The 69,337-nt window shown below is 40.6% G+C and overlaps 9 protein-coding genes across 11 annotated transcripts; 6 read left to right on the top strand and 3 right to left on the bottom strand.

Annotated features, from left to right (window-relative positions):
- The first annotated feature begins 8,584 nt into the window (after positions 1-8,584).
- On the top strand, positions 8,585-14,206 carry tmem72 (transmembrane protein 72). The gene is made up of 5 exons (XM_041947917.1): positions 8,585-8,847; positions 11,768-11,834; positions 12,635-12,706; positions 12,966-13,105; positions 13,345-14,206. The coding sequence occupies exons 1-5, from the start codon at positions 8,772-8,774 to the stop codon at positions 13,782-13,784; spliced, it is 795 nt and encodes a 264-aa protein (XP_041803851.1). The 5' UTR covers positions 8,585-8,771; the 3' UTR covers positions 13,785-14,206.
- A 2,242-nt stretch (positions 14,207-16,448) lies between these two features.
- On the top strand, positions 16,449-35,575 carry rassf4a (Ras association domain family member 4a). Of its 3 annotated transcripts, none has more exons than XM_041947720.1 (11): positions 16,449-16,529; positions 22,446-22,514; positions 22,666-22,741; positions 29,798-29,904; positions 31,097-31,173; positions 32,560-32,696; positions 32,890-32,991; positions 33,072-33,123; positions 33,233-33,354; positions 34,300-34,397; positions 35,081-35,575. In XM_041947720.1, the coding sequence occupies exons 1-11, from the start codon at positions 16,459-16,461 to the stop codon at positions 35,148-35,150; spliced, it is 981 nt and encodes a 326-aa protein (XP_041803654.1). In that variant the 5' UTR covers positions 16,449-16,458; the 3' UTR covers positions 35,151-35,575. The 3 variants fall into 3 exon arrangements, with proteins under 3 accessions (XP_041803654.1, XP_041803653.1, XP_041803655.1); XM_041947719.1 differs by lacking the exon at positions 32,560-32,696 and adding an exon at positions 32,325-32,494; XM_041947721.1 differs by lacking the exons at positions 16,449-16,529; positions 32,560-32,696 and adding exons at positions 16,641-16,671; positions 32,325-32,494.
- On the bottom strand, positions 19,878-21,679 carry LOC121613977 (C-X-C motif chemokine 10-like). Its single transcript, XM_041947722.1, has 4 exons — positions 21,535-21,679; positions 21,226-21,355; positions 21,049-21,132; positions 19,878-20,450 (listed from the first exon to the last, which is right to left on the bottom strand). The coding sequence occupies exons 1-4, from the start codon at positions 21,599-21,601 to the stop codon at positions 20,318-20,320; spliced, it is 414 nt and encodes a 137-aa protein (XP_041803656.1). The 5' UTR covers positions 21,602-21,679; the 3' UTR covers positions 19,878-20,317.
- Positions 35,576-40,486: 4,911 nt separating the features above from the next.
- paox (polyamine oxidase) lies at positions 40,487-45,597 on the top strand. Its single transcript, XM_041947857.1, has 10 exons — positions 40,487-40,751; positions 41,248-41,424; positions 41,926-42,053; positions 42,189-42,376; positions 42,724-42,905; positions 43,805-43,974; positions 44,278-44,363; positions 44,468-44,580; positions 44,680-44,834; positions 44,942-45,597. Exons 1-10 carry the CDS (start codon positions 40,598-40,600, stop codon positions 45,092-45,094), a joined length of 1,506 nt encoding a protein of 501 aa, XP_041803791.1. The 5' UTR covers positions 40,487-40,597; the 3' UTR covers positions 45,095-45,597.
- A 792-nt stretch (positions 45,598-46,389) lies between these two features.
- On the top strand, positions 46,390-49,950 carry mtg1 (mitochondrial ribosome-associated GTPase 1). The gene is made up of 11 exons (XM_041947600.1): positions 46,390-46,603; positions 46,760-46,824; positions 47,099-47,203; positions 47,293-47,379; positions 47,496-47,552; positions 47,697-47,787; positions 47,897-47,958; positions 48,062-48,158; positions 48,341-48,422; positions 48,533-48,645; positions 49,222-49,950. Exons 1-11 carry the CDS (start codon positions 46,501-46,503, stop codon positions 49,317-49,319), a joined length of 960 nt encoding a protein of 319 aa, XP_041803534.1. The 5' UTR covers positions 46,390-46,500; the 3' UTR covers positions 49,320-49,950.
- A 439-nt stretch (positions 49,951-50,389) lies between these two features.
- sprn (shadow of prion protein) lies at positions 50,390-51,285 on the bottom strand. The gene has a single exon (XM_041947602.1). It carries the CDS (start codon positions 51,283-51,285, stop codon positions 50,818-50,820), a length of 468 nt encoding a protein of 155 aa, XP_041803536.1. The 3' UTR covers positions 50,390-50,817.
- Positions 51,286-52,715: 1,430 nt separating this feature from the next.
- On the top strand, positions 52,716-58,039 carry echs1 (enoyl CoA hydratase, short chain, 1, mitochondrial). Its single transcript, XM_041947459.1, has 8 exons — positions 52,716-52,877; positions 54,622-54,819; positions 54,945-55,072; positions 55,942-56,041; positions 56,155-56,259; positions 57,220-57,339; positions 57,428-57,495; positions 57,583-58,039. Exons 1-8 carry the CDS (start codon positions 52,787-52,789, stop codon positions 57,646-57,648), a joined length of 876 nt encoding a protein of 291 aa, XP_041803393.1. The 5' UTR covers positions 52,716-52,786; the 3' UTR covers positions 57,649-58,039.
- A 2,999-nt stretch (positions 58,040-61,038) lies between these two features.
- fuom (fucose mutarotase) lies at positions 61,039-62,874 on the top strand. Its single transcript, XM_041947841.1, has 6 exons — positions 61,039-61,369; positions 61,594-61,662; positions 61,748-61,818; positions 61,923-62,021; positions 62,122-62,195; positions 62,556-62,874. The coding sequence occupies exons 1-6, from the start codon at positions 61,285-61,287 to the stop codon at positions 62,620-62,622; spliced, it is 465 nt and encodes a 154-aa protein (XP_041803775.1). The 5' UTR covers positions 61,039-61,284; the 3' UTR covers positions 62,623-62,874.
- Positions 62,875-63,427: 553 nt separating this feature from the next.
- On the bottom strand, positions 63,428-64,267 carry si:ch211-217g15.3 (uncharacterized protein LOC368914 homolog). The gene is made up of 2 exons (XM_041948080.1): positions 64,131-64,267; positions 63,428-64,037 (listed from the first exon to the last, which is right to left on the bottom strand). Exons 1-2 carry the CDS (start codon positions 64,223-64,225, stop codon positions 63,428-63,430), a joined length of 705 nt encoding a protein of 234 aa, XP_041804014.1. The 5' UTR covers positions 64,226-64,267.
- Between the last annotated feature and the right edge of the window lie 5,070 nt (positions 64,268-69,337).

The following is a 69,337-nucleotide window of genomic DNA, read 5'->3' as shown; positions in this document are numbered from 1 at the left end:
TCTTAGCTTTGAGTCAGGGGTTAACGGCACTGCTGGATCACAAGCCACCCTCTGACCCTGACCCTGCAGTGAGCAGGTTGGGAGGAGGACAAACTATAAAGTCATCAGGTGTTCGTGCTGCTTGGGAAACTGCCTTTCGATTTCTGGGAATGAGGAAGATTTTGGTTCAGTGCAGGTGGATTCCAGAGATGATGAAATTTGCAATTACAGCAATGTTTTACTGGGAAAATCTCAGCTCTGTGTTTGGAAGAAAAGCAGAGCTGCTTTAATCAGATGCTGACATTTCAGCACTGAAGATACTGTCGCCTGGAGTTGCGCCACAAGTTCATATAATAGCAGAACAAGCGATTTAATTTTCCTTTCCAACTGAAACTACTTTTGCTTTCAGTTAATGTCATCCACCCCCCATGTAATCCAAGTTTCAATTCCTGGGAACTGACCCAATTATAATCATTACTACTCATGTTATCACAGTAACAGAATCGTGGTCCTTCATATTTATGTAACCGTTTGCATGGAGGGCATGTTAAACATTTGTGTTTTGTTGCTGCGTCTTGTTAAGTATACACACACACCTCACGTATGACTTATTACTGTGCTGAGTTTCTGCATTTAGACAAATGACCCCGGCTGAAAAGGGACTCTTGGGATCTCGCACCTCATTTTCACCACTTCCCTGAAAACCTAGAAATGAGAGCTCTGCCTTTTCACACTTTGCACTCAGCTTTATGGAATCCCACTGACCTCACCGTTAACCTTCCACCAATCACTTAAATTGATCTTTTCCTCTTCCACTTTCCTCCTTCTGTTTTTCACGTCATGTCCTCCCACTTCTGTGCTTTTACATTAGAGTATCCAATATTCGTGTCATCTGAATGTTTAAATCATTGACCCTTTCCATGAACTCTTGTTGCCAACCAGCCCAAGCGAGGATGGCCTGTCATGTCAGGATTGCGAGGAGGCCCTTGACCGTTATGGGCCTTCTTGCGCTACCATGCATGTCATACAGCACTGAAGCGGGGGGTTAAAGCGCGGCCATGACCCTGCTGATGGAGCGCTTCTGTGTGGGCAAACAGGGTCACGGGTTCACAGAGGAGCAGCGAAAGGTTAGGCAGGAGTGGTAGGAGAACAGCATGCAGGCAGCACATCTAACACCAGAGCAGTGCACATTACTCTGATGGTGGTCATGGATGAGAACATCCATCTCGTCTCAACCGTCTACTTACTCTTTTCTCTTTATGGTCCCGCTTACTCATCCCTTCCTCAACAAGAAGCTTCTACGTATTCTTGTTTGTTTTTGGAATAAAAATGGATAGATTGTACATAGAAGATACATTATTCCCACCTATTTTCTGTTATTTAGATCATGAAGCACAATGCTCTTTCACTTTAAGAGCCCATCTGTTGTCACTCATAACTTGTTAGCACATCCAACTGTGGAAAAAGGGTAATTAGAGAGCATTCTTCCTGTGCGTCCACTCATGAGTCTAATGTGATTTATGTATGTGGCAGGTGAACAACACTCAGGATGTGCTGTAGGTATTATTACCATAAAGTCAAAGTCAGATTCTTACAGAAGAAAACATTTGCTCTCCGCTCATTAGGCCAATAAGTTTGCAGATGCCAAAATAAACGGTTTCTGAATTTCTGTCATCAGATCTGTCTGTTCTCATAACACTGCAGATAATTACTTTTGTTATGAAGTCATTTAAATTCATGTTTTGGGAATTAAAGTGTTGGCCAACATTCAGAATACCCTGAGAGGGTTCAGCGGAACTGCAGCCCGTTGGCTACATGATGTTTATTCTTTTTTTTTTCACCAAACTAATCATAAAGTTAACGAATCTGTCTCATTATGATATTTGACTCGGCTCTCGCTGCCTCACAGATTGAACAAAAATACTCAATTTGCCCTCTGGATGCTAATCATATTCTTCAAAAACTTTTTTTTCAGCACCCATTTGCATGTACTTCATGAAGCATGTGTGCGCAGCTTGCGATCTATCAGCTGAAGCGATCTTCCTGGCAGGCTGTCCTTGATCGAGGCCTCCTCTCGTTGGTGCAATTGGGCAACCAGCTGCGGTGAGCAAAACCCTGCTGCATGGAAACATTTAACCAGGCTGAAGGATGGCCCTCACCCTGACCACTTATAAAACACAGCCACATGTAAAGCATTGAGAGGATGATGGCTTCTCTTTTGAAATTCAGCATGAGGGCAGTAGGCATGACATGGTATTTATAATGTGGCACATAATAAGACATGATTCCACTCTCTTACCCTGGATCCTGAACTTAATCATCCAATTTATTAGCTGTCATCAGACATAGCTGGCAATTGTAAAAGCCAGCCACAGGATTAGGGATTGTGTTTTTGGAAAAGACCATACACGGTCCAGGGTGTTTTCTTTACTGTCTGAAGGACAAAGAACACACCTACTGTAGACACAGACCAAATGAGTCCAATCAAAGTCATTTTATTTTCTGGAATCCTGAACTTTCCAAAGAAGTGTGATGGCCCGTCGAACAGGAGCTCCGCTCTCTCTCATCTGGTTTCCAGTGGCCCAAAAGTAAAGAAACACAAAGCTGATGACCATCTGTTTGGACCTCTGAGGATCTTAAATTCACTCCTGGTTTGTGGCCTTGACACACACACACACACACACACACACACACACACACACACACAGTTTAGACAAACTTACATCAGTACATCATTATAATAACAGCTGATTGGTTGCATGCCAGTCAGCTGCGTTCGTACTGTGTATATTGTCGGTCCATTGAATCCCTGTTGGTTAAGTTTACGTTGCGACTGTTTTTTCTCTTCGCTGGAACTATTTTGCTTTTTGTTGTCATGAGTGACTTCTTTTACAATTTAAATCTTTTGTTTCTCTTCTATTCTAGTTTTTGTAACTGTGATCAAGTTACTGCGAGTTTATGTCCTTCTCACTGAGGTTTTTACATTATTTGGTTTATGCCCTGAAAATCTTTACTATTTCTGTGAGGACCTTCGGTAATAATTCATTCCCTAAAACACAAAAATCCCTTTTTTATGTCTAACCTTAACCTTAAACTTAAGTGTGAACTTTAAATAGACCCTTAAAGAAAAGAAAAAGGAGGTGAAGAGTTGGCGACTTCCTCAATTTTGGTAATCTTCCTCATATGTGTATTCTTTTTATCAAAACCATGCAGCCAGTTACGTATTGGGATATTCAATACACTTTTTATAGTTGTCTATGTAACTTTTCCTGCATTATTTCACCAAATTTACCTTATTTGGTTGTGATATATGTGGACCATGACTGTTTTTTACTGCTCCCAAATGGACAATTCAGCAACAGGATTTTCCACCTAAATCCAAACAGACTCTGAATGTGTTCTGTGATGGGGCATCACCCAACACCTGTAGATTAGCTTTGTCTGTCACCTCAGTGCACGCACTACACTAAGATATACAACAGCACTTCCTCAGGAAGGAAAAGTCTCCCATATTCACTGTCATGCTCTTATAGTCTATTGCACTCAGTGGTGTATTCAGGATTGTTGACTTCAGCTTCTCTTCGTTTTTTTCTCTTCTGAAACCTTTAAAGCACGTCTGTCTCTGAGGACCTCCTCAGAAAAGCTTTACAGCCAGGCCAGATTACCATGAAAGCTTTTCTTCTACTCCTGAGTTGCAACAAGGAAGAAATGAAGAGCAGATTTTCATGACTAAGGTTTGGATGCCATAAAAAGAATTCTGAAGTACGTTATGAAACGATTTTTCTGTTTACAATGAAATACTGCACCATCTCGGATATTATCAGGGGGTAGATGATGCACAGCTATATGTTTTGAAGGAAGAATACTGGGGGTTTTGTTGAATCTTTTATTCATATTCTTAAATCATTTTAGACCCACTTCCTTTAGTCGGATTTGAATTACTGAAGAAGGCATGTGTAGCAAAGACAACATGGGCCATGGGAGGCTGCCATCAGTCGAGAGGGAACAGTGGGGCCTGGGTTTGTGCTGCAACCTCTTGGTTACAGGGCAAATATTCCATCTTTAAAGACTTTGCACTCTAACCACAGAATAACTACTCATGGGACAGAAATGTTGTTTCATACAGAAAAAAAAATTAAAAGGAAAGAAATATCAGAACCTCTCAGTACCAAGGCCAAACCCAGAATTGCTTGCAGTTCCCTTCTCTGTTCACTATCAGGGTGTGAATCTAATTGTGTGCGCACATGTGTGTGTGTTTGGAAGGATTGTCCACTCACTTCATAGTGCTCTCCGAAACCTTGCCTCTGCTAGACAATGTGTCAGGACAGTGCAGCCCTGTAACTGCTCAAGATAATAGAACTGGTATAAAAACTCAATCAGACTAATGAGACAGGACGTCCTCACAATGGCCGAGAAGAAATTCTTCACTTGTCTGGACAGCTCATCTGATGGCATTTGTCAGAAAATAAAGAGTCAAGTAGCTTCTGTTCGTTAGGCCTAACTGTGAGCTGATGAGAGGACAAGTAGCACATCTGACAGACAGCAGACTTAACAGCTTTACATTAAGGAGGAGACAGGTTATGAGCCACAGGATGGTGGGAAAATGCGGAAACTCTGTTTTCGCTTATCGTAGTATGCTGTCATTTAAAGTGAAAGGACAGCGATCAGTCCACCAGCACAATCACCACAAAAACAGCCAGCGACCTCAGCGGTATGTGCTGAATACACACAGCACATCAAAGTAACTGTCTCTTATTGCAGAGGATGCAAACGTCCTGATTCAGCAGCGCTCTAATCAGAACCTGAAACAGAAAAGAGATGACAGTTCAACATCAGCTTTGGAAGAGAAACTGTGGGATAATTATTTATTTGACGACGCATTAGCGAGGCTGACCTCAAATTCTCAAGTGAAGCCAAAGATTAGTTCTCACAGTGGTAGTACATGCACACATATACACATATACTGGTATGTGAGTTGATGGATGCTAACTGGACATTTCCATGTTGTCCTCAGCCAGCTCATTTGCATCCTGTGTGAACGGGAATCAAGACTTCTCACACCTCTCAGCCAAGTCACGCTTTGCCAATCAAAATTAAGCACATGTGAATGCATGGTAATGCATTACCGTATATGCTGCTGATCACTTTCTCCACTCTCGTAGCCTGAGAAACACTTAATACATTAGCATTGTTAAGTGGCTATAATCAATATTTTTATACAGTATAATAGTATTGATTAGATACAGTGTATATGAGAGGGGACACTTGTATTGATGAACCAACAGAAAGTTACTGCACAACTCTCCAGATACATGTTTTAATACCTGCACCAGATCGCTCGTTCTAAGACTCGAAAACATAGCAGAAATATGATCTGATCACATAAACCTGGTTTGATATCATGCAAAGCCCCACAAGCACTGTAATTCTTCCTTAAACTGTAGGGGGTCTGTCCACTGTGAAATACATATCTCCACTTCATAATGACGAATATAATCTATGTTGACTATAAGACCTGAAACAGGCAGATATTACACAGCCTCTAGTTTCCCCAAAACCTTCATCACAATTTATATGTGTTTCACAACCACATGTTTTTCCTGCTCCTTCCCATGTCTGTGCTTCATCTCTCTGGCTGATCCGCCCGACCTTTTGGTATTGTTATAAATGGGACCTGGAAAAAAGAGTTTAGATGAAACACTTTTGCCCTGATCAGTGCCAGCATTTAAATATCTCGCTCGGTTCATAAATCAGATTGATTATAATCATGAAGTCGCGACAGGACTGTATTGTACCAACACTTTTCAACCACTAGGTGGCTCTATGTATTTGTAAATCTAGTAATTAGGCTCCATCAAGGCAGGTATGTGGTTTTGAAGACTGCAGTCAGGTAGTAGCAGTGTGTCACAGTTAGGTTTATAGTTTCATATTCTAAGAAATATTCAAGTATTCTGCTCACATTATTTCAGTCTCTCAGGTATTTCACAGCCCTCTCTCGGCCTTTAGATAAAACAGCCTGTAGAAAGTGATTATGGGGAGATTGTCTGAGCAAAGCAATGGAGCAGGGTAATAAAGCTGCTGGTGTAATTAAGATTAGAGCTGTTTTCACTGGTTCTGACAGGCACCAGACACCCACGCTGGACTGAGAGAGGCTGGATGTGGAGGAAGGGAGGGAGAAAGTTGAGAGAGAGGCATGGCTAATCTCTAGTCCCATGCCCGTGGGCACAGTGGAGAGAGGGGGAGAATGGTGTGAAGCTGTGATGAGGAGGCGTAACGTGGAGATGATTACTGGGTGAGAGAACATGCGAGCATGTGAGCAAAAGTTTGGGAAGAGGGTAGAGGTCATGGGTCAGGCCGGGAGAAGCCGAGCATTGAGAGGAGATGTGGACATGAATGCAAAGCTGCACAGAGCAAACGAAAACATGAGACTGTATTTTCACTGTAACATTAGATTAACAGTCTCACTTGATGGCAATCAGTCACAATTACTTAAACTGCTCCAGCCTCTGGCATATCCAGGCAAGTGCCATAAAACTCACAACGTGCAGTGCATGTCAGCGGCGGTCCCCTTACAATACACAGCGACTTATTACCATAAATTGTGTTTCTGTAAGGCTGTTTTTCATGTCATCATGAGGGCCAAGCATGTCAGACAAACATAAATACACAGCCGCTGAGGCCACGGTGGCAAGGCTCCGTTAACATGCACAGCAAACATTCCTAGCTCATGAATGTCTGCTTCATGTGCAATAATGCACTCCAGTCAGCATTCATGTGAGATGCTTTCAGACTCCTTTTCTCTTTTATCGGTTAAAGTGGGGGGTCAGACAGTTGTGCTTGTTCCCAGCATTTATTTTTATAGTATGTTACAGTGATTGTATGTGTAGCGACATCTGCGGCTCAGGAGGTTGAGTAAGTTGTTCATGATGCACGCAGTTTGTGGTTCACTCCTCAGCTCCTTCTGTCCCCATGTCGCAGCATCCTCAAGCAAGACACTGAACCCCAGCTGCTCCTGGCGATTAGGCCAGTGCCTTGCATGGTAAGTCATCAGTGTGTGAGTGTGTATGCTTGGGTTAATAAGAGGCACTTACCTGTAAATTCTAAGTAAGTAAGTGGTCAAACTCGCCTTGGGCACAGCTGTGCTTTGAGCTGCTGTAAATGCTATTGTTAGCATGCTAACATGCTCAGAGTGACAATGCTCAAATGATGATGTTGAGCATTTATCATGTTTATCATGTTCACTATCTTAACAAGCTACCTTTTTTTTTATCAGCACTTAACGCAACATGAAGCTGAGGATGATTAGAATGCCTTTCTTTTGCAGGTATTTGGTCAAAAAAACGAAATCTCTAACCTGATGATATTGAAAAGTTAAGCAACAAAATTATTGAAATTCATGCTGATGGTGGCATGAATGTGTGGACCAAATGTCATGCCAATCCATCCAGCTGTCGAGACATTTCACTAAACACAAATGTTAAACAAATGTCAACCTCATGTTGGCACAGGATAGAAGAAGCCAGCAGGCTCTATCCTCTGGGGCCATGAACAAAACATCTGTACAAAACATCAACACATCCCAAGAAAATTAGTACTACTTAAATTATAGCATTACATTTGTCGTCACAAAACTAACATTTGCAGTTTCTGTGGCACTGCTCATAGAAACTCACTTATACTCTATAACATGCATGCCACAAATAACCTGGGTGCTAAGCCGGAAACAAGTGGTACCAGTAAACAAAAGTGTCTTTGTTATAGATTTAAGGAGATTTATGTAGCTTACTTTGGCCCCTACTAGGAGTCAGGGTGTGTGTGTGTGTGTGTGTGTGTGTGAGAGAGAGAGAGAGAGAGAGAGAGAGCTCTGTGACTCTGACTGTTCGTTCCAATAGGACTCTGCTGTGCCTGAACAAGATTACACCTCGGCCAAACCTGCATCAACCGATTATGTGGGCTTGCTTTTATGCATGTGGAAGTGTGTCAAAGGCTCTCTGCTAGCCTCTGTGGCATTTTATCCCATATGCATTGTACTGTTACATGGAATCAGCGCTGCATTAAAGAAAACTGTGCACTAAACTGAACTTGTTTAGAATATTTCTAAGCATTTTGTTAAATGACACAACCTGCAGCCTATTTTGTCAACTCTGGCTGAAACAGTGCTCCAATAAATGGATGCCTAACTGGAAGCTGCATGTATGAGTCTGACCTTGAAAAATAAAAAGTGTTTCTGATGGTTTGATTGCACAGATTCACCCAAATCCTCACAACCAGATGAAAATACACAGGAAAACAACAGAAAGTGTGAAGGGAGGGGACAAGAAATTCTTTGGTCAAACTACTGCAAAGTGTGCATGTGTGTGAGATAGTTTTATATTAATTCTTCACAGGTAATTTTTAACCAGCTCTAATGACAAATGCGATCTGTATTGAAATGACCCCGAACTGAACAGTTTCACCTTGACGTTCAAGGTGGAATGCTAAACCAGCTGAAAGTGGCTTTATTATTGTGTGTGTGTGTGTGAGTGTGTGAGAGAGGCTTAATAGCAGTTAATGAAGCAACAGGGGCATTGAGTCACAAACCTTTCTGAAGTAAACTTGTCCAGTCTAAGAGGCTCCACATCATGGCACTCATGGATTACCCAACTTATTTTTACAACCATCCACCTAGCGAACAGTCAGCTGTGCATCTAGAATTCTAACCGAAGTAACTACCAGGTCGCCAGCTATTTCAGATAGTAGAGAAGCGTGAAGGTCACAGTTTTTAACATTGAAGAGGGAAAGTATTCAAGGTCATGGGGAACTCGGAGAGCATTTGGTGGATTGTAGTGGAGTGCGCCTGCAGACTCCTTGGTGTTTCTACAGCAACAGGTAAGATATAAATATAAACACAAACAGAAAAACATAACAGGTTAAAAGTCAGAGTCATGTGTATCTCTTATTGTTTCAATACAGGCTTGATTTAGTTCTTTGGATGCAGATGCCTACAGACTCCAGATCATCTCTCTGATAAGTTCTGCATTCAGAGCTTACATACAATTTTAAAGGTATATATAAGGGCTTAAAATTCAACATATAATTATTGGTAGCAGTAGTAGTAATACATTTCACCTGCTATGAAGTGTTGAAAACCTGTTGTTTAAAGCTGATATCTGACTCAGTGTGCACTGAAACTGTCACATGGGAACATGTTTTAAGCTCTCCTGCGGAGGAGGGCTGTCCAGCTGGGGTTTTTAAGGATTTAATAAATCCATAATGTTAGCAGGTCAGACGGTGATGTTGGCCCACAGTATTCATGACCTCCAAGTACGTCAAACATTCTCTCAGCTGATATATGGAGCATATAAAAACATACTTGATCATACATAACCTTGCTGTTTGTGTCCCTCCTCCACTGTTTTCCTCATGCACACAGGGACAGATTGCACGCAGCGCTGTTAGCCACATTAAATCATCACGGGGAAATGGCTCTCTTGTTGCTGCCTCCTTCAAAAAATATGGGACCCCCTCCACTAAAATCAAACAGCTGCAGGCACTGAGCATTTACTGAGAGACATGTGCCTTGCATCACACCAAAACCAAGTCTCTGTATCCAGCTGGGTTACTGAGCTTATGCGATCACAAGCTGCTATACGTTCACACCTACATGAGCTTTCAGTGCATTGGTTCTATGTGAGTGTGTGTGTGTGTGTGCCCCTCTGTCTCTCTGTCTGCATGTTCACATGTCTTCATGTCTGCATTGGCCTGTCTGCCTCAGTGTGTGTTCTATAAGCAGACATGCATGCAGGGAGCACATACATGTTTATATCCAGCTGGTCTATATGCAGCGTTAATTCCTCTCACACTCTATAAACTACCAGAAAACGTTCCCCTGATTTCCCTCTGGTGCAGATTCTATCTCTGAGTTTCTGGTAAGCGGAGAAATTGCTTCCATGTGTTTGGTGGCGATCAGCACTCAACCATGCTTACCTCTTTTGTACCTCACAGGGAAAAGATTGGTTAACATAACACGCTTTTGTTTTTAGTTTTTAAGGCTTTACTGTCATCTAATTCCATATCATTCCATATGTGCAAATGTGTCGGTACTTTCAACCTTCACAGTAAAGGAATAGTTTGACATGTTGGCTTTCGTCAAGAGTTACGTAAGACGATTGATACATATCTATCCGGTGAATACACAGCCACCAGCTGGTTATTTTAGCATAGCATGAAAACTGGAAACAGAGGCAAGCCTGGACCTGTGCAAAGGCAACAAACCTACCAGCCAGCCAGAACCTCACCCTAACAAGTTGTACCATATCTAGCTTGTTTAGTCCTCAGAAAAAACAAGCATAAAAATAACACAATGTGGTTTTACGGTGGGTTATGAACTGGGCTATTTCTTGGTGAGGAGCAGTAACTTCCAGAAGCATCAATTCCATGACGACAAGACGCCAGGAAATTACTGTGCCTGGAAAAAATCTAGAACATAATCACAACCTATTGTTGACAAGGTAACAACAAAAAATGACGAGATACAATCCACGAGTTTTTGAGGTTTAGTGGTGCCAGTACTGCTGAGTTTGTTATCTTTGAACAGAGCTAGTCTAGTTCTTTCTCTCTGTTTCCAGTCTTTGTGCTAAGCTAAGCTAATTGGCTGCCGGCTACCTAGTTGTCATACTGACATGAGAGTGGTACCAATTTTCTCATCTCATCATTGTGGTTAATTCTTGATTGCTGGTGATGTTGATGTGAAGCACTTTGTTGTTAAATGTCTGTCTTTAATTGTAATGCCTTTTCTGTTGTGGTTGTATTTGTCAGTTGCCACAGGCACAAAGACAGTTTCCAAAAGCACAATAAGCTAAACTAACTCACTGATTTGAGTCTCAAGAAGAAGACGAATAAGAGTATTTCCCACAATCTTAAGCTATTCCTTTGAAATAATAGGAAGGTTGCAGGAATATGAATTAATCAAATCAAATCAAATCTTTCAACATCCTGCTAAAGGGCACTGCAGCAATGTTGATCTTGAAGACAAATTAGGAATAATACAGCAACTTCCAGCTGCAGCCTAGCAGCATTCCTTTTTACAATAAATATGTGCAGAAAGAACAGACAGAAGAACAGGAGACACGCTGCTTTATGTCATGTATCAAAGGGCCAGAATGCAGAGAAGAGAAAGATCAACATACCACAACTTTTTACTGAATACTTCACAAACAGGTGGCGAGGCTTTTTAAAATGCCATGATTCTGCTCTGGCAGAAGATGTGTGATGTGCTAAGTGTCCTCTCAAATAAAATTACCCAACCTGCCAGTAGTAATATGATAATTGCAAGCATGAGTAAGCTATTACCAAAATGTTGTGACCATGGCAGAAACGATTACAATTACCCATATAAAGAGTTATTTAAGTATCTATATATAACACATGTCATGAATTTAGTTCTACTCTCTGGAGAGTAAACAATGAATTCAAGTCGAGGCACTTCAAGTCAACCCAGGTCAATCTTTATTTCTCCATGAGGGGAGAGCAACCCACAAACATCACAACTATGTAAGCATGGCTGCAAGAATACTACTTTAAAGACTTAAAGACTACTATGAAAGCAACATGACGAAGATGCATTAAAAGATATGCCAAAGGAGTGTAAAAGCAGCACAGCGCAAAGTTGTATAACAGTGGAAATATCAACAACATCTGCAAGGAAGAAGGAAATCATGAACTAAGTCTGACATCTGGTGGACAGAATCTGCTCCCCTGTAACTCCCAGAAGAGGAAAAAGAAAATTCTCTTCCTGTCTCTTTTTCAGTGTTGTGTGCTGTGGGAGTGGAGACCCTACAACATGGTGAATTCAACAGCCTCGGTATCTACCTGCTGTAAGTGCTTGGGTGTTATAGCTGACTTTATAATATACTGTATGAATTTAAACCTACCAAAGCACTCCTGAGTCTGGCCTACTTGAGACTAGAATGGTGGTATCCCTGAATTACAAATAGACCGTCTGGATTTTAATATGGTGAAGAATGTACAGCTTGAGGGCTCTTGAAACAATTACAATACTTACCTGCCTTCATAATCACTAATAGACTGTATATACAGTGTACACGGACACTTGCAAGGGGATGTTGGGAAGGACTCACAGGGATGGAGCGCGGTGCAGACGGCAGAAAGGGAGGCCAGTCCTTTTGTGCTACTTCTTATTATCTCTGTGGCTCACAGCCAAACTCCCACAGAGCCACGGGAGAACATTTCCCAAAGGAGTCACCAGAAATGCATGACTGTTTATTCTGTCAGTACACACAACTGCACACACAAACAGGAGCACACAGCTCGGTGATAAGAGAGGGCAGTGTGCGATGATGGTTAGTCTGGGGGCATTTTTCTGGTTCACTGGATTGGATGGCTATGTAAACACAAAATAGAGAAGAGGGGAACCTAAGTGGTTAAGCTTTTCATCATATGAAGGTGATATCTCTTCTTTTTATTATGTTTATAAGACACTTGAATCTTTCTTTTGCTATCCACAGTTTGCACAATTTAGAGAAGTCCCTCTTCCCCCACTGCCCAACATGAAATACACAAGAACTGGCAGATTTAAATCCATCTTACATAGTTCACTGATTTTATCAGTGAGACTGTATCCGTTACTGGCTCTTAACTTTTTTTCTCCTCCCAGAGTGTCATCTGTTGGCGTCATGATGTTTGAGCTGGCCTATTTCCTGGATACTCTTCTGTTCATGTGTCTGCCGTGAGTACACAACGCTCATATGCAACATCTGTACTGTATCTACAGAGGGAAAACCACATAATTCTCTGAGGTCATTTTTAACCACTGTGAATGTCATGATGTCTGTCATGTTGGAATTCACATATTTACAGTATTTATGGTCAAAAGAATCTAAAATTGTAAGAATGTGACTTTTCAGTCCCAGCAGATATAAAGACATTAGGAGAACTGGTTCTAACTTGAGCCTCAGACCTTCTCGTCTTCCCATCTTTCTCTGTAGCTGTCCTCCAGACTGGCAGCTCTTTCTGATTTGGGGAAAGATGGCTCGCGTTGGAGGCTTCCATAAGTTCCTCTATTACTCCATAATGTCAGTGGTCTGCTTCTTGCACCCTGTGTTGGTGTGGCATGCAATTATCCCAGGTAAAACTGCTCCAGCAGGTACAACACTTGCACTGATAATTAGAGCACTGTTCGCTGTGTTGTTAGTGTCGTAATGGGCTTTTTCGGCAGCAGACATTTTGATTTGACACATAGCAGGAAAAGCACAGGGAGTCGTGACAATTAGCATGAACAATACCAGGACCCTGAAACTGTGCATTTCCTACTTTGACATGTCAAAATGTTTCCTATAGAAATAAAAATCTACCTTCTGACTGCAGGGACAATGCTTCTGGTGACAGCCTTTTTCAACTTCATACTCAGCAAGAAAACAAACATCAAGTGTCCCAAAAGGCCGCAGGAGAGCCACGGCGACCGAGGCCCGACCACTGTGTGTGTGGCAGAGGGAGCAGCCCCTGCCAGCAGTTTCTCATTCCTCCACATGGGGACAGCAAGGAGAGGGGTGGGACTGGCTCTTGCAACCACAGACCACTGCTTCGGGCCAGGAGAGAGAGGAGAGAGCGTCCAGGCCATGCTGGAGCTGGAGCAAACTGGAGCACCTACAGACACAGGCAGGGAGAGGAGGAGGTGGAAAGAGAGGAGGCTGATATGCTTCAGAGGTAGGGAGGAGCCAGTGGAGAAAGAGATGGAGGAGATGGACTGCTACAGTGAGCCAGAGCCAGACACCACCTCAGACACTGCACCTATGATAACAGACTGAGCTCCTTACTGGTATCACACAAAGGAGAGCGCGAGCATTGTGTCCATACTGGCTGGTGCTACACTGGCGGACTTTTAGATGAAAATAATGTCATGAAAACGACTGACCAGCCAAAATAAGACTTTTGAGTGTTCAATAATAAGGTATTGTGTATTTATGTAATTGCACAACTTAAATATGAAGATTATTAGATTTTTTATTAAATGTTCTACTGATTTGTATATTTTTTACATAAAAAACATCTATTTGTAGAAGGTGATTGTTTTTGCATGTGAAATCTATTATTCTGCATTTTGAGTGCAAAATATACAATTTGATCTTCAAACATGTAAATCCAAAAAAATTAAACCATTTGTACCTACATGGCTGGCTTTTAGTCTGATAGCCTGTTTTCGGAAAGCCTGCATTGATTGAAGAGCAAACATCAACGGCGAGCAATCCAATCCAGTTACTGCAGCATACATTATTCATGAGGCAATAAATTAGATCAACCGTTTCAGTCGTTCAACCTCAGAGAAAATACACATGAATGTGAGTGAGAGTAGCAGGCGTTAGAGCTTGTGCAGGTGCATGTGTTAGTCAGATTCAAGTCTCTTCATTGTGTGTTTGTCTTGTGTGAGCGGTGACCATGGAGACGGAGCCCTGGGAGGAGTGTTCATGTTATTATGGTGATGAGAAAAGCATCAGATCACCCGCCAGAGCGCCACCGTAGGCTTGTGTTTCACCAGAACATACCTTATGTGCCAGCATGCCAAACATAATATCAAGTGTTATTCATGCTTTAATAACATGTCACACGCTGTACATTGATAATACTAATTGGATGTGTGGATCAGATCCAAGCTCCATAATTCACCCTGAAATTAGCATATTTTTTAAACAAAAGCTTGCATAAAAAGCTTGTATTAACATTTCATTTGTTTGTCCTTCGGTTTATCGTGCTACAAAGGATACAATTCTCCATACAGACATTTGTCTTTTGTTCAGGTTAGAAATCAATAATGTTTTGTTCTGTCAAAACACACACATACACACACACAGTGTACACACACTGTATTGCTAAGTCCTTTGTTCACTGAACTGTAGATATAAAACTGCATGTAGCCTTAAGAGGCAATCTCTCTGCAGCATCAAAGCTGAGGAGAGAATCGATAAAAGCAGAGAGGCTCATTCATCACAAAGCACCTCACTGAGAACTGGGGCCAGACACGTGAAAACACACATAACAAATAAATACCCCGCAGGTTAAACAACTGGGCTATTTTCCATATTTGACACCAATTGCATCCCCAGCAGCTACGTGATGTCATACATTCTGTGAACCATATCAACATGTTTTTTTTGCACAATATATCAAAGCCACGACATGTGAATCCAGTTAGGAGGGATGAGATGTTCTTGTGTTTTATGGGGAGAACAGAGAGTCTTTGTCCAGAGTTTGCTGAGGCCACTCACTGGCCCAAAACCGGGGCTGTATTATCAGCTTCATAATGATCTCTGGTCAATTAGCAGCAGAGTAACTTGACAACAGGGGGAAAGAACGTCAGTATTTCCAGTCCACTTCCATAAATGTTCCACCAACTTTGTCATATCCACATCCTTTAGAATGAGCTGTTCTCTGTGGGGGAAGTTATTCAGCTGCTGGAACAACTTACTTCCTCTGTGCTTGGTATATCATAAATCCCATTCAGACAGAGAGAGGGGGAGGACTTCCTACAGTTTGCGTTTCCACCCTACAATAGTTTCCTAGATGGCAGATCCAGGCTCAAAAACAGGATGGGTGAAATAAATCTTAACAGGTCACAGGGACTTCTTCCTTTACTGCTGAGCTGGAAAAAAAAAAAAAAAACAGGATAAGTGTTTTAGTGGTGGCTGTGCAAAAGAGATTTTCTTATCACTGCATACATAAAGGCAGGGAAATAATGTCAAGAATCAGTTCTTGTATTGTTTTGTTGTTTTTGTTTTAATGCAATTGATTTGGTTTGATTTTCAAAGGATGCACACATACCACACTTGTCCAAATAGTCACAAAACAACAAAGGGAAAAATAGAAAATTAAATAAAGCTTTAGGGCATTCGATCGAATGCCCTAAAGCTTACAATGACCTGGATGAATGAGAATATTCACAGGCAAAATTAAATAAAACAAGACACATTTAAAACAATTGGGGGTAGTGATCCAATTCAAGCATAATACAGGATAAAAACATTAGAATTAAAATACACTAAAATACAACGTCAATCAGCACTTATACATACTTAGCTGAGAAGGATCAATCAGATCCTCCATTATTTGTAGATAATGACAAAGTGTCATTATAGACGTGGATGTCCTACATGTGGATTTTGCACGAAACTCACCTCTAACCTGATTTTTCTTGTAAATTATATGCCAAACTAACAAAACTAGTAAAAACCAGTTAAATCTAATCATCGCCATCCGAGCTGATTTTTGTCATTCTCTGAGCAGTGAAGACCAGAATTTATGAACCTGCTGTGACTGATGAGACTGAGGCACCTTGACGAAGAGGGGCGAGGTATGCCAGCCCCATGGGTTCGCCCCGCCCACGCTAAACGCTCGTTGGCAGAAGCGTATCAGTGCGGCCTTTTATTGGTTCATCCTGTTGTCAGTTTAACCTTCGAACAGCTCCGAATACCGCACGACCGAGGAGGCATGAAGACTGATAAGGAACGGTACATCGCTGGTGGATATACGGAAGAAGACGGAGGACGCACTCTGCTATGGTAAGACCAACCTGATCAAATTCACTGCAGGACATTTTTAGACGAAAAGATCTAGAAGTGAGGAAGTTAACCGTTGCAAGCATGCGGAAAACACTGAAAACAACAAAATGCCCTGGTGCCAGGAGATGTTCTGAAGTTGGATGTAGGTTAATAACGCTGTAAATTCAGTTTCTTGCATTTAGGAATAAATGTATGAAACTTTCCTTTTTGGGTCCGATTTAATCTGCTGTGCTCCTATAAAACTACATGTTCATTACAGTAAAAGCTGCAATAGCAATACATGATTCTCCAGCTAGTGTTTTTCTGTTAAATGTCTCTTTCCGGTTCCGGCGTTTGTCTTTGAATTCAAATGTTTGTGAAAAAGGCACTTTTTTTTTTTGCTAAAATTGACATCGTGTGCGTCATTTGGAGCTGTCTTTACGCATGGGAATGGATTGTCTTCGGGCGCAGCTGCCAGAGTTGGTGCGATAATTGGATACGCATCTCGCGATGATCAAACCAATTAGCAGCCTTGCAATGAAGCTTCTTTGTCCACCGAGGGATCTTACACTCCGAGGTAACGCGTAATTTACTCTCAAGAGAAGGGAAGAGGCAGATTATGTAAATTCACCTAAATCTGCGCGTCAGCGACTAGAATGACCCCTGTCTTCTCTGCACAGCTTCAAACCTTTGGTTTATCTCCTGTGCAGCCATGTGCAGTGGCTGAATAATTCATATTAATGGTGACAGACTGGAATCCTTTAAGTTATGGAATATTTATACACCCATTATTATGTATGAATATGCAGGAGAGATAAACTGACCATCCCATTATGCACCCACTGTGTCATCATTTTCCTTGGATGAGAGTGGAGGTGAGCAGAGGTCATTGATGGGAGGGAGGAGGGCTGCCGTCGCCTCAGTAATTAACATGAACATTGGTGGGGATTTTCATTTAGATAATGAACAAGTCAATCAGAGAAGTTTGGATTTGAATCTTCAGCTGTATGATGATTAGAGGAGCAGCAGTGTGGCAGAAATCTGAAACACTCCTGCTCCATCTTTCGTGCTCAGTGTTCATTGTTTAGCTGAATTTGCACCTCACCTCCCAGAGATCACTTCCCAGTCAGACAGCGGTGTGGTCACTGCTGGGCAGTCTGTTTCCTGGTTTTTGTGGTGGCTGTCACTGCTCATGCAAGCATTTTTTTTTTTTTTTTTTGGTCTTCTATTTTTTTCTCAAGGAACTTCTGTCTCAGCTGCAGGAAATGCAAAAGAATCACTTCCTGTGAACCAGAGCTCATTCTTGGGAAAGATCTACCTTGTTTGCTTTAAAGAGTAACAACTAACAAGGGTTTGATGAATTTAAATTCACCCTTGTGAAATTTATTAGGAAATGGTCAGTAAAAGATGAAAATTAGTGTATGAAAGAGTAACTGCAATTACCACAAAAAAGTCACATCGCTTTTTAAACTGGTTGACCTCTCGTCTTTTGCATGTGATGAAATAATGCACTGCAACTAAATGGATCGTCTCAGAAAATGCTGAGAGTCCCGACCAGTAAGTCAGCCATCAGCACTTTGGAGTGAATCAAAGCCGGCCACTGCCCTGCAGGCTCTGTTCCTGCAGGTGGTGTCAGAGCTCATAATCCATGTTGAAGTGAACGTTGTCTGTTCAGTCACTGAGATGGAGCAATGCACTTTACAGATGTGCATAATGCACTAGGTGGCAGCACAACCCAGTCTTCAAATGAATCCTTTAAGGATCACTTTGCAGGAAACAGTGAGCTGTAGTTAGAAAAAGTGAAAAAGATGTTCCTTCATTTTTACTGACAATTTAAATTCCCTCTCTCCTCTTATAATCTCCTCTTTTAATAACTGCTAAGTTCCTCAGTTCTGTCAACAGAAAACCTCACACTTGCAGGATTTATACTGTCAATGTAGATACTCAAAATTATGTTCTTTACATACATTAAACTTTTACTTGAAATAACACGAACACAATATATTACACCAGAATATAATACAATCAGTAATCAATCATTTACCACTTCATATTAATGATTAATGATTTTTGCTTTTATTAATGTGGTTATTTGCATTGGGGGCATTACTCAATACTCAAGTCCAGCAAATCTAAAAAGCATAGATAAAAATGATCTGTGTTTAGTGCAAATTCTTCTTCTTCTTTGGTGTTATTATTATTGTTATTATTACTGATGCATCATGCAGCGTTTTAATGATATTAAATTTGGTTGCATGGTGTGTTAGAATCTCAGCCTGTAAAGTAACTAAAGCTGTCACTTAAATGTAGTGGAAAGAAAATACAGTTTCTGTATAAATGAGAATTAAATTGGATTTTTAGTGTCTGTATCTGTTGGTCACATGCTGTCACAACAAGACAGCTGCTGTAGATTGATAAATATTCATAGAGCCTCTCAACCAGTATCCAGTGCAACCTTGCCAGCGCTGAATGCATTCAGGCGTCCAGCTGCTTTGTTTGTATTCTTCGATGGCATACAAGATATGAAAAGTCCCTTAAATGTCCCGGCCCGGCCTCTGACAAAGGTAACCTTGTTCAGCAGTTTACTTTCGCTTTCCATATTACCACCAAGTGCTGTCAAGCATGGAGGCACCACATAGCAGTATTGCAAGAGTCCACATCAATGTCAATGGGTGCTGTACGTGGAAAACAAACAGGTCAGCACATGCTTTGCTATTCACCATCCATTACCGAGACTGATGTTGGTGTGTGGCAAAACTCTTATGTGGGCCTGTGTGTGTGTGTGTGTGTGTGTGTGTGTGTGTGGGGGGGGGGGGGGGGGGGTGTTTTCTCTCTCATGGCTCCATTTGGGATCTATCCTGTCACATGATTTACAAGAAATCTCAGAGCTGGTCTAACACTCTTTTACAAGCCTTCATAAAATACTCACTTTCAACAGTCTGTGCCCTGATCACCTGATCAGACATCTCAATGGTGCAACACCAGCATGTCCATAAAAGTTTTATAGCAATTGCACCTGTGATGCATTAATAGTATTGTGTTTTCCAATACACCTTTAGCATACGCTCTTACATCAAGTGATCACTCTAGATTTGTGCCATGAGAAGAGATATATTTGATATATTCATAGATATTCACTTTATAACACAACACACAGTTCGCTCATGTTATAGCTTTGAACTATTTGTACAGATGTTTTGAGTGAGACATGTTTGCTTTGTGCCTGCCGCTCGATGACTAACATCCTGTAGTTTATTAACTAAATCTTAAGCTGTGGGGTAAAGTGACCTCTCATATCCTGTGAAGGAAGCGATCCTCCTCATTCAGTTCTGGAGAGTTTTAAGAATAGATAGCACACACAGTCGCACGATTGTTCTAATATATTTATTTTAAAACGTTGTGTGAAAAATGTCTATATTTATATAAAAATAAATAACCAACTCAAGCTCTTCAGTCATCTTTTCCAGCTGCATACACAGAATAATACATGAACAATACAATGACCATTTAACAGCATTTTAAAGCTATAAGTGTTAACATTTACAGTATAACAAGCCTCCAGGGCTTAGTTTTCAACATCACATCAGTCATTTGCACAGCCCCCTGCTGCTGGCCTAGAAAGACAGTTTGATTTACAGCCCAGACAACAATTTAGGGGCTCTTGATGTCCGAGCCGTGTGACGTTAATAGAAAGAAAAGTGGCAGCATGCTGTTTTCTGTTTTCTCTTTTACTCCACAGTGTGGCAAGAATCAGCATTTACACACTTCTCTCCATGCAGTAGCTTCCCGTCATTTGTCGTGCTGGTTAACTATTGGGAGTTAGAGGATGAGGCTTTCCTGTTCAGGCCCCGGCTCCTCTGTCGAGACCGCTGGCGCTGACCGCCTCTCCCTCGCCTCCTCCTCCTCAGGCACAGCTTCACATCACGACCCAGCTTTTGAGCTCTAGAAAACACACGCAGAAGTACAGAACTTTAGCCTGCAGGCGAGTCAATCGATACTCTTGTAGAATCTGGATTAAAGTGAACTTGGCCATGTTCCATCACAAGCTGGTCAAATATTTGCATGAATTTGTGGCATGAATAGGTTTTCTGAAAAAAATCTACAATAAACACAGAGAAAGGAAAAGATTGGGTTCTAATACACAGTTAGTTGATTACCAGTATATTAGAGACACTAACTTATATTCTTTTCTGTTTCACAAGTAGCAAAACACATGGAGGAATAAACTGCTCAGCTCGGTGCTATGTTGGGACAAGAACTGGTTTGGCAGCTAATAAGATTCTGTTGGCTGTGATTTACAGGAAATATTAAAACGGTTGGAACCCCTTTATAACCAGTTAGGATGCTCATCTTTAATATTCTGCGACCTGTCTTGTAATATGAATATTGCATATTGCGGTTTCTATGTTATGTATGTGTCTAAGTTTTTTTACTTAAATTGAAGGATCACATCATACTCAGGGTTGAAAAAGCTACAGTATCCCTCAGGCTTATGAAACCCTCACAGAGGCTTTTAAGTTTCACCGATCAATGCTCTCACCTATTCCAGCAGCGGACCAGCTGTTTGCCCATCGGTGCCGCTGGGTTCAGACACACTGGCTCGTTGCTACTCCGCAGTGTCACTCTGCAAAAAACATGTAAACCCACACATTTAGTCACACTCATCGGTGTGTGTGTGCGCATTAATGTGTGTGCGCATGCATGATCTGGTACTCACATTACTGTGACTTTGTCACAGCTGGGGCTTTTTGGTAAAACCTGGAGCTCTTTCAGTTGCCCTCTGACTCCCGGTTGCGTCTCCGGACACAAACATCTTCCCGGCACAAACGTGCTGTCTGACTCTCTCACTGCACAGACACAGTAACAGGATTACAGGTTAATTCAATGCAGAGCAACACGGGCAGAGATTAAGTTACACATGCTAAGGCAGCTTTTATCAAAATAACACAACACTTCTCCTGTATCCAGATTTTATGAATGGAAAATACACACACATATAAGCATGGATGAGTCTGTAGATTCTTACCTCTGATCAGCACACAGCAGAGGCTCAGGAAGGCGAGCTGGCAGACTGAGCGAAGATAAAGCTTCATACTGGAGGCAAGCGGAGCATTGACACTGAGCCCAAGGACCACATGTTGCTGTTTTATACTCTTGCTCCTCCCCCCACACAGTCAGAGCTGGGCTTTCCAAACCAGGAAATTCCCCATGGCACTTTCCCTCTAAAATACCGAGACACAGGGATCAGGATGGAGGGATCAGGGACAGCTTCCCTCTGGCTTAGTCACAAAAGACTTGACACCCTGGAGGACACAGTGATTAATAGCTTTCCTTAATATTTGCATCGTTCTGTTACTATGCATTGAATTGATTGCACTAAAAAGGACAGTGGTGTTGCAGACCGGCTGTTTGCTTTAGATAAAGGGCCACAGAGATGACCAAGAAGTGTTTGTAATCATTATTGTAATGCTAATTGTTTATAAGATGCCTGCCACAGTAGCTGGAGGTATCCTTGAATGATACACAGGGGTGTTTTCCGGGCTTTGTTCAGCATTGTCACAACATGTTACTTCTATCTGTCTGTTGGCTCTGTGTCAGCAACACCATGTGATTTCTCCAAATTCCTTGCCCCTGCTTTTAACCAAGGCCATTAATCCAAAATAACCTTCCAACGGTCAACAGATAATTAAATATGACTGCACAATGTGCATATTTAATGTTTTTGAATCATTGTTTTTGTTACATATTTCTATGTGGCTGACCATCGTCTGCTTGTGGTTAAAGGAATTTTCTCTCTGGGAATAATTAAGGTTAACTGTTGACGCACATGATTATTCATGTCAACTCAGTCATTAGTTTAGATTATGCACAGTGTTATAGAGATAATACAATTTTTATACCATTTTTAGTGTTTTTTCTCCTGTCTTTCTGCCACAGCTGGGCTCTAGTCAGAATGGGTGAGCACCAGACCTACGTGAAGCTCAGCGAAGAGAAACTCATACCAAAGTAAGTCCTTTTAGTTCACTCACAGCACAGCAATTAAGCACAATGAAATAAATCACAATGGTGATTACATGTGTTAGATTTCACCATTGCTGGCAGTGTGTAAGAGCTATGAGCGCTGATCTATCATTTGTGGTCCTGTGTTCATAATCAGGTCTGACATCTTGTCACTGCTGAGGACCTACAACTGTTACCACGAAGGGAAAAACTTCCAGCTGAGGACTCGCGAGGTAAGAAAAGACTCGGCTGCAGACATGTCACCTGACAAGAGGTGGTGCTAGCGGAAATAACAGAGGATAAACAGGGAGAGTTATTGACACTTGCTGGCCGGCGTGCGTGGGTGTGCTAGATTGCAAGACGCACTTGAGAAATGGGTCGCACACATACCAGAACTGGAACCAGTTAAACCAGCACTTTGATGCTCAGGCGTGTAATGAGGACGAAAACCTGAGACCAAATAAGCTTCCAATGTGGCTGCAGTTCTGAGCACAGAGCTGCGACTCCTGGCCCCTTTTCCAACATGCCAAACGCCTGACAGACCACAAAAAGCCCCCTTTTCCCACAGAATGAAAATGGAAATGGAAGGAGGGAGGGAGGGGTCTTAGGTTTTCGTCATATATACCAACCACTTCAGCAAAGTATTTCCACAGTAAACGTTTTGCTGTTGTGGTGTGTCTGTAAAGCTGCTTGCAGAAGCTCGGTTATTTGTTTGATAATCATTCTATGGGTTTTATGGTTGGGAGTTCCCCTTTGTGTTCACCAGCAGGTTTTTGAGAGTGAGAGATTGTGTGTGTGTGTGTGTGTGTGTGTGTGTGTGTGTGTGTGTGTGTGTTTGTGTGTGTAGGGCAGGATGGTCATGATCCGTCCCTCTTTTTTGTCTCAACAGCCTGACCCACTACATCCTCTACTTTGGGAAAATCCCCCACAGTCACAGACATAATATGAGTACATGTAACATACACATACTGTATATAATAGAGGGACCAATGATATCACAATGTTGACATAATATTAACCAAAAATAAAGATGCAATAGCTTCAGCCTCTTTAAAAGGGCCGCTTTTGTTGATATTTGATGTGAAGCGGAACTCTGCTCATTATATTCCCTCATTATAGGGAATGACTCAACACATTGCATTACACCACTGTCACTTGTCATCGGTCATCTGGAGCTTTTATGTGGGATTTTAACAGTGTGTCCTCTTTTGACTTAGCTGTAAACACAATTCAACCAAAATGTTCCTTCATTAATAGCTAAAAAGATTCAGTCCAGACATGTAGTATATTTCTCTGGTGCGATAGCAGTGAAAATAGGCTACTGTAGTGATTGTACACTACATGATGCTTCCTGTGTTATTACTCAGGCTGTCCAAGGCTCCAGCTTCAAGCGAAATGTGGAACACAGACAAAAAAGGAGTTAAGGGTCTCAGCCAGAGCAGGACAATGACTCACTTTAAGTGACAATGACTCATGCGTAGAAGAAAACTTCTTATGATCTCTATCTGCATTCAGAGTTAACAAACAAACTGAATATCAGCTGAATAGCAGTATCATAGCAGCACTGATTTCATAATGTTGCCAGAATTGAACAAATTCCACATATATCACATAAAAAAAACTTTATTGTAACTAAAATACTCTTCCTCAACAATGTTAATGGTGTGCATAAATTAGCATAAACTAGCCACTATAATTACATACACAGGAACATTTGATGGCAACAGTGAGCTCGGGCACATCACTCAATCCTTAATCATACTGTGCCAAATGTGGTGATATTGTGCAACCTATTTCTGTACGTATTGTGTAAAGACGGCTGGCTCAGTGTAGTGTGACTGAAATACTGCATTTGCATACAAAGGTTTATATGTGAAATATGGCTGATGAAAACACAAACTGATGAACTGAAATTTGATCCTGATTCATAATAATTCTGTTACAGGAAGAAAAATAAAATCCTTGTTGCAAAGTTCAGTTTGTTTCTTCATGCACCTTATGTCTAGTTAACCTGTTTGTAGTCTACAAGAATGACTTTCATCACTCAGCACCCACTATGTGTCATCAATAGGTTCTGCTGGTTGTAGCAGCAGGTAGAATACATCACCTTTTGATCTCCTCTCATTCAGTCCTTCTACTCCTTACACGTTGATGACGAAACAAGCTCACCGCTAAGTCCATGTTCTGGTGCTTTCAGCCTCAAACCACCATGGATGAGACGTCCTAAAAGTGCTCAGAAAAACTGAAATTTGAACATCAATCGTGACGACTGGGCATCATCATCATTCTTAGGCTGAGAATTGTGGTGGTGAAAAAGCTGTACAACAAAACACTTTGTGTTAGCGTGGTGACACAGTATGACATACGCTCAGGTTGAAATGGGTAAGGAGCTCTGTTTTCTTGCTCCTAATAATTTACGCTTGACATGATTTAGTGACCAGAGGTTACTCAAGAGGAGCCCATTAGATATTTTTTGGATTTGAGGGACAAAGCATCACTCAGCAGTAACATACTTGGATGTGAATGAGTTCAGATGGAAACCAGCCACAGACATGCACCATCATTTCCAGACGGAGCTCGGGCTGCGGTCATATGTACCTGACACTCCTGAGAATTTGTTTTGATTGTTCGATGATGTGGATTTTGTGTGAAAAAAAGAAGTGTGAAGAGGCAGATGAAGAGGACTTACAGGTGTTGTTTTAAGACTACATCATGTCTATGCAGTGCAGGTGCAGTCAGGTGATGTGTGTTAGTCATGCTGTGGGTGGAAATGTCAGGTGGTTTGACTTGGAGACCGCCATCCGTGGTAAACTGGCCTGGAATCTTTGAGGAGAAGACAGGCTCTAACATGTGTGCCTGCTACAAGTGCAATTGTATTAGCTGTAATAATGGAAATGATGCTGATTCCTCCAGAACAGTAGCCTTGCTGGAGCCGTCACTGATTCACTGACTTGCTCAAGAGCACTTCAGCATGGAGGTTTTGGTGGTCTGATTAAAGAGATGTCATCTGAACGCCCTCAAAAGTAGCAATGGTCTCAGTAAACTACAAGAGAGGCTTAAGGTGTTTGCCTGTGCTTGTCCACAGTAATGACTTAAATTATCAATCTACCATAGCATAGCATGTAGCTCCCTCTGGTGGCTGTATAAGGTACTTTTTCACAGGCACTGTGGCACCATTGGCTACCACTAGGTGCCAGTGTGGTGGCTTGACACTGCTGCAAAAATTATCAGTGGTTTGGTTCCGTGGCAGTGGTAGAAGTATTCAGATCCTTTTCTTAAAGTGAAGCAAAACATTACTAAAAAGTACTCATTCCTGATATTATAATTTCACTTGTCTCACTTAAGTATTAGCGATAAAATATACAAGTGAGGATTAAGTACACGTTAAAATGTCCCTTGTGAGTGTTATATATTGTTACATATTACACTGCTGATGTTGTATATTCACTTTAAGTGAATATACAAAAGTACTGGCATCACCATGTACTAAAAAGTACCAAAAGTGCTCATTATGCAGAATATCTCAATTCAGAAAAGTTTTTATATTATTTTATTGGATTATAATTATTGATGCATTCTTGTGTAAGCATCATTTTGATGTTGCAGCTGGTAAAGGTGGATCTAATTTTAACTACTTTATGTACTGCTGGGTAGTTCGGGATGAATAAAGTCTTATCCAAACCGATAATGATACACCATAATTTATTTATTTGCATTATTAATCTGAATCTGCAAAATAATTAGTAACTAAAGTTATCAAATGAATGTAGGGAAGTAAGAAGTATAGTATTTCCTGCTGAACTGTTGTGGACATATAAACTAGCAGAACATGTGTATGTACATGAACAAGTACTTAAAATAGTACTTAGGTACAGTGCTTGAGTAAATGTAATTTGTTACTTTCTGCCACAGGTTAATATATGGTTTATATGTGAAATATGGTCTGAAAATGAACTAGTGATTTAAACTGTTGGAGTATATAGTGGCATAAAAACGAAGTATTCAAGTACCTGAACATTGTTATATTTAAGTACAGTATTTGAGTAACTGTACTCAGCTACATTCCACCACTGGCCTGTAGACACTACCCCTCACATGCATCTATAGATACAACTCTGGTAGCAGCATTTCTACTATGGCTGTAACTAATCATTATTATCAATTAATCTAGCGTTTATTTTCTCAGTCATTTAGGAACAGAAGTATCAGTAAAACTGTCTTTCACAAGTTCCCATGGTGATGTCTTCGAATGTTTTGTTTTGTCCAAAACCAAAAAGGATTAAATTTCCTGAAGAAAACAGCAAATCAGCAAATTCTCACATTTGAAGAGAAAAGCTGGAACCAGAGAATATTTCTGCTGATGAATGACTTGAAGGATTAAACAGCTACTGAAATTGCTGCAATTGAATATCTATTTTCAACTGAATGCGAGATGTAATGATCTTCAGCTCTTCTGTAGAGAAACTTTAGAAACACAGAATAAACATTTGCATAATTATTTTAGTATTTTATTAGAAACTATATCCTTGACATCTTTACAAAATATTAAAGAATGTAAACATGTAGATTTGAGTCCTCAGTGCATAGAAATAAATAGATCTTCACTTTTCTTCAGAGCCATCACAGTAAGTCCCATCATGCACTGCCTTATTTCAACCTTCATAAACAGAACAGGTTATCCCAGTCATGTTAGACCATGAGATACTCCATCAAAGTGCCTTCAGGGCTTCCCACAACAACAGCACCTCCGCTCAAGTCCTTATCTGTCCAAACAGCCAGTCTACGGGGTCTTTGCCCCTGCAGTCTTTTTCTCTGCCCATCTTGAGAGAAAAATCCTCGGTGCTGTTCAGACTCAGACCATAAGGTCTGGAAGTCCTGAGTGTGCGGGGGGACCCGCGAGGGAGTGAGGCCGAGACGGAAAGCTTCATCTGAGCCTTTGAGAAGTGCCGCAGCCTGGGGGACCTCTGGAGTCTGACGGGGCCGTAGCTCGGGGCCTCGGCGGCTTGGGCAAGGGCCTGGATGCTGATCATGTAGTCCTCTAGAGACTGGGAGCTCTGGGTAGATTGGGAGGATGATGGAAGGACAGGCAAGTCCTCGAGCGTCTCAGTGATGGTGGGCAAGAGAGGCGGGGAGAGAAGCAACCGCCTGCGTTTCATGCTGGAGAGGAAGAACAGACAGTGATTTTAGATCGTGAATTCAATTTTCTGTTTTTAATTTAATTCAAACCTGCCACAGTCTGTTTGTGTTTGCTGTTTTGCATGCTCTTCCAGATTTTGCTTTTTAATTGTTTTAATACAGTATAAACTGTACCCTTCATATTCAATAGTGTGAATTACACACTACTACTACTACGATTGCTGCTTCAATTCCTTCAAAACCAACTTGTCTAAATTATACACCCTCTATAATAAAGAATAGCTGATAATGGAGAACAATAATAAGAAGAAGCACTCTCACCTTCGATGCTTGAGTTGTAGGGTTGACATTCAGAGGGAAACAGAGTGGTGTGTGGTCCGCTCAGTTGAGTGTGACTGGATCAGAGCATGTATCCAGGCTTTATAGCAGCACACTGAGGCAGAGCGATTAACCACCCCTTCCAAAAATAGCTCTGCTGACCTTACTCACATCTCTGTGAAATTGTGTGTGTGTGCGTGTGTGTGTGTGTGAGAGAGGGTGTGTTCATGCCTGCTCAGGAAACTCAGGAGTGGTGGGTTAGCAAGGTTCAGTGGCACAGCTGCTTTGAATGTTTATATTCCAGAAACAATGAAGCCCTGGGAGAGATCTTTCTGCTTCTTCTCTCATGCCTCTGACATGTCAGCATTACAACGATTATTATCCATCTAGAAATGGTACTAAAAACTGCCTGCATTCATCTCCAGTATTGTTATTCTTTCAGGATTTTGCACATTTTATCACTGGCAAGCCTCCTTTTGACCCCACCGCTCTACCACTCTGACCAAATGATTAGAAGTGTAACAACATGGACGCCACAAGTTATCCATGCAAATTCAATCAGCGACATGAAAGGCGTATATTTAGAGAACCAGGCAGCATGAGGAATTAGTTTAAGTGTATAAGCTGTTTGTTTATGAACACCAAGAGATCATGTGGCTCTTGTAGCAACCTCAGGACAACAGAAACAGCATTCTCTGTACAGTTTCACCTAGAGACCGAACTTTTGATCAGATTTCCACAGATGAATTTTGATTAAGTAAAATATATTTTGGATTTCTTTGTCATGCCATTTATCTGTCATGAGCTGAGTGAAGCCAAATGTGTATATTTATGGACTTGTGTTTGTAGGCCTGGTGCAACATCACCCATTTGATTCTCTGCAGGGTACAGTTTGCATAGTATATACAAGTATATACATTCATATGTATCCTAAAAACAGTATGTTATCTGCTACAGGGGCATCATTAAATTGTTTCCATTGAAGCTAAAACTCGACACTTTTGTAACACTTTTTCCTGACGTTTATTTCCATACAATCATGTGTTTTCCATGAATATTTACATTGAATTACTAAACCAAAATGCTGCAGAATAGCCACAAAGTTTCAGGCAGTATATCAAGTGATTGGATTTAGAATCTAGATTACAGAAATTTTCTCTTTCTAAATCTAATCTGAATTACTTTGGTGATAAAATCTCTCTGATAATTGGATTTATGGACTTATTCATCAGAAGAAATTGGGTTTGAAGGTCTGCATTTGTATTAAATTAGATAAAGTGATGACGTGATAAGCTGTGATTACAGTCACAGCTGTGGTGTAATATTTGGTTTAAAACTGGTTCAGTTGTAATATACGCACAAAAAACTTGATTTGGTGCCGATCTCAGGCTTCACCGTTCAGTCCAACATACTACAGATCTTTAAGTTTAACATCTTAAACAGGGTGACACAGATTTTTTTCTCAGCAATCTGAACTCACACAGCAGTCGAACCATTTTTTTTTCTGAATTTAGAGTTTCTGTTTTGTGAAATCAGAACCTCACCTTCCCCTCCCCGCATGTACGTGACCCAAAGCAGTCGTTCTCTGTTCTTATTATTGGTGCTTTCTCAGACGTGACTTCACCCTTGTACTGTGGAAAAGAAAAAAGGGTGGGTCAAACCTGACGGGTTTCTCCAAGATGAGAGGGCTCACCCTGTGAATGCTGTGAGCGTCTGTGCCTGCACGTACACCTGATATTGAGCCGCTGTGGCGGCCGGCCAGCAGGATATCCCCTCTGACCACAAGTGCTGATAATTATTGTTATACGTGTGTGTTTCTGTGTGTGTGTGTGCAGGAGGATGGAGAGCTCATCCTCGAGGGCTTGCTGAACATCTACTGGGGTCTACGCCGACCAATCAGACTTCAGATGTATGATGACAATGAAAGATTTCGGCTCAACCGGTACGACGGCCTGACCCAAACTGACACACGCCTTCATGTGCTGAATAAACAGATGTGGGCCCTCTAACTACAGCGTTGTCAACGGGGAGCTTGCACACAATAGAAGAGAGAGTCAGACTGTAACAACTCACCCCTTTGTTCACCAGTATCCCCACCCTGTATTATTGAGTAAAGGAAACTGGGAAAACTCCTTGTACCTGTGTAGAACATGGTGTTTGTATTTTGTCAGCTATAGTTTTTTGGGCAATACTTTGGAATTAAGAAAATATAAGATAAGACTTTATTCATTACTAAAGGAGACATTTACCTGCTACAGCAACACAAGGAAGTCTAACGAGGTAACAAAAGAAATATGAATTCATAAAATAGAAATACGAATTTAAAGAACATTCAGAAGCTATGTACATTGTTTTTCTTATAGCATGGGAAACACATTAAAAAGAAACATTACCCTGCAGAGCTGGAGAGCCCCGTGGTTCTAGATGTTAGTTTCAGACATTTCTGTGAGTCACAATGACAGTCGGTGATATGTAGGGTTAACCCTGCCTCTCAACGGCGCCTGATACCTACCTAATGAGACGTCAGGTAATTTGAGTTTTAATGGTAAGGTTTTGATACCCCCAGAAATGTTGTTAATGTTAAATGTAATGCACTGAAATGTCATTTAACAAAGAAGCCAAAATAAAAATAATGATTATTGTTCTTTAGGTTTGGCTCATGTTTTGAGAACACCTCAATAAGCTGTCTAAAACTGAGGGTGAATTGTAATATTACTGCGTTGTTAATAAAGTTTAAATAAAGAGAAGAGGTGGAACATGTCTTAAACTGCGCCTGGTGCTCCAGCTCTGCAGGTCAATGATATTGGACAGTTGTGGCCAAAACAATTGACATATTGATCAAGAAGATGATTGCAATGGCAGATGAACCTATAATGAAAATATGAATTAGTTGCAGGATATGTTCCTCACCTCCTCTGTTGTGGCTCAAATTAAAAAGAAGCTTTTTTCAGCATTTAAATCACATATCACAGTCTTTGTCAAGATGCAGCTCATCAAAAAGCTAATAAGCAAACCTTGAGTGAAGCTCTACTAAATATAATCTCTGAAACACCTAGATGCATTTTAAGTTGTATTGTGTAAAGAATGTTAGGAATGTTAATGTACAGTAACACATTTTTCCTGTCCTCCTACAGAAACAATAGATCTGCTGTGGCAAAGCAGTTAGCAGAGTCTAACAATAACTCCCTGAGCAGAGAAACTGGACCGCCTGGTGAGGAACATGCACGTGCAGTCATTCTGTCACACACACACAAACACACACCTGCTCGGACGCCTGTAGATTACAGACACATGCTGAAACAGATTAGAGCTCCGCAAGTGCTGCATTCAGCAGTCCCAGTGGAAAGGTTGGCTCACGTGCTGAGCACAGATTAGCATCAGATGCCAGCTAGATCACATCACCAACACTATAAATAACCAAGGTTAAAGTGCTCAGCTGTGGATCGGACATTGGCCTTTTTAAGCAGGTTTGTCACCTGCTGGCATCTCATTTGTGCTGTTCTTGACCACAGATAAAGAACTGTGTCTTTTATTTATTCCCCCTGCTAACTTTTTTTTTTAAATTGGTCTGGGTTGAAAACATGGCCTATTGTATGGGATTAGAAAAAAACAACATGCACTTTGAGAGGCAACCTGTGTTTATAAATCTAGAAACCATTTAACCATTATTTAAGATAAATGCCTGTGAATATTCTCATTCATCCAGGTCATTGTAAGCTTTATCATGAAGCCTGCCTGGATGAGAGGCGAAACGTCTTCTAAGACAAATTGACGAGGTCCAGTTGCGAATGATTGAATGCCCTAAAGATTATTTAAGATACCGTGTTGTTGTTGATTATCTCATGAATGAATTAATACCATGCAAGGTGTGAAAAATAGCCCATTTATTTATTTATTTATTTATTTATTTATATGTATGTATGTAGTTTGGCACTTTCTGACACTTATATATTGTACATAGATATGTGATGGCATGCATTTTCTTATTTGATTTTATTTTCTTCCAAAAGATATTGTAGCAGCATTTATATTAGCATGAAAAATTGGCAACTGGTTATAAAATATAACATAAAAATACTGTAAAGGAGCCAAGTTTTGTGTATTAGTTCGAAACAAGCTAATCTTAATCATAGTACTTTTGATATGTTTTGGCATACTGTCGTTCAAACATACACGTGATTATCAAAATTATGGGTCACAGGGTCACGTCAGACAATGGAAGCTAGATGAAAAAGGAATAGCAAGCATGTGGAACATCACATGTTGATCCATCATTCTGTAAAACGACCGGACGCACTGTACGTACAAACAGGCGATGCATGCGGTAAGAGAGGTGTGTTTTTGTTGACATGCATCCCCGAGGTAGTGACGTGGGTGTTCAGGAGGAAGAGGATTCTCCTCAGCTGCTGAGGACCAGGAGTGATGCTTCCTTCATGCAGGTTCAGAGGAGGTCAAAGACACACACTGCCAGAGACTTGCAGCGCTTGCGCACACACAGGTTCTCAATCAACGGCCACTTCTACAACCACAAGGTACAATAAACAGAACATGCATACAGCACGCACATTAATGTATCCCGTTGTTGACACATCTCCAGGTGCAGAGGGGCAGAAGTTTCCTGTGCGGGTGTGCCTGTACTTGGGTTTCACAACAGTCTGCTGTGAGCTGATTTCATTAATGTGCCACACAGTACAAAGCTACAAAGAGCTCCTTCATCAGTTTCTCCTGAACGCAGTATGTGTGTGTGTTGTTATTGAACAGATTCCAGCTGCAGGGATTTCCTTTCTGTTTTAGATTTCCTGTTCAAAATGTCCAAGGTTTTCAAGTCCCTGCTCCAGTCTAGGAGATGTGTTGATGAGACAAAGTCCCCAGTAATTTGTGTCCTCTCCGTTATGGATTTCTGCATGTGTGTTTCTCTCGCCTCCAGACATCTGTATTTACTCCAGCCTATGGCTCCGTCACTAATGTACGAGTGAACAGCTCCATGACGACTGAACAAGTCCTCAACCTGCTGCTACACAAGTTTAGGGTAAGCAATAAGCCACTGGCTACATCTCAAGTATCAGTTCAACCTAAAAACAGAAATAATCTAGATTTGTGTCTTTTAAGGTGGAGAATAAATCTGAAGAGTTTGTCCTTTATATGGTGCACGAGTCGGGTGGTAAGTCGTAACTTTCATTGTGGTTTTGTGGCTAACAATGATGTGTTTTTAGGTAATTTTGTGCGCGTTTGTTTGTGGTCAGTTGTTTCCTTTGCCTGTGGCCTTGTAGAGAGGACCCGACTGAGGGACGATGAATACCCGCTGGTGGCTCGTGTGCTTTATGGACCCTGTGAGAAAATCTCCAAGATCCTCATCTCGGAGGCCGACCTGGGAGAGGAGGTCACATATGATGTGAGTCTGGCCCTCCTGCCATCACTCTCTACGTTCTCTCATCTTGTCAACGATACGTGACCCCTTTTTCATTTTTGGAGTCCTCAACTCAGACACACAATGATACAATGGAACAGTTATAGACAGTTGGGTTAAATTTAGCAAGCTGAGGAAAGATATCCTGTTTGAAGCCTGATGTAACAATAGGCTAAGATGACCGACTGCATGTCGTGTCTACACTAATATAAATAAAACGGGAATGTTGCTGGAGGACTTTTCTTGATAGTTTATGGTTGGGATCTCTCTCATACATATCAGCTCAGTTATATAAGATAGATGCTTAGTTCATCCAAATAACAAAAACATTCAATCTGATCTACCTCTAGTAGTAGTGTTTTTATTTGTCCAGGTTTTGAAATCTCCACCTATTATTTCTGCCTCCGACACAATGGAGGTGAATGGAATTTTGTTTGTGTTGCTCGAAGCATTAAAAGATTAATATTTAAGAGTGACGTTTCCTTCCAGTAATGAACCACAGGACACGCTTTAGAAAGATTTTATCTGAAGTGCTTTGCACTGAAAATATAGTCCTTTACAAAAACTGTTCACTGGATTATCCAGAATAAATAGACAGCTGTTTCTGGAAGCAGATTCTCCTGCTGATTTTTTTTTATGCAATTTAAAATGTTTTCTTTTTTTTTAAGTACAAAATGTGTTTCCTGGTGAACTGACCCTTTAAGATGGTGGTACAGCTATTGCGTGTTTTACCCTCCACTAAAAAGGTGTTGCTGACTTAAACTTAGTCTAACTTTTAGTATTTTATTATTATTTTTTCATTTGGAGAGAGAAAATAAGTGTGAAAGCCATTTGGGTGCCTGCGTGTCTACATTTTGGGTGCAGATATCATGTAATCAAGAACATCTGTGGCCTGCTGGCACTCATATGTTTGAATGTTCCTCTCCCCAGGTTGCCCAGTACATAAAGTTTGAGATTCCAGTTTTAGACAGCTTTGTGGAGAAACTCAAAGAGGAAGAGGAGCGTGAGATAAACAAACTAACCAAAAAGTAAGTAAAGAGTGTCTCTAATCCACAAACATGAGTTATGTAACCAGTTCCACAGAGCTTTATTTAACGGCATCTATTTCATAATGTGAAGCCAATGTGTGTGTCTCCTGCTGGCATTACAGCATCAGAACAAGGCCTTCAAAGACAGCTGTGTTTTGTGTGCAGGGCTGTGTACTCATCATCTCTTATGACTGAGATTTCAGCCCTGTAACCGTAACTGTGTGTTGTGGTGTGTATCTGTACTGTCGTGGTGAACATGGTGGCATGTAGGATCAAACATATGGTTCCTTTTTTTTCACACACAAGAATATTTTAAAATCAACCGCACACACACTTGTAATGTGCTAGCAATGTAGGATAAGCCTGGTGATTTTTTTATGTCATTCGTATTGACATGAAACTCCACGAAAAGAGCAAATTCAACAATGACTCAACTCAATCTTGCTAACAACTATTGCCTTTGTTATCTTACTGCTCCGCTGATTAAAATAGCCCCTATAAATTCACTGTTTACTCCTATTTGAGGTACGTTTACAAAAAAACTGCAGTGCCCAGCTGTTCTGAAAAATTACTTATTCCATAGTAAAAGTGACAAAATATGTTTTTCTTTTAAAGTTTAATGTCTTAAGCAATAAGACTTCATCTTTTTACCTTTAATCATGTGTGTTTTCTCACTTCTGCAGGTACAGTGCTCTGAGGTCTATGATTCAACATCAGCTTGAAGGCAGAGCTCACACCAGTGACAGAGTATGAGCGTTTCTGTATCCATGTACTCTAATGTAACCTGTGTGTGTGTGTGCGTGCGTGCTTGTGTGTGTGAGGGGAAGGGGTGGTCGCAACACTAATGGTTGCTGATTTATGATGGGAACATTTCCAGATGCTGTAGTGAATGTAGAGGTAAAGGTAAAAGGGTTAAAGTAAAGGCTGCAATAGAACCATATCATACACCAACGTGCTTCTACTTTTAGAAAGACATATCTCAACAATTTGTATGATCTGTTTTGTTAATGTTGTTACTCTGAAGTGTGCCACTGCTTTGATATCCCTGCAATTAATATATTCACATTTTGTATGACAATTCTTACTGAAACATGGATGTTTATAGAAACTGTTTTTGATAATGTTTTCTCTGACTTGGACCTTTTTTATGTAATAAATCAGCTTTAGTGTGGCCTTTATAACTGCTGTTGGATCCCTGCTGACACCAAACATAATACCCAGGTCGGACTTCCCACAAAGCAAACAGTCGTCTTTATTATTTCCTGTACTTCCACGGTGACTGGAGCAAAGATTAGCATTGTTCTTCTGAGTGACCCTCTTTGCCAGCTTGTTCCCATGAGCTTCTTGTGTATGTGTGTGTGTTTTCTAAGTGTGTGTGTGTGAGAGAGAGAGAGTCTGTGTGTGTGTGTGTGTGTGTGTGTGTGAACTTATCAACATTACACAATGGGGGTATCCTGAGAGAGGAGGGCTGTTCCTTTTTCCCACAGTTTCACAAACAGCAAGATTGTTGTAATAATTGGTGGACCAACCCTGGCCTTCAACATTGACCTACAGTCATTATTGTTATTTGATTAATCAGATAATAATAATAATAACCACACACACACATACACTCACTTGACCCACTTCAGTTTCATCTTGAAGGTAAAAACAATACCTATGCCACATTGCTCAGCGCTTAACACCACTGTGTTATTGTGAAACTGTGTGGGTACCTGATTTCTCAAAAGAGAGGCCACAAACAGTCTTAATTGGTCTGAGAACACAGACCGCGTACTAAGAAGGACACAACAAAGGCTGTGTTTTTCTTTCAGTTTCTATCAGAGCATTATGAAAAGTATTTTTAAAGGAGCTTTAATAGTGTGGTTTTGCTAACCTGTCTGTGTTTGACATGAAGTATCTCAGCAAACATTAAGTAGGTGTCAAAAATAATACAGAGCAATCAGGTCAGGTGCAGCGATAACTCATCCAGACCATCACCATCACTTATATTCACTGCTACCATCAGGTAAGCCTTATCATGGCATCAAGCACACCACCTGTTGCCACAGGAAGGATTTAGAAACACTGAGGTCAGTCCACCACTACCACCTTCATATTTTTGCTGTGAAACAAAAAGGTGATCTCTATTGCATTTTTCATGTTTTCTTTACACAATTAACAATTACATAGTATTTATTGATATTTGTATTTACATTACATTACATTGATGTTTAAAAGCCTTCTGAACACTGCCAGTAAGTCAGAAACCAGCTAAATTTAAATTTCCGAATGATAATCCTCCAGTATGAGAAACAAACACCTTCCTCAGTTAAAGCAAACTCGCTTCACAGAGTAAACAACAACAACCCAGAGACTGAAAATAGACTTCTGGGAAAACAAACGGTCGTTCCCTGAGAAGGACATTAAGGTATAACAAAAGGTTAGATAAACTAAAGCAGAACAATTACTTTTTTAAGCTATACAGCTGAAAATGGATCATGTGTTAGCAAACATCTTTATCAACTGAGCTCTATTGAAATGATTTATTTTTAACTTGCATCAGGGATGCAGCTGGATCCGGATGCAGATGCTCTAAAAATAAGGTGCACCACAAAAATGACACAGTTGCACGTGTGAAAATGCAAAACATTTACGTTCGTGGTGAATTGAGCTCTGTAGCTACACAGTCCTGTTTTTCTGTCCAGGTAATAACGTTATGGAGATAGAGTAGGTGTGTTTTGTCTGGCTCATGACTATAGGCTCCTGCAGAGGCCCCCACAGCAGAGAACCAGGCCATGGCCACATCGATGAACATCTTCTGTGTTCCCAGCTGGTTCAGCAGTTCAGGTCACCAGATGTAGGAATGCAACATGTCACCAGGCAGTTTTAACACACCTTTTTCCTCTTCCAAATCATCTGACTGTGTGCATGAACACACTGTCACACAGTTGCTATTGATTATTTTGTGGAAGTGCAAAAAACACAGGTTGTTATTATTGTTGCTGATCACATTATTCTCACGGCGCCTGTAGTTAGACTTCTGGACACAACATGCACTATTGTTCATCTCAGTGGATAAGGATTAGATTGGAAATGAGACAGTAGATCTTCTGTCAAAGTGTAGGACTCTATTATTTGTGGGGCTGCACTTTTTTGGCAACATTATTTTGGCTAAACAGTAGGAGTAGTGGATGTGGATTAAATCCTCTGTTATGGCATTATTTATAATAATCATAATTTTATTTTGTAATATTGATACAGATCTTAATATAACAGTTTTTTCTGGAAAATCTGTCAAGAATTTGTGAGTATTACATTTGATAAATCTAACAAATCAAGGTACTACAAATCATATAAAAATCTTATATTTCCATAAAACAGTCCTGCTTGTTGATTTCCAACATTGCCCACAATGACCTAATATAAATTCAAGAGTCTCCCCAGTAGAAATGTTAGGGCAAAATCTCTGACTGTACATCTTTATATCACCCATTCCAATTAAACAGTATGTAAACATGACCTTCTCTTTGTCCGGTTACCACAAGAAGCACAGTTCAACCCTACACTGTCCTCCGTCCTCCACGCCTGGCACAAAAGCTGCTCTCTGTGTAGACAACAGGACATGGAACATGCAACAAAATACATAATATGTAGTGTTTGAATCACTATGGTGGGACGTGACTGTGGCATCATCTGCCTGGTGTGAAAGGATGACATCTGTAGTGCAGCCATGAACCATAGAAAACACATCAAGCAAGTGCAGAAACAGTGTCTGATCTAAATGTTATTTAGCATGACAGAACATGTCTCATTGTGGTTTGCAGGCTTAGACATCAGGCCTTGTTTTCAGACTTAATGGATTTCTTTCCTGTCTTTATAAGTCATTCAACACTGATAAATAACAAAACCTGACTAGAATTACACTCACACACATCCATTGTTTGTTTTACACTCTTTGTGTGTTCAAGAGGGTGTTTTGGACCAAATATAAGCAAATCCTGAATAAGGAAGGTGCCAGTGTTCACTGTGCTAAAACCCTCTGAAAAGACTGCAACATATGTGGCACCTGAACAGTGACAGGTGTTCAGTCTTCTCCATAAGGTATTCAAGGGAATTCAAGGGAAGATTAGAAAGAATTGTTATTGTTATTAACACTGGTACTTATACATTCACATTGAAATAGTGTATAATTATTACTTTAACATCTTTCTAACTCAGATGTTTCAGAACAATACAAGATTCCCAGCTGTAATTACCACCAGGATGTTGAGACAACTGGTGTCTTTTTCTGTGGCGCCACCTTCTGGCCAAACTGTACGTATTTTTACTCAATGATTCTGATAATATTAGAGCTTTCTTTTCATTTTTAGCAGCGTGTGCAGTGAGTATTACAGCCTTGAGGGCCACATGTATGGTTTAAGACGTTTAGAGTCTTGTTGAAAATATAGTGGCCCTGATTAACATACTGTTCGGGTCAAATTTGACCTCTTTCGACATATGACAGGAGTAAAAACAGCCTAAAAGTCATTCTTGTAGCATGAATTCATGTTAGTAGATGCTTTTTCTCCAAAAACAAGTTGGGCAAAACCTAAAAATTACACTCTCCCTGTTCACTGAAACAATAATTAAGGATTAATCCCCCATTTGTTAATGTCAGATAGGCTATTTATACATTGTAAATACATCTCTAGTTCAAAATTTAGTATAGACAAATGTTATGATATCATTCTTGGGCTGGGTCAAAATTTATCCGTACCATACTGTGAAGGTATGTAATATGAACAGTATTCAAGGGTCAAAGACGTCTCAGTTACTGTATAAGATTGCTTTAATCTCAATATGTTAGGGCAGGGGTGTACGGACTTTTTCCCTTGGAGGGGCAAAACTGTGAAACTTAATGTTGTGCCATGGGTTAAAAGCAAACACCTATTGTGCTGTATTGTTAAGATGCAAAATGGCACTATGACGCGAAGTTTCCTTAATTGACTGACTTCCTGCACAAAGTGTCAGAAAACCTGTGTTAGTAAATGTTGCACGAGACAATGAAAGTTCCTCATTCATGTAATCTGGTGGTAATCAATTTACTGCCTGATCCATAACACTGTAAATTCTGAATTTAAACTGTATGCAGTATTAAGTTGGCCTCCATCAGTCCATGTAGCCACACAAATCAAAAAAAGATTAACAACATGCTGCATGCATAAAAACATTTCATGGTTTTTCCCTAAATGTAATAAGCTGACACTTCTTATCCAAGTGATTTTAAAGGGCAACTCCCTTCATCACTGTTTCACAGTGGGATTCGTGTCTCTCCCAAGCTTTGCCTACGCTTGTTATGGCTGATGACCTCAGCCCTGCTGGGGGCTCCAGCAGAGCAACAAACATTATCTGTTGCTGAAGGCCACGCAGTGTTTAGAGAACTTAACCGTGGGAAAAACTAAATCATAGTAGTACTTTAGAGTCTACTGTGATAGACACTGTGGGTACTTTGTGGAGTTCCATGGTAGCACCATGGATGTCCAGGTAACAGCCAGACAACATTACAGATGTCAGTGTGACAGATTATTTTGAAACCATTACAAGAGGTCTTGGGTTTTGTGGCTCAGGTTTAAAGTACAACTACAAACAAACATTAACTATTTAACCATTAAGAGGTTTGTAGAGGCGGAATATTTGTAAAATGTAGGGCAGCCAGCATGGCTCCTCAGACCATCCCTGCACCGGAAAGGCAGCCTGGAGGGCTTTGTTCCAGAATCGGCCACCAGAGGGCACTTTACCATGTTTTATAGCCCATGGGAGCAACCAAGAGGACACGCTTGGTGTGGTTTTTGTTTGTTTTTTGTTTTTTGTTGTTTTTTAGAGGGGGCAAAAGGGCTGCGCTGCAAAAGAAAAAGAAAAGTTATGAAACGGACAACAAAAATATTTTTATTTTTATTTTTTGGGTGAATTTGTAATGTTATTATAACCGAAGCCACAGGAGGCAAAGTGTCACAGGCTGAACATTTAATGGTTTTCTGCCACACTCACCAGCTTTCACATGGTTCACCATGAGCTTCCAAACGACTTTTACTTTGAAACTCTTAACCGGAAAACATGTTTCAGTCGCCGCAAGCCAGTTGCGGTTTTCCCCAGTGCAAGAACAGCACAGTTGTCCATGGTTAGCGGTGTATTGTTGGCTGTAAATGTAGTGAACCGTGTGCAGCGGCGAGGAAGCAGCTATGGTTGTGAGTGTGGACGCTAAAATCGTGATTATTGGATGCGGTATATCCGGTATAGCAGCGGCGCACAGGCTCGTTAACGCCGGATTTCACAATGTGCGGATAGTTGAAGCGACTGCAAGAAGCGGAGGACGAATAAAAACAGGCAGATTGGGTGAGCTTCATTGTGCTGAAACAACTCCTTTCAGCTTAACCTGCAGCTCGTCTTTCAGAGGCCTTCAGCAGATTAGAATAATGCTCGCAGGAAGTTTTTCTTGTGTCTCAATGATTTGTACATTGCGTCTGGCCCATAGAGCTAGACCGAGCTCTGACAGCAGCATACAGATGGGTTTTTTTTTACTATTATGTTATAGTTTCAGCAGCTATCTATGAACGGACGCAGCCTCATATGATCTCTTTAATTATTTAACCTGTGGGCAATGGGGTTACATACTAAAACAATCCTACAGATCCATGTACTGTCTCATCTAATGTAAATGTATGGTTTGTTTCTTTTCCTAAGACCAGACCTGTCTATGTCATGTGACTTACTGATAAGACATGATTATGCAAGGGTTATTACACTTTAATAAACGGCATACACTTGCAACAACCAAGATAAATAGTAATCCTTGTCTTTTCTGCAACCACACAATATATTTCATGTCTAGGTGATAATATTGTTGAGATCGGTGCAAACTGGATCCATGGACCCTCCGAGGGGAACCCCGTGTTTCGTCTGGCCCGTCAGTATGGGCTCCTGGATCCAGAGGCCCTCACCCCAGAGAACCAGACCATTGACGTCGGAGGACATCCCCCCTGGGTTCCCAACATCTTCACCAGTTCAGGTCGCCAGGTGTTCATGAAATCAAGGCCTGTTTTAAGATGGACCCCTCAGATAGCTTTCACACAAAAAGGCAGACAACTGTAGAAAACTATACACAGGGTGCCCTTTTCTGCCAGGGCCGTATTGCTCTCTATTCTGACATTTTTATGCACAGAGTAGATTAAAATATCTCCAAAATTAATCAGTGATTGTTGTTGTATTTGGCAAAGTAAAATGCAGTATTTTGAGATTTTTCCATCTCATGCCAAGTTTTACTACAGTCTGCTACTTAAGTCATACATAAAGCTACTTGAATATTGTTTATATTAAAATGAATGAGCCTGAGTATCTATGGGATATTTTAGGTGTGTACTGAAACCAGCATTTGAACAGAATAGACTCAACTACAAATTACAGCATTGCTTGCAAATGCTTTTTCATTGTTGTATTCAATGACACTTGTAGCCCGTGTCTAATCGGGTATTTATCTAAATACCATTCTGTGGGTATGTGATGTGTGCAGGTCGGAAGCTGAATACTGAGGACATCTATCCTGCTATGGAGATGTTTAATGAGCTGCTGAATGAGTGCTCAGAATTTCGTCAAGGAGGAGAACCTGTGGCAAGCGTGGGAGGTTTCATCCGCTCAGAGGTACATTCCTTTCACTGACTCCAGTAATAAGACCGGCTGTGTGTTTCCTTTTAGCTGAAAATATATGAGATCAGCTGACAGGATTGGCAGGACTATCTCAGATGATCTTCACTTGCTGCTTGCTGTCTTCTGCAGGTGCAACAGCGAGCAGCAGAGAAGTGGAAAGATGTTGACACGGCCACTAAATCTCTGCAACTGTGTGTGATCAGTAACATGCTGAAGGTGGAGTGCTGTGTTAACGGGACTCACAGCATGGATGACGTGGGGCTGGGGGCCTTTGGCCTGTATGAGACTCTACCAGGATTGGATTGTACATTCCCGGGGTTCGTACTCTAACATTGCACACATACAATGCAGCAACTAACTTAATTACCTAATTAACCTAATTATTTCAATAATCAGTTTGATTAAATCGTTATTTTACTACATTTACTTATTATTCATTTCATAAGTGAATGTAGTGTTTTGGAGTTGCTTGTTATGAAATTAAGAAAAAGAAAGAAATCGTAGTGTTTGTTTTGTTGTACCTGGCAGGTGTTGGTTGCTTACCTGATACATCCAGTACATGAACCCATTCTGCAGTTTCGTAATTAACTGATTGTGACAGCACAAATGTGTGTGGTGTGTAAACAGTATGTGTGACTCAGATGTTATTTTCTTTCTCATGCAGTGGCTACGAAGGTCTTATCAAAAACTTGATGTCGGAGCTCCCCGGGGGTTTAGTGACCTACAATCAGCCTGTGCGCTGTGTCCACTGGAACAACACAGAGAAGAGAGGAAACCCTGTAATGATCGAGTGTGACGCTGGGGAGAAGATTTCTGCTGATCATGTTATCGTCACCGTACCTCTAGGTACAATCAGATGCGTTCAGTCACAAGCACAGTTTCATATTTTATGTCTCAGTGCATGAAATGTTGAGGCTGTGCCACAACAAACAGGGTGTAACTCTTCTTATTTAATTATTAATTAATTAAGTTTGCATTGTGTTTTATGGAACTCTTCGTTACACATGTGGAGAAATTTGAAGAACACCATAGACATGATGCAGATGGCAGTTTGTTTAGCTACCATTTAATCCTAGAATTTGTGAGGTCATGCTACCCTAACAGTACAGTCAATCAGATCAATCTGCTCAGGTAGAACAAGTAAAAATACATGTGGGTGGGCATTGTGTGTGTGTATGACGGCTTTTTGACGTTAAAAGCCACAGGCACAGAATAAATGGTTGGTTCCAACTCACTTCCAAAAAGATCTTGTCACTTCAAAATGAAATTAATTAATTAAAAAACTCAAAAATTTTCCAACCATTGTTCTAAAGTAATTCCATAAAGGAATGAAAAATCCATTCATGTCATATAACGTCGTCAAATGCTGGTTGTCGCAAGTCGTCCAGCAGTTATTACTGAAACCACACCCACATTGCCTACACCAGATAGCAAAAGGTGAGGCTGTGCATGACACGCCCACCAAGTCTCTATAATAAATGACATAAATACAACCCAAAGTTATAATAAAGAAATTCATATTAAACTTAATTGGAATACTAAACTCATGATATCAAAATTAAAGCATTTCTTTTAATGGTTACGACAGCTGTATAGCACCTGATGATAGCGTGTGATGATGGCTTAAATTGTGACTTTAAGCCGGGCCGACACAGGCTGCTTGCTTTGATTCTTAAACAGCATAAAAACAGGCCATTCAGTACAGAGTCTAACCACACTTGTTCTGGTTTGTTCTGCTCTATCAGGATACCTAAAGAAGCACCATTCAGCCCTGTTCCGTCCTCCTCTCCCTCTACACAAGCTGCACTCCATCCAGAGACTAGGTTTTGGAACAAGCAATAAAATCTTTGTGGAGTTTGATTCACCGTGGTGGGACGCTGCCTGTGAGCTCATCTCTCTCCTGTGGGAAGATGAGGTGAGACATGTAGTGATTTAGTGCAAAATACACGCATACCCACTCAGCTGGACAAAATCAATGTAATAAACCTAAGTTTGGATGTAGATATAGCCTATGCAAAGAATTAAGAATTAAAAATTATTAAAGCATTAAAAGGAAGAGGAATCATCAAGGGTTGTTAAACAGATGAACCTTTATTATACCAAATTAATTATTTAGTAACTAGGTTGTTAAACTGCTGCATTAAAATCAATATAAGTAACAAGCACAAGTAACGTATATGAACATTTAACTGTGTGTTTCATCTCTGTCATGATTCAGGACGTCATGTTGGACCAGGTGCCAGATGTCCAGAGATCCTGGATAAAGAAGTTGTTTGGCTTCACTGTGCTCAAACCCACTGAAAGGTTGACATTAGACAAACAAATACTGATGCATCCCTGGCTTCTTCATTATGTATTTAACAGAACAGAACTGGCAAAGTCATTCATGTTCGCGGTTTAACTTTCAGGTATGGCCACGTTCTCTGTGGCTGGATTGCTGGCCGTGAGGCAGAGTACATGGAGACGCTGTCTGAACTGGAGGTCACACAAAGTGTCACACAGCTCATCCGCAGGTTTACAGGTGAGTCTATGTAAGTCACGAGCATGGGACCACCACTCCAGCCATGGTGGTTTTAGAACGATCTCTGTCAGCACTTGTAGACTATCTGTGTGTGTTTAGGGAACCCTACCATCACACCGAGGAGAATCCTGCGCTCCCAGTGGTTTCATGACCCCTGGACAAGAGGGTCCTACAGTTACCCTGGAAAAGGCTGTTCAGTGCAGGATCTGGAGAACATGATGGAGCCCCTGCCTACAAAGGGATCACAGACACAAGTACCTACGCGTTCATACTCAAACACAAATGTGTGCACCGAGCATACACGCCAACCAGCACATAATGAGCCAAGGTTTAAGACTCTTTGTTGTTTGGTCTGTTTCAGCCCCTGCAGGTGTTGTTTGCTGGAGAGGCTACTCATCCCTGCTACTACTCCACCGTGCATGGAGCTCTCCACACTGGGTGGAGGGAAGCTGATCGACTCATCTCTCACTACTCCTCCATCAGTCCATCTGAGCCGCCCAAGTCAAAGCTTTAAAAGCACAACAAAAATAGATTAATCAGACTCACAGCTACAATTTCCTGCTGTTTTTGATCCTGCTGTTTATTTTAATCTGCCACTTTAAAACTTTTAGCAGTGAATTGTTACTCTGCTGATTTCAGTGCATTAATTAATGGACTTGGCTGGTAATGTCTACTGGGACAGGTAATCCACGCAAGTGATCGATATAGTTATGATATTTTCATTAAATACATTAAGGATACATCTTTGAATAATAACTGATAAAGGTCTCTTTGTATATTTTAGTAAGGATTTACCGCAGCAGACAAATTCTCCTCATTCTGCCTTCAAGAAGTGACCTTAAAATGAAATTTTGCACATATTAATCAGATCAGCATGATGGCAATTCAGTTATAAGAATTAGTCATGATTTTGTAACGTCATTGTCTTTTTTTTTTAAGACAGAATGAATTACATACAGTTTTCAACTACACTTTTCATAATCTAATCTTTGATTATGGATGATTGTAATTAACTGTCAGACATTGTTAATAAATTATACGTTTGTATAACTATTGTGTTTTAAGTCATTTATGGAATTATTCTATTAACATTTATGTGTAAAACATTTTATGTTCCATTTAACGTATTTAAACATTCAATTATCTAATAATGTTGTTGTTTGTAACTCACTATATGTTGCCTTACCATCTACACTTGCACAAAGGTGTTTGAACATAGAATAATATTTACATGTTAACAATGTGCATATAGGGACAAGGTGTTTGACTGAGAGCAAACAAGGTTGCAGTTGGGACACACTAGGCTGAATTTGGTCCTAAATAGACAAACATTAATCTGGGTAATTTGATTTTTGTTAAACAGAGTTCTTACAGCATATAATATGACTTTGCCAAAAAATATGCAGAAACATAAGGTTGAGGTAATAGGGATTACGTTAAATTAAAAGGAAGTACAGGGGCAAAGACAATACAGTAAAGAGGGTAGCAGATGCATGTGGTGCGGAACCAGAGCACAGAAATGTGCATTTTGTTAATATGTAGGAAATCATCACATTTTCTCCGCTGGAAGCCACCGTAGTGGGCGCTTTATCACTACCTTAATATCAGTGGCCCCTCGTCATTTACATTTTACAGCCCCGATTCTGTGTTGAATAAAAACGGAATGCAGACATTTGTGAACGAGCTGTGTTCAGCAGTTTACTATTCCCGAGGCCATGTATTAATATCATTTGTACGCTCATGTCTTGGAGCGGAACAAAGATGTTTGACCTGCAGATTCGAGTCGGCATGTAAACAGTGTAGCACATCGTCAAAATGTCCCGTGTAACAAGAGGTTTTGTAGCTAGTCGGTCAAAATTTGTCTTTCATTCACACAAATAAAAGCCAGCCGTAGTTGTATTTAGTTTAAATTTAGTAGTAATGAAACTGTTCCAGGCTCTCCGTGATGTCAGCAAGTTCAGAACCGTTTTCGACTTCGGTGAACGGGAAGTGGCTCATTGGTTCCCCGGACACATGGCTAAAGGTGACAGCTTAGCTTAAAGTTTCCTCCAGAATATGTAAAATGTATTTGTGTGAAACATAAATGTTTGTGCATTGAGTAAAGCAAGAAGTCCTGTATGTAACATGATTTACTGGTCAAATAAATATCATAATAATGGCTGAAACTGTCTGCTGGCAGGACTCAAGCAGATGAGAGCCAACCTCAAGAATGTGGACTGCATCATAGAGATCCATGATGCCAGAATATCCTTTGTGTTTACTCCATTAATGTTAGTTTACAGCAGAGCGAATTTTAATTACAGATTTAACGTGGCAGTAAATCCAGGTAATATCATCACACTATTGTATTATCTTCTTTTCAAAACAAGGTAACACATTTCTTTACATAATACAGCAACACAGTCAGGTAGAAGAATAAAACAAGTTACCACCCTGCACATCTGTGGCCAGGCAGTATTGTAGCGTATGTGCCCTGAGGAGCTGGACTGGATATTTTCTTTTCTTTAACATTAAGCATATCCCCTTCTCTGGAAGAAACCCCACCTTTCAGGAGACCCTAGATGTCAGACCACATCTGTTAATTCTCAACAAGATGGACCTTGCTGATCTGTCCAAAAAGGAGGTCAGAAGCCGTGCTGCAGTTTTAGCGGAGTCATCATCAGCATTTGAAATTTACCAACACAAAGTGATGTCTTTGCATTTCCCCTGCAGAGAATCCTGAAGACACTAAAAAAGAGCGGGGTGAAGAATGTTGTTTTCACTGACTGTTTAAAGCAGAGAGACGACAACATCAAGAAGGTAAAGGTCATCTTCATTGTGTACTGAATGTTTGACTGCAGAAGTTTGTCCTCAGCTGATATGAAATTAAATTTGTGATTATGAATTTGCAAATTATTCCTGTTTTTTTTCTGTAGGTGGCACCAATGGTTGTGGAAATTATTGAGAGCCACCCGCGCTTTAACAGAGCTGAGGTAAGATAACTTCAGTGGAGCTGAATGTGCATGGATTCATTTATTTCCATTGTTACATTTGGCATGTTTTTCTCATTATTCAGATTTTTAATGTAAATGCTAATATACTGGCTATGCTCTAACCTCGCCATGTAACTCTTTCAGAACACAAATTATTCCTTGATGGTTACTGGAGTGCCCAATGTGGGAAAGTCATCTTTTATTAACTCATTAAGAAGAACACACTTGAAAAAAGGTATGTGTAGTAAAGTTGCTGATAGTTGTTGAACATTGATTCGGTGTAATAGTTCAAGATCATTTTCACCTCCCCAGTCATAAATATTGCAATTTCACACCAATGTCAGGTCGTGCATCCCGAGTAGGTGGGGAGCCAGGTATAACTAGAGCGGTCCTGACTAAAATTCAGGTGGGTGTAGAGGACATGTTTGTCTCTCTGTATGTGTGTGTGTTCGTGGGTTCATTGTGTGTAAGCCTCTGTCCAGTACATTTGTAGCTGTCTCTGCCCTCAGGTGTGTGAGCGACCCATAATCCACCTGTTCGACACACCAGGCGTCTTGCCTCCTAAGATTGAGAGTGTTGAAACAGGCATGAAACTGGCTTTATGTGGTGAGCAGAACAGAATGATCATTATTATTATTATCTGCGAGCATAAGAGTTACTGTCATTCAGGAAATACTGTGTGGTTGTTGCACATTGTTGTACTGTATTCAGAGGAGTTGCTGCCATATTTGTCTAAATGTGGTTTTTCTGATGGGCTCAGCAGATATTTTGATATTTTTTCTTTCCAGGAACTATTCTGGACCATTTAGTGGGTGAAGACATTATCGCTGACTACTTACTCTATTCTCTGAACAGGCTGGAGAAATTCAGGTCTGAACTTTCTCCCTAAATTACGATTGAATGAACATTCATATGATCAGTGTATTTCTTTTGCTTCACATTACTGTGACTGCTTACTGCATGTGTGTGTTTATGTGCAGTTATGTGGAAAAATACGACCTCCAAGAGCCCAGTGATGACATCCACAGTGTCCTCAAACGCATCGCCATAAAACTCAGGAAGACTCAACGGGTCAAAGCCATTACCGGAGTGGGTAAGAAAGTGCTAATCCTACATATATTCATGCTACATACAGTATTATTGATGAGCTATCTCTCAGTTTAACTTATTTAAACGAATAGTTTGACATATTGGTAACTATATTTATTTGTTTTCTTGCCAAGAGTTAGATGATAAAAACAACATTACTCTCACGTACAGTGAATGTAAAGCTAGTGTGTAGAGTGGTATCAATTTTCCATCAATCTCTTGGCACTCTTTTTCATTTAAAAGTGATTGCCATTATTACCAGGTATGTGCTACATTTGCATGTTTTACTCATACTTATGTAGCATCCAGACTCACTCTTTAAACAAAGGAACAGGAATTCTAAAACTGTAGGATGCAAACAACCTCTACATAGTTTAACTGTGTTAAATACGCAAAATACTGAGTCATTCTGCATACCAAAGAAATGACTGAACAAGTGGTTCAAAATTCCATGTTGAGCCACTTTTCCTTGTGTAGGTTGAAATTCACATCAGGGTTTCCCAGGATCAGTCAGGAATATGTGCAGTCTCACTCCCTTTTCAGCCACATAATGAAAATGTTTGTTCCTCGTCTCCCTCAGGAAACATTACCATCACTGTCCCAAACTACACAGCAGCAGCTTACGATTTCATAAGAGCCTTCAGGAAAGGAGAGCTGGGACAAGTAATGCTGGACTGACCTGAGCGTTTGTGGGTTTTGCCGGTTTGCCCTCAGCCTGGAAGGATCTATATTTAACCACAAAAGTGTCATCAAGGGAGCATAGTCAGGCTCTGTCCTCATGCCTTTGACATTTTGAGGACATGATGCAGTCAGTTTTGTTTATGGATGATGTAAAATGTCAACAAAGTGCTGTATCCTTTGTAAATAAAAGAACTGAACTTGATTAAGGTAGGACATTTGCTCTCAGCTTTGTTTTTAGAACACATGAGGCGAAAATCTGACTCAGTGTAAACAGGATATTTATTAGCATAAAGACAGTGATAACAAACTCTTTAGTTATTATTCACACAAGTGTTGTAGCAGATAGAGAGTGCACTTATAGATGTGGAACAGTCTGTTGCTCCTGAGTGTCAACTGCAGGTAAAAAGGCTCGTCTTGGATGACAGACAGACGGAAACCCTCCAGAGACATGAATAACACTGTAAGAAGGAGTTTGTTTTCTAGTGTCCCTCCCAGCCGTGTCATGGCTCATACACAGGTCTGAGAAATTAATTAGCTAAATTACATAAAAGTGTTATAAAGAGCATGAGTTGCACAGATATTTGAGATGATTGTGGAAAATCTTTTCCAATACACGATACTCTCATTTGCTTTGTCTTATTGATTGTACATCATTCACATCGCTGAGCAAGATCTTTAAAGCCAGTCTTGAAGTTATGTTTTGCAGAATGAGTGAAGTAAAAAACAAACTTGACTTATTTTTCCTTTCTAAAGGCAAAAGGTTTAACTGAAGAATTTTGAAAAACAAAATGTGGCAGTTTTCATTTCAGGAACAGAATTAATGCTGGTGCCAACTTGGTGCTTTTACTCCGTTAATTAGAGTAAATTTTAAAGAATGGCTGGTCGCCTGCAGAGACCTCAGTGTCTTGCATAAACTCCAGGCTTTGCATTTAGACCCAGGTCTGCTAGTACGTACAAATAATCAGCCTCAGTTGTACTGAGCAGTGATACCTGCCATTCACTTTGCATTTTTTGTGCATATTATGAAAATTAAGATTTTTGATATACAACTAAGTTTGGCAGGACAATTCAAGCTGGCAACCAGCCACACTCTTTATGAGGGCTAGTGACATTTTTACTGAAAACATTTCCTTCAGTTAGATACAAAAATCAAGCTTTAGGGAAGGAAACTAATGCTGATTATTCTTAAATTTCTTGAGTTTTTGTCCAACAATAGATTTAACAAAAGAGTACTCTTTGAGAGGTGAAAGGTCACAGGTTGAATACTGTGCTGGTAAATGTACATTTCTTCATTGGTATAGATGATTGTATGTGCAAAAATATACAGTACACTGATGTTTTTTGTGATTGTTATGTCCCTGCACCACTGTGTTGCACCTCTAACTGGTCTTCCCTGTTCAGATTCCAGCCAGTCCTGTACTTTATACTCAGATCCAGGGCAGAATCTCATTCCTAGACCGAATCAGGAATGAATCCTAAAAAATAACGCGAACGTCTACAGTATACTGTCCAGTAAGAATCCATATTTTGGAGAGAATGTTGCAATAATGATAGAAACCAGTTGAGAGAGAGAAGATCCATTATGAGTTGAGCCTGACATTAGTGCATCAAAGTAATTGGTCCTGTTGTAGTAATCCACCTCCTCCTCTGAGCTGTCAGCTTTGTTGCGGCGGTAGGCAGAGGCGTACCATTTATCCGCTGTTAACGCCACTGCTGCCCCTGCTGCTGCTGCACTGGCCACCCTCACAGGGGAGGCCCGCCCTCCTGCCCTGAAGCGAGAGCGGGTCCCACCGTAGCTTCCTCCTCCCCGGTAAGTCCTTGCTGTGGAGCTGCGGGAGGGGGAGCCCCGAGAGGAGCCCCGGGACCCCCCACGACCGCCCTTGGACAGAACAGGCTCACACAGGAAAGCAGAGAGGAGGAGGCAAGTCCAGCAGGTTGCCACTAGTTGGTTCATTCCTGACATCTGTGCATAAAGAGGACATAATGGAGAAGCTCATTTTAGGCCTGCCTGTGGTGGTTATGTTGCACCTTTAATATAAAATGAAGATTTATGTTGAATGTGGTTGAAAATCAAGAATTCTCATTTGATTCTGGGTGGCAGAACATTTCAGCGAATTCAGAATATCACCCTTAACTGGTGTGACATAAAATGCTCTAGGCAGCAGTGAAAATTTAATATTATACTACTGATCAACAAATGTGAGATATCCTTATTGTCTCCAGTGTTGTTGGTTATGGTTTTCATACAGACACATTTCTGTGATGCAGATTGCCTCTCTCCATTAAAGTAGGTCAGTTTAAAAATAAATATGCTCACCAGAGAAAATTGCTGTTGGCGTCCAGCCTTCATACACATGAAATAATATCCCGTCTAAGGATGATTATGAAAAAAAGGCGAAAGATGGCATGTTTGTTAGTTACAGGCCATCATTTGAAACGCATTATAGAGATCTAGCAGGTAAATGGGCAAATTAAGTAGAAATGCACAAAATATTTTAATTATTGCACTACGATATAATCATGTACAAATGCATGTTCTATTCAAAATGCGTGCATGCATGATGTTCATCTCACTGTATCCTCATAAATTAGCCTGTCCGCTACTGTACTCTAGCCTGCAGGAATCACACCACCACTGCAAAAGAAATGCATTGTATGTATATACACCCACGCCCACGTTCACCAAATGGTGAGTGCTTACCTTATTTCCGTGTGTTTTTATGCTTGGTTCTGTTTTGGCACTCGGAGGAAAGATGAAAAGCTATTGTTGTCACGGACGATGCAGGCTCGTCCATGCAGATGACTGCGAGAACACGCAGCGCGCTCACACAGGAGCGTCTGAAGAGTTCCGTTATAGGAGCGTGAAACATTGACAGACTGGTCAAAAGCCTGTTATAATCTTACTTTGATGTGCCTTTGACAGCCTGTGTTTATTAATGTCCTGACTCATATATTTATCCACCTCCTGTCTCTTTAAGGTAACCAGGTTAACTTGATGATGTTAAAATGATGCTGAGCATAATAAGTAATATAGTAGAATAAGATCTCCGTATTTAATTGTCTTAAGAAATTTTCAAAAAAAAATGTATTTTGAATTGTGGTAAATGTCTCTTATCTTATCTTATATTCTATGGTAGTCTAATAAATAATAACTGATCATTGTCATTGAATTCTATGTAATCTTTGAATAATTTAGCCAGGAGTAAACAATAAAATAAACAGTATGTTGTATAAGGCAACCTTTCTATGAATGAAGCAGTTTTATTTTAATTTCGTCAAAAGAGAGCATTGATCAGAAGCTTTGTAAATTGTAATTACACCCTGCAGACACCAGGTGGCGGTAAAGTGGGTTTTTGTTAATGTTACCTCATAGAAAACACCAGCGACGAAGAGGACGTACGAGGGAGGAGTTGCTCGCGATCTTGAAGCAGTTTCTTTGGCCATAGTCCTCCGTCGTCGCTGTCATGGCTTTCCTCTGCAGAAGTGCTGCTTTGCTGCTGAAGCCCTCCAGAGCAGCGCCGGCCGTCCTGTCTGCGGCTCGCCTCTACAGCTCAGGTGTGTGTTTAAAAACTCGCCCAGGGTCACTTTACTGGACCCATGTGAACAACAAGCCCTGCTACAATGTCAAGAAACCTGCGTCACTTAATGTGCGACGTATGTGCAGGTGGCAGACCGCTAACATTAGCTAACTTAACGTAGCTTTTTCAAACATTTACCTGTGTACGGTGTTGTTTGCGCCTTAGAGCGTGTGAGTGCTGAACTTCAATGGAAGATAAATTCATAGCATGTTTCTGCATTACGATCCGTACAGTGTAAAGGGAAGTTCCACCCTAAAAGGGAATTTGCAGGTGTTGTTTTTATAACTCCATAGCTATATTATTTTTTAATATGAACGCGTTCCATACAATGTAATTTATTTATGTATTGCATTCAAATAATCCAAGAGACAACTTAAAACAACAGTGAAAATACTGTGGTTCCACAAAGTTAAAAGACTAAGCACAAAACATACAACAGAAAACCAAACAATATACTCCTGTAATCCAAAATGACATCGACCCCATCAAAAAACCCAAGTACAACAAGAACAAGTTGATGGTTGAGGTAAAAATGTTATTGAAGATGTATTTATAAAACACAGGGCATACATTAACGTTACCAGACTGTATTGACAGATCCGGGAGCTGCTCCACAGATGTGACTGAATAACAACATCTGGCAGGACAATGTGACAGCTGTCAGGGTGATTTTCAGGATTGAGGGCAGACATGCAATGATCGACATCATGAAGACCTTCCCTTCACATTATCCATGAAACCCAGACATATTGTGCTGCTCGGAAGATTAAATGATTGTTTAATTTTGATGTGCTTAAGTTTGCTATCTTTATCTCAAAAACCTGGAGAAGTAGGCAATATTGCAGTCACCATCTAATCAGTCCTTACTATGATTTCTCCAATATCATAGTCATAATCAGTGAATTTGTTAGACACAAAATATATTTTTATTGAGTATTTATGTATGTTGCTCTGGACTCATTTGTTTTGTCTACACTGACCACAATATTTGATTAATATAAAACACACCTGGATGACATCAACATACCATCAAGCTAAGTCTCAATGCTCTGATTTCCAGTTTTTAGAGACAGATGTTGTGGATCAGCATGTAAATTGCTGGCTCTGAGTAAATTCTGTTTTTAGGTGGATTTTTTCTTAAAGGCCTAACTTACATAAAATCTGCTTGCAAGCACCAACCATGCCTCTTGTTTCTGTAACTTTGCTTCACCTTGACACAGGTGGGAAAGCCTAGCATCAAGGCGGATTCACCACTTTTCTTGAATGATTAACCAGGACTTTACCTTGCCTTGTGATAACGTCAGCTCAACTGGGACCACTTTTGTGACCCATCACCTAGTTGAAAGACTACGCTGCTCCCAATTAATGAGTTGAAAGCACAGTGAAAAGCCGGGTATATGCAGGTCTTGTAAAAGCATTGCATTCAGTTTCCTCATAAAAAGCCTTACAAGGTATTAAAAGGCTTTAATTTACAAAAGTCTTACATATTTTCTCTTGCTTGCTGTCAGATTAGTTATATGTTTTTTAATCTGATTGTTGGCTGTTGTCATATAATGATAAACTATATTTTCCCTGCTGGTATTTCATGCAGTGTATGAAACTGCATCCTACAAGCTACTGAAAAGCTCTGAAATCTGTCTGGGTGAACCCTGCAGATATCGTTGATACTAAGTGCATAAAAGTCTCATCTAACCATCGGTGTTGGTTCTCTCTTCTTGCAGGTGGTCAGTATGAGTATATTTTGGTGGAGAAGCGAGGTGAGAAGAGCAATGTGGGTTTCATCCAGCTGAACCGGCCCAAGGCTCTCAACGCTTTGTGTGATGGGCTGATGAGGGAGGTGGGAAAGGCCCTGGATGCCTTTGAAGCCGACAGCGACATCGGAGCCATCGTCCTCACTGGCAGTGAGAGAGCCTTTGCTGGTGAGGAAACCAAGTGTGTTTTCTTTGCTTGTTTCTTCCTGTGAGGAGCAGAGAATGTACTATAAGGTGTTTGTACAATAAGCACTGATATATATCAGTGTTAAGTCAACTTTTGTGTTTTTCAGCGGGAGCTGACATTAAAGAAATGCAGAATCGAACCTTCCAGGAGTGTTATGGAGGAAACTTCCTGGCTCACTGGAACAGAGTGTCCACAGTGAAAAAGCCTGTGATTGCAGCTGTTAATGGATTTGCTGTGAGTGTCTTTTTAATTTTATTTTATTTACATTTACATACTTTTTCTTATTATTGAGTTGAGGGGATTTCCAACAGATAGAGAAAACAATATGCAAACATTACATTAAAATTACAATAAAAAAAAAATTAAAGCAAGAAAATATAAATGGAATTGAGTAAGAAAAGATAAAACACACACAAGATTTAAAACAATGAACAGCAAGCTGAACTCAAAATGTGGCTAATTAAGCAAATGACTGGATATATAAATACATCATAGAATGTAATGATAATGAACGAACCTTTCCACTGTCTGCTATTTCTGCTCCAAGGACCAGGTTGTCCTCCCCATCTTATCTCCCACTCTTTGTTTCCCTCCTCCATTGTCTTTATCCTTAAACTAAGTCAGCTGAGTGTCTCATTTGAAGTCATTTAAAGCATCATTTATCTGTACAATTTACAGGTATGATTTCAGCACTTTCCATCTACTTTTTTTTTTATTAGCCTGATTAAAATCCAGTTCAATCTAAACCTTGCTTTTTTCAAGGGGAGTTTTGGTTATGTGTTCTGTCTTGGTTGCACTTTCACATACCCGATATTGACAAAAGTATGTGGAAGCACACTGTTGCCTATGTAAGATTGTATGCTGTAGCTTTAAGAGTTCCCTTAATTGTAACCAACTACAAAGAAACTCCAGACCAAAAAGACAGATGTCCACATATATTTGGCCATATAATGTGTCTTTTAACACTGTATATCCAGTATTCGATCATTTCAGGATGCACAAAATGTAGATGAAACAATGAAAAGTGAGATCAGTCACTATACGGTGACCTTCACTCCCCTTTGCCCTTTGTGTGTTTCATACTCTACATCCTGCTGCTTCAGCTGGGTGGAGGCTGTGAGCTGGCGATGATGTGTGACATCATCTTTGCCGGAGAGAAGGCGCAGTTCGGCCAACCAGAGATCCTGTTGGGGACCATTCCTGGTAAAGACTCATTTCTGTTTACTTTCCTTCCTGTACAGACTTCACTTCCTCATACTAAGGTTACCAGATTCTTACTGTTGGAGCCGCTGTTCATGATGTCTGTCTACCTGCAGGGGCGGGTGGCACCCAGCGGCTGACCCGTGTCGTGGGCAAATCCCTGGCTATGGAGATGGTACTTACAGGAGACAAAATTAATGCTCAAGAAGCCAAGCAGTCAGGTAACATCAGTGTTGGAAAGAAGATTTACTCGAGTACTGTATTTAAGTACAATTTTAAGGCATTTGTACTTGACTTGAGTATAAATTTTTATGCTTCTTTGTGTTTCAAGTCCACTACAGTTCAGAGGGAAATATTGTGCTTTATTCTATTTTTATTTGACAAGTGTAATCACTGGGTACTAACTATAAAATACAAAACATTACTTAAGATGAGACTTGTTTGGCTTGTGAGCTTCTACAGAAAAAAACTGTCTTCTTGATGGGTCAGATTTCAGATCAATGAGGTGTTGGTTCCACCAAAGAGACACTTACCCTGTAAACTTCTCACATGCTTTCATTTCAATAATTTATTCCAGATTTAAAGAGGTAAAATTCTCCAGTGTTCCTCAAAAAAAGAAAATGAGAGAAAAGTTAAAAAGTTAACATGAAATTGTGAAGAAGAACTTCATTGTTTCTCCTTTGCTACCCCGTTAATCATCTCATGACCTCTCAGGTTTATCTTGTGACTCACTGGAGGGGCCCAACCCCCGTGTTGGGATTCACTGAACGGCACCAACTGTATATAAAGTAGTTAAATCTGGCTCCACCTTGATCAGCTACAACAACACTTGTTACACACAATCTATTAGTTCATTATATACTAATATTTCAGTCACAGGGGACATTTTTCTCTAGAATGAGTACTTTCACTCTGATTATACTGTACTTACAGGTTTTGAATGAAGTACTTTTAACTGAGTATTTTTAGATTGTATTAGTACTTTTACTTACGTTAAGGATCTGAGTACTTCTTCCACCTTTAGGTAACAGAGATGCTAAACTTTTCACAACATAGACTGTACTGTAATGTACTGGACTAAAGATGTCATATTCATGTCTTACATCAGACTGAACCAGTCTACCTAATGAGTCTTCATATATTCATTAAACTTTGCTTCAGTAACTTTTTGTGTTTCCCAGGTCTGGTGAGTAAAATTTATCCTGTGGACCAGTTGGTGTCTGAAGCTATTAAATGTGGGGAGAAAATTGCTTCAAACTCCAAACTGGTCTCTGCCATGGCTAAAGAAGCTGTTAATGCAGGTGTGTGAACTCATTTCAAAAAGCTGAATATCCTAAAACCTACTGAACTAAATATGCTTCAGTGACTTGTTCCTCTGTGTGACTGCAGCTTATGAACTGACTTTGGCTGAGGGTAATCGTTTGGAAAAGCGCTTATTCCACGCTACCTTTGCTACGGTGAGTAGGAGAGCTGAGAGCGAGTGCAGGGGGACTTTGATGTAGATAGTCCAATCATGATGTGTGTGTCTGTGTTTTTCCCCGCAGGACGATCGTAAAGAAGGCATGACAGCATTTGTGGAGAAAAGAAAGGCCAGTTTCCAGGACAAGTAGAAAACAGCAGATCAAGAACTCAGCCAAGATCACAAAGTCCCTGACATCAGGAGGTCATTTCCTTATTGAATGATGCCAAAATCCTGATGATAGTGGAACATATGAGATGTTTAAATTAGGATTTGGCACTGAGTGAGTGAGTGCACAAGAGTGTCTTATCACAGTGAAGCCCTGCCTGTTGAGGCTCAGCATCAAAAATGCAAGTGCAGGAGTGCCGGGGCTTTGCATGTGAATACCATTTAATAACTGTTATAATCAGTGTGTAAACTGAGGAATCAGTCCTGATGACTTGTACTGACTTTGCCTTTTGTTTTCCACTGTCAGATGTTTGTCTGCATTTTGTAGGCAACTTGTTTTTCTGTACATTTAACAAATAAAGCTCTAGATTGATTGTCAGTACTGTAACTGAAAAAGCAGAAATGGGAAGGTAGTCTGCTGTATTGCCATACATGTGTAATATTAAGAGATACCATAAGATATAACTTTATTAATCCCCCACTTTGGAAATTACAGTGTTACAGGTAGCATGCAATAGAAATATCAAATATATATATATATAATTTATTAGGTAATACAATGTGATTACAAATAATTCACATGTGCCTACATCCTGGTTTCAGAGGCTGATTTCAGTAAATAGAACAAACAAATCTGAAACTGAAAAACTGGATTGCAATCCACTCATCATCCAACCGGTGCGCACTTCACACCACTAGATGGGGCTCTTGTGCTTTTGCATAAACCAGAAAGTGGGCACCGACAATAAATTCAGTCAGCCTGTTGCGTGGACAGGGGTTGGGTTGTATGCAGATAACCTCTTTATTTGATGCGACAGTAAATTGAAAAATATGAAGTCATTGAAATACGGTTACATTAAAACAGACCGATACAGAAACAGTCAAATGTCAGCATTATGTTTTGTAATTAGAGCATATTTTCATTAGCCTACCAAAGGAAAACTGACTTGTGACTTTTCTTTTTACTTAAAATGATGATAATAAAATAATATTAAGCCCATTGTTTGTCACAGGACAGATGTGTGCAACATCACATTACCAGAGGACTTGATTTAAAGGTCTTACAGCCAGAAGCCTTTTCCCAAAATGTCAGTGAGACGCTTATTATCTGTTTTAACCCTGTGCGATTAAGAGGAAATGATGATAAATGCCTAAAAGAAGACACTAGGGGGAAAAATATTTGTTTCATTCTAGATATATGAAAAGTACAGCCTTATATATTAAACTGTATATGTTAGAGCTTGTGCATCACCTATTGGTTGATATTATTCGGGGACACATAAAACCATAATTTTGACTTCAAAGAAAACACCAGAACAAATTTGGTTAATGTGCGCTTTCTCTTGCCGCTCCAATCATCGCCAGGCACCTTTTTTCCTCTCTGATCTTCACACGGCGGCGCCCCATATCTCCACAAGGCCATGGCCTAATTGATTTTTATTTTCATTCAATATTCCCCTGGAGCTCGCTTTCTTGTCAGCCCCCTGGAACAAAACTTTAAAGAAGAGGAGGAGGGGGGTTAAAAAAAACTCGTCTCCTCACTCCGCGGGGAAGCACAAAAGTCTGCAGAGAAGGCCCGAAAAGAAGCTCCTCTTTGAGGCTACCGAAAGGTCAAAATAATAAATGTAGACTCAATTGAGGCTCTCCACACAGACAAAGGGGGCAAAACGTTACATTTTGGCAGCGCGGACCCTCATAGCGTGATAAACTCATTTAAAGAGGCCGAAATAAAGAGAGAGCAGCATGGGTCCACAGAGGGAGAAAGGGGCTTTCAGTCCGTCAGACAGGCCTGGCTCCTGCAAGGGCCTTTTCTCCTGCCCAGCAGCCTCCCAGCCCTCTCCAAAAATCACTCTCATATTCCTGCACTACACTGCCTCAGTGCCACCTAGTCATATCGGTGATTTTATCTATATTTTTACATGCAACTCATTTCATATTCTCATCAGGATCAGGTTGTATGCATGTATTCTTAGAATTCTTCTATCATTTGCATTACTTAAAGCAAAGAAAACTGATATAGAGAAGAAGGAGACAGCTACACAAACATGAATCCTCCATAGGGAACCACAGATTACCATAAAGTTGATGATAAACTTAAAGTTCCCTGCAGCAAATGATTGGTGTGATGTGGGCTGATTTCTTCCTGCGAAATTAGCAGAAAACATGTCAGAATTTTAGAGTGGCATTAAACGCAGCCCTGCAGGAGACTATTACAGGAACAAGGCAAAATGCATTTGGAATGAAAACATATTATGAACATATATAGCTAATATTTGCAGATTAAAAACATGCAATAAAGCACCAACACATTTCTCCCGTTCGTTATTAACAGCAGCTGTATGCGGGCTGTAAATTCACCATACAGGCCCACAAGCCTGCCATGTAAAGTGTGACTTGACTTTTATGCAAGCCTTTTATATGTAGATTTTTTTTTTTTTTTTTTTTTTTTTACAGAACCAGGATCTGTGGTCATGGAAAGGATTCCTCAGCATTTTTGTGCCATCCAGCTGAGAGTTTCTGTGGCGCAGCTGAAACAGGCCGGGTGGAGTGGTTTTCATCTGACAAATATTTTCATTATCTCACATTCTTGGCACCATGAGACCGTGTTGGAATAACACATTCAGCGGTGTCTGCTTTAAATTATGCCCACCCAAGGGTATCAGAAACAACAAAGACCGAAGATGAACCGGCAATGAAATCTGTCGGACTGATGACACCACCCTATTTTATAGCTTAGTATAGGCTACTACAAACTCAGATCTTTTTTTTGCTCAGAGTATTTACAAAAGCGAGTGGGTTTTTTATTTTTTAGAAAGCAATTGAACGCAAGCTATAGGCCCAAATATGAGCTTTATTTCATATTAATTAAGACATGTAGCTAGGCCTAACACTTGCAGCGCACATATCGCCAGCCTTATTCACAATAAGCCAACCGCACAACGCTATTAAAGATTATGTCAACACATTTTAAATATCTACAAATAATAATTAGATTTATTTACTTATCTATGATATAAACTGGGCTTACAGACAGAGCAACAGTTTGAGTCTTTAGTATTTGAAGAGTAATTTTGTAAAAGGGACTCGATGTGGTCTCCCGCTAACCAATCAAGTGACTTCCCGATCACATGACGCGTGTCCTTTTCTTGTTGATGTTAAATATGACAGACAAGGTACATAAACTGTCCTGCAGACCACTTTTTTTCCCAGGGCGGCGAAGGCATCACCCGCCTTACTCTGCCTCTGATTCGTTTAGCGTAATAGTTTTGCACTAACCCTAACCAATCCCAAGCAAATGCCTAAACGTAACCAATTGGACCCACTAGCGGCTACTAGCCAATCAGAGTCAAAGTAGGGCGGGACATGACTTCGTCATCCTGGGAAAAAAAAACTTTAAAATCGTCTAAAAGAGTCCTAAAAAACGATTGACAGGGCGGAACACACAGTAGATACCGTTATAATACACACTCTCTACTCTCTAAACGGACTCTGTTTTTCTTGTTTATGGGTTATTTTTATCAGCTAGCATGTCTGGTGGGCGTAAACGAATGCGGAAGTAAGCTGGAGCGTCTTCAGGCTTCAAAGTCTGTCCACTTCTCTCTTGCCTGTGGCTGCCAGCATGGTCGTACTGAAAGGAATCCCCTCTGTTTTATCACCAGAGCTACTGTATGCTCTCGCTAAAATGGGCCATGGGGATGAACTGGGTACGATATTGATTACATTCATACAAGTCGCCTTTCTGTCTGTGCTAGCAGTGCTAGCCCACAGCGTCGCTGTCGGGCTGGAGGCTAATCCAAGTTCAAGTCAACGCCAGTGTGAAGAGCGACAGAGCAGGACTGATCTCACAGGATCATTAACCTGCAACTACAAGGTCACAAATGTAATCCACGCCGTCATTCACTCACTCAGTGTTTGTTTTTGTTTTCAGTTCTTGCTGATGCAAATTTCCCAGCATCTTCCATTTGTGCTTGTGGTCCGAAAGAAATAAGAGCTGATGGTATGAATCTCTATAAATAATGGTGATGGGTGAGTGTGTGTACTGGAGCTGTTTAATGTTCCAGCTGTGTCTGATCTGTATGCAGGTTTGGGAATCCCACAGCTTTTGGAGGCCATTTTGAAGCTGTTGCCCCTGGATACCTATGTCCCCTCACCAGTACAGGACCCAGAAATCAAAATCTTAAATCAGTTGAGTACATTTTTCTGCAGGTGACATATCTTTTTAAATGTCTTTGTTTCTTTGCTAATGCGTGTCCACAGGTTGCAGTCATGGATCTGGTAGACAGTGACAAACTGCGATGTTTAGCTGTTCCTGTGTGGGACACCTACACACAGCTCCTGGATCAGGCTGGGTCTACGGTAAACCAGCATGTCCCCCCAATCATTAAATAATCCAGGAAGTAACACAAAATAACTCTGATTTTTGACTCTTTGTGTTTTGATTCATGTTTACATATAGAGTCCTCTGGAGAAGGTGGAAAGGTTTGCTTTCTATGACAGAGCCAAGAAAGCCTACGCTGTTGTTGCAACAGGGTGTGTGTTTTCTCTGCCTTTATTTGAGTATTATAGCCGAATGTTTCAGGCAGTGTCTGCAAAATTATAATAAAAGCACTTGTCACTTTGTAAAAATGGACATTATGTACTAGAGAAACCTCAACCCAAAAATTAATATGACACTTGTCTTTTTCAGAAATTGTCAGACCTTCTGAAGTCATTTCACTTGCTTCACTATATGAATTTCTAAACAAATACGAGATGTGGTCGGGCTGGAATCAGGCACATTTTGTACAAACAGCTAACATATTGCTAATGTTATAAATTCTCCGCAGAGGTCTCATTATTTTACACAGCTTTGTGAATGCAGTCTCATTCTCCTCTGCTGTGTCTACACAGGGAGACAGCTCTGTATGGTAACCTGATACTGAAGAAGGGGGTCATTCCTGCTGAGCTGCTTCAGTGATACACATACATACACACACACACATTTTCAAGTAATGATGAGTGAATGGTCTGATGTTGATTTTGGTCACAACTGTCATTCTTGCTACTGAAAATCAGGAGGTGAATGTTCACCATTTATTCTTGTTCATGTGAAATTAATACTGTAAATATGATTCATCTCAGGTTTACATGAAGCAGAAATTAATGCTTTTTGTAAATAACTTCTGCTTTGTACATACATGACAATAAATAAAACACATGTAGTCTCTGACGAGTGTGTTCAAGTATCTTTATCATCCAGCTACATACAGTATGAGGGGTCTCTCAATCAAAACAAAAGATTTAGTTTTTGATGATGTCGTGAAGTAGCGTGGGGTCATGGGAGTTGTTGTCTTTATTGTCAAACAACCATCATTGCGTGATGATGACGTGACTCAGGCGGAAATGTTCACAGATGATGTGATGTGTTCAAGTTTTATTTACGTTACATTTAGCCACGTTAGCTGACTTCCTTCCTCACGCTCTCTGCTGTATGATCTGTTGTTTCCCGCATCGCCATTGACAGGCGACCCAGTCAAACACAACCTTGAATGAAATTACAGATTTCTCTGGGTTTGAACATTGTTGGGAACATTTGGGATAATGTTAGTACACAACTCAACAAAATATATAACTAGTTGTTTTTTGGTCATTTTAATGTGGAAATGTTGCATATTATACCTTTAATGGGATCATATGACACTTCTGATTTGTTTACCTGCTGCAGTTACACTGTTATCAGCTATGTCTGATTGATGACCGACATAGGTTGAGTTGTTGAAGGATCACTGGTGGTACAGATGATCCAGATCTTCCTCTGGTTCGCTGTACACCCTCTGAAACGGCGCTTCGACAGCAGCAGCAGCTTCAGTATCACCTTGGTAAGGGGTGCGCAGTGGGACATCTTTGTGGTAGAGGTGGTCCCTGTCCTCTTCTGGTTGAAGGTGAAGTCTGACCTTACCTTCACCCCTGGCCTCAAGTCCCAGCTGGTGTTCATTCAGCTCCTTCATGGCTTTGCTGTAGATTTCATCCTGGTCCTGCTTGGGTTCTTCTGACGCCATCTTACTGAAAACAGGGTGGTCGATGTCATCTCTATCCTCCTCTGGTTTCTGATAGTACTTCACGCTGGTATCTTCCTGCAAAGGCTCCCTCTGGCCGTCGGCAGCAGGGGGGGCACCCACATTCTGGATCTGAACTTTGAGGAGATCGGGCATTGAAGGGTGGTACAGCTCGTCCAGGTCCTCTTCAGCCTTCAGGTGCTGTTTGTCCTGTCCACTGCCCTTCATGCTCTTCCAGATCATCATGCGAGGGTCGATGTCATAGCTGGTCTCATCCATGTCCTCTGGAGGCTCCACCTTCTCTCCCCAGGACATCTTTCCATTGTCTTCTATGGACCTGAAATAAAAATTGTGCAACCTCAGTCTGAATTTCCTCTGTCCAAGAGAAGATTATTCACTTTCATTTTAGCTGAAGGAAATTACAACTTACATAACGGTATCCTGGAATGCCTCATGTGTCAGTTTATTCTGAGACAAGAGCACAAATATTACATGACTGCTGTCCAAACACAAGCTAGGGACCATACAAACATGTTTGTCATTTTGAATTCAGCAGGAATAATTTATAATATGATTTGAGGCTTTAGAGTCTAATATTGTGGACAGCCAGGGGCAATATATACTGTACATACCCAGGGTTTATGTGGCTTTGCTGTGATGCCAAATATCAGAGAGACACAAACGACAAGAGAAAACCTGAAAGTGAAGAGATTTAATGTCAAGATTTCAAGTCCTCATGTGTGACAGACATTATAAGAACAAACAAACCATGCAATCTATACACTGTTAAACGTTAAAACCATGTTAACAACAGTCATAGTAACACAGTCATAAACCATTAAAAAAGATGTGTAGTTTTCTTACCTGAACATGGTGTTTGCTTTCAGCTCAGTGTTTTCAACGGATCTGAACAACAAGAACTGTCACTGCAGCTCCCCTGCTGTGGAAATAAAGGACCAAAGTTCCACCAATAAACCATAAACCAAGTCATATATTCTTGACCTTTGTATCCTCTGATTGCAGAAACGTCAGCTGTGAGTAATTTGTCATTCGTTGTCTAGTCTGTGTTTAACAAAGTGGCTCATCATTTGAAAAAGATGAAGCTGCCTTTAAACAGGCTGATGATTTAACAACATCAGCCTGTTTAAAGTTAAACTCATCCAGTGTACTGAGTGTCAGTGTGCTGTATGTATGTATTCTCTGGTCAGAATAAGATTAATGTCACTATGGTTTCAGTTTGTTATTTGACTGCGTTGTGAATAAACAGTAACTTGCGTCTGATTTCTTGAATGCAAAGACACTGAAAAATACTGACTTCCACACTGATCTAATACACTTACAAGTATTATCACTACACTTATTGTGATAAATCTGCCTGATCAGCAGTCAGTGATCACAAGGGTATATGGCCTTAAAGCTGAGGTTGTAATATTTTATCATGAGACAAACTTTATCATGCAGTAATAATTTCTCCAATCCCCTTAAGGAGGTTGTCCCTACTACCTGGGTTCAGTGTGACTACAGTACAATATAACTGACATTTATTATTATTTATTGCATATGTGTGTAATAATTAAAAATTGTTAAGAGCAAAACCCAGATTATTTTGAGCTTGTGCAAGTAGTCATTCAGTCAATCTTTGTTTCTGTACAGTGTGGACTCTGAAATGCAGCAATAAATCAGCGCTTTGCTTTAACTATGTGAAGACTATTTTTACAGTTTGTGATTGCACTTTACTTTAAGCCCCCCTAGTGATTGTCTAGAAGCATTACACAAACATACAATGTAATGTACTTGTAATCAGATATGAGAACATTTTTAAGTGGTTATTAATGTACAGTTTTTGCAAGCAGTTATGACTGGTCCTACCAAGTCAGATTTTTTATGGTATACTGTAGTTCTTCAGTAGCTTCTATTATTTCTTTAGCCAGGCTGGCAGCATGGGTCTTGTGACGGATTTCATGGCGTTTCATATGATTCATGGCTCGCAGAGGATACAGACTTTGGTGATCTCCTGATTTTCCCTCTGTCACCACCATCAGGTCAAAATTAGAATTTGTCCAACACTTTGACTTATGAGCCCATGCCTGCAAAACTAAAGACATGCCCATCAGCCTCAGTTGTACTTTGTGTTAAGTGCTGATTAGGAAATGCTAGCAAGCTAACATGCTACATTAATGTTGTGCACATGGTCAACATCAGCATGTCAGTATGCCGGTGATAACATTTACCTCACTCGCACTGCTTTGCCTAAGTACAGTCTCACAGAGCCACTACAATGGCTGTAGACTCTTTGTCTTGTGTACATGTACTGAGGTCTCTCCTGAAAATGAAATCTCAATTTCAAGGTGTGGTTCATTTCTGTAGCCAGCGTAAGGGCATCATACACCTTTGCTTTGCTGTTATCTACAGTGATTTAGCATTTATTAATATGACTGACTGGCCATTTATTTATTCAGAAGAGGAGACGGTGTGTATATTTTGTGTAAATGTATTTTATTTAAAGTTGTATCAAAAGCCAAGTCTTGTGTATGTATGATATTACCATGAAGCAGCAATACTCACCATGCTTGCCTCACTTTTACAGGAACTTTCTGAAACGCAGACAGACTCCCTCCTGCGTACAGCTTCAATCATTTAAAACAACTAATTACCCCTTGGGTACGCATCCACTGTGGGAGGACAGATTGGAGGCAGATGATCAGCCTGTGATCTTAGTGCCAGGCACAACGCTTCCTGAAGCAACTGTTGAACGTGTCAGCTCTGATTTACATCCATGCCGAGATCCTTATCACACTGTAAAACTCGTTGTTTCAGAATAAAACAGCCTCAAATTTAATATACAGAATAACTTTTAACTCTCAGACTAAACATCTGTAAATTGCAACGCAGAGCCATAAACCATTTTAATTTAATATAACATATACACTGTGAAAAGAATGTGATTTCATTTCAGCTCAGTGTTTCAGCATTTGGCCGCCCCTCCCTCCAGCTTCTGTGAGACACCTCTTTCTCTGTTCATGTAACAGCAGGAGTCATTAAGCTAACATACGGGTTAATAATATCTCATGACAAGAGGATTCAGCCCACGTATATATATACTCACACACCCACACACACACAAACTGTACAGCAGAACAGGAGCAGACAGACACAGCGCACACTTCCTGCCCTGTTCAAGGGATGGCTCCACCGCGTCTGCTGGTTATCTGCCCTCTCTATCAGATCCATATGTAAAAGTCCAATGTTGCCCCTCCACTAGCCCCACTCTTAGGTCACAGTGGTCTCCGTCTTAAAGATGGGGAATACTGACAGGGAAACGACTTCTGTTTGCTTCTGCTCTTACTGCTGTATTCGAACTCTACACACATTTTTTTGCTTTCTCACCAAGCATTAGATGAGAAAATCAATGCTTCTCTTGTGCTTTAATGCTAAATATGACGCTACATGCAGCAGCTGGTTAGCTTTTAGCATAGTGGTTGAAAACAGGGGAAACAGCTAACCTGGCTCTGTCTGAAGGTAACCCCTGTAGAACCACATATTTACATTTTTACACTTGTAAAAATGTTATTGTTAATTAGTGAATTATAGAGGTGCTGGCTGGTAAGCTAATTTTGTTACCTGTGGACAGAGCCAGGCTAGCTGTTTCCCCATTTCCAGCCTTTATGCTGAGCTAAGCTAACCCGCTGTACCTTCATATGTACCGTTTTGACCATTTTATAAATCTTCTCATCTAGCCGTCAGCAAGGAAGCCATGAAGCCTATTTGTCTTCATGAGAATAACCATAAAAACATTGCTGCCAGATTCATACTGGTGAGGAACATACACTGGCTGTTAAACTGACACTGAGGGTCGGGAGATGTGAGCCATTATGGAAATGCTCTGTCGGTCTCCCAGAAACCACAACCCTGGCAGAAGACATCCCGCTGCTCTAAGCCCTGAAAGTGAGGTTTGATGGATAAAGTGTGCTGAAGCTTTCACCAATCCACCCCCCGTGTTCAGCACACATGAGTGAAAGAGCTTTCATGTGAAGCCCGGAGGCCAAACAGTTACCAGCACAGATTAACCACACGACTCTGCTCCCTGAACTTCTGATGGTCCCGCGGGCTTACAGGAAAACACGCTCTTCCGTGGTTTAAGCAGCCTCTGGTTGGCAGAGCACTGCGGCTCAGCAAATGAGCCGATCTCCATCGGACTGAACTGCATCTCAGCCACTCCACTAAGGTGATGAAGTGTCAGAAGGTTTAAAAGCATATTAGCAGAAAAGTCAGGAAAGGTTGTTTGTTCAGAGCAACACTGGCAAGTCTGTGTGACACGGGAGCAAAATAAATGAACTTGAAATCATATGCATTCAGAGGAATTTTGATACATACCTGTTTTTAATGTTGAAACTGTTTAAATCAATAGTAGCCAACAGAATTGAGCTCATGCACATAACCCTTTTTACACTGTGTTTTAATAATTCTGACCATACAGATATGAGAGTGGTATTGATGCTCTCATAACGTTTGTGTTGTGCTGCCCAAAATGTCAAACTTTTGCATCATTTTTTAGCCACTTACACTCATATTTGTCTCTGGGTACAAAAAAAGCAATTATTATACAATAAGAGCATAATCTTAATAATCTCTAAAATAAAAACACACACTACAAATAAAATAAATCTATATCAACATGAACGTGTCTTACTTTGATATGTTCCTACATTTAAAAAAAACATATTTATGTGTTATTGTACCACACTGGGATGATATATGGCCCATGTCTTTACCTGTCTTTGGTGGTAAAGAAGTTTATGTAGCGTAATTATCAAGCCTGGAAGCAAAACAAAGCAGGAGAGATGGTGGAATATTTCGTAATGAGCCTCTAACAACCCCTCAGCTTCTCTTCTTCCCTCAAAATTGGCTGCAGGTGATGTGGGGATAATATACTGAATGTATGTGGTGTGTACAGAGTATGCCCTGACACCTCTGGAGGCCATCAGGGGCTTGGCTTGATCTGCCAAGTGCATGAGCAAATATGTTTCCCTTTCTGCTTGCATCTTGCTGTGGGTTAGAGGTGTGTGTGCTGCTGCATGCATCATGTGAACAATGAGCCTTTTAGAAAATGTAAGGGCAAAAATAAAGACCAGAACGAATGGGAGTTGTCAGCAAGTAATGATTGCTGCCAATGAACTGTGAAACACACACTCAGTCACACAATGCTATTGCACAAAATGCAAGGAGCGAGCCAAGAAAAAATTGCCTGTCTGTAACTATTTAAATGCAGCATTAAGTCATGATTTATGCCTGTAAATCTGGGATAGAAAACATGCTCCAAATGTTGCAGCTTGCAGCAATTTATGGGGGAAACCACCAAAATGAATATTTGACTAAATTCCCATTTTAAAAGAAATGATCTTGGCTTCGTTTTGCGTAATGTTTGTTACACAGTTGTAGCGTGAGGTGTGTGAGCGTGCCTGTGAGCATGAATGCATGCGCGCACAGTTTGCAGTAACACTTACTTACACACATGCACAATGTGAAGTCAGATACAGTAGATTAATATGTCATTGCCACTGATGACAGCACGGTCTTCAAATTGCAACTTTAAGTGCAGGATCTGATGTCCTGGCTCTGCCCCAAAACCAATAACTG

Source organism: Chelmon rostratus, chromosome 11, assembly GCF_017976325.1.
Source record: "Chelmon rostratus isolate fCheRos1 chromosome 11, fCheRos1.pri, whole genome shotgun sequence".
NCBI classification, from domain to species: Eukaryota; Metazoa; Chordata; class Actinopteri; order Chaetodontiformes; family Chaetodontidae; genus Chelmon; species Chelmon rostratus.
This window is presented reverse-complemented; position numbering and strand designations above follow the sequence as displayed.

Coding starts and splice junctions, on each gene's coding strand:
- tmem72 (XM_041947917.1), top strand. CDS start 8,772: ATGGGGAACTCGGAGAGCATTTGGTGGATTGTAGTGGAGTGCGCCTGC. Junction 8,848..11,767: donor TGGTGTTTCTACAGCAACAG/GTAAGATATAAA, acceptor TCTCTTTTTCAG/TGTTGTGTGCTGTGGGAGTG. Junction 12,707..12,965: donor CTTCTGTTCATGTGTCTGCC/GTGAGTACACAA, acceptor CTTTCTCTGTAG/CTGTCCTCCAGACTGGCAGC.
- rassf4a (XM_041947719.1), top strand. CDS start 16,459: ATGAAGACTGATAAGGAACGGTACATCGCTGGTGGATATACGGAAGAA. Junction 33,124..33,232: donor TATGGTGCACGAGTCGGGTG/GTAAGTCGTAAC, acceptor GTGGCCTTGTAG/AGAGGACCCGACTGAGGGAC. Junction 33,355..34,299: donor GAGAGGAGGTCACATATGAT/GTGAGTCTGGCC, acceptor TCCTCTCCCCAG/GTTGCCCAGTACATAAAGTT.
- LOC121613977 (XM_041947722.1), bottom strand. CDS start 21,601: ATGAAGCTTTATCTTCGCTCAGTCTGCCAGCTCGCCTTCCTGAGCCTC. Junction 21,133..21,225: donor TGTGACAAAGTCACAGTAAT/GTGAGTACCAGA, acceptor TGTTTTTTGCAG/AGTGACACTGCGGAGTAGCA. Junction 20,451..21,048: donor CTGGTCCGCTGCTGGAATAG/GTGAGAGCATTG, acceptor TGTGTTTTCTAG/AGCTCAAAAGCTGGGTCGTG.
- paox (XM_041947857.1), top strand. CDS start 40,598: ATGGTTGTGAGTGTGGACGCTAAAATCGTGATTATTGGATGCGGTATA. Junction 41,425..41,925: donor CAACATCTTCACCAGTTCAG/GTCGCCAGGTGT, acceptor TGATGTGTGCAG/GTCGGAAGCTGAATACTGAG. Junction 44,835..44,941: donor CAAAGGGATCACAGACACAA/GTACCTACGCGT, acceptor GGTCTGTTTCAG/CCCCTGCAGGTGTTGTTTGC.
- mtg1 (XM_041947600.1), top strand. CDS start 46,501: ATGAAACTGTTCCAGGCTCTCCGTGATGTCAGCAAGTTCAGAACCGTT. Junction 47,204..47,292: donor CTGATCTGTCCAAAAAGGAG/GTCAGAAGCCGT, acceptor TTTCCCCTGCAG/AGAATCCTGAAGACACTAAA. Junction 47,553..47,696: donor CGCGCTTTAACAGAGCTGAG/GTAAGATAACTT, acceptor TAACTCTTTCAG/AACACAAATTATTCCTTGAT.
- sprn (XM_041947602.1), bottom strand. CDS start 51,285: ATGTCAGGAATGAACCAACTAGTGGCAACCTGCTGGACTTGCCTCCTC.
- echs1 (XM_041947459.1), top strand. CDS start 52,787: ATGGCTTTCCTCTGCAGAAGTGCTGCTTTGCTGCTGAAGCCCTCCAGA. Junction 54,820..54,944: donor CAGTGAGAGAGCCTTTGCTG/GTGAGGAAACCA, acceptor TGTGTTTTTCAG/CGGGAGCTGACATTAAAGAA. Junction 57,496..57,582: donor TCCACGCTACCTTTGCTACG/GTGAGTAGGAGA, acceptor TTTTCCCCGCAG/GACGATCGTAAAGAAGGCAT.
- fuom (XM_041947841.1), top strand. CDS start 61,285: ATGGTCGTACTGAAAGGAATCCCCTCTGTTTTATCACCAGAGCTACTG. Junction 61,663..61,747: donor GAAAGAAATAAGAGCTGATG/GTATGAATCTCT, acceptor ATCTGTATGCAG/GTTTGGGAATCCCACAGCTT. Junction 62,196..62,555: donor TACGCTGTTGTTGCAACAGG/GTGTGTGTTTTC, acceptor GTGTCTACACAG/GGAGACAGCTCTGTATGGTA.
- si:ch211-217g15.3 (XM_041948080.1), bottom strand. CDS start 64,225: ATGGTCCCTAGCTTGTGTTTGGACAGCAGTCATGTAATATTTGTGCTC. Junction 64,038..64,130: donor GCATTCCAGGATACCGTTAT/GTAAGTTGTAAT, acceptor TTTTTATTTCAG/GTCCATAGAAGACAATGGAA.